Below are 72,089 nucleotides of genomic sequence, written 5' to 3'. Positions count from 1 at the left end.
CGCGGTAGCACCCCGGGAGACTATCATGGAGCTGACAGCTCAGATGGTGGAGCTGGAGGTCAAGATGGTGGAGAGCATGAGGCTGGCACAGCTGGCCGACCGACAGCTGGCTGAAAGGCGTCCCGCCTCCACGTCATCTGCAGCAACCCACGTCGCCTCCACGTCCGTAGCAGCAACCCACGTCGCCTCCACGTCAGCTGCAGCAACCCATGCAGCCCCCACGTCAGCTGCACCGACCGTGCAGCCTCCGGTGCCTGCCCCTCACCAGCCTGCCGACCAGCCCCGTACCTCGTCTTCCTTTCACGGTAACGCCCTCGCCTTCCTTCCCGACCTTCCTCCACACTGTACCATTGATTCCGATTACGACGACAATTTTGATCACCAGGCCAATTCACCCACTCACGCTTTAGTTGATAATGATTTAGCAGATGATTCTGAGCACTATGCCCCGCACGTTTTTGTCGACTCGGATCACGAGTACGATGCAGACCACATCTACGCCTTGTTAGACGCTCAGCGCCACCCGGACACAGTTAGTACCAGTCACTTTTTCCCCCCCGAACCATTCCTGACACCTTTTTCGTTTGAGTCTTCCAAGACCACCTCCCAATCCACCTCGCGCACTTCACGTCCCAAATCACGTAGATCACGGCCACGTCGTTCCCCTCGTTCACCATCGGTTTTAGCACCTGCTCACGTTCCCCTGGCACCCCCTAGCTCGCGTTCACCAGCCCCTGTAACCTTGGTCCCTCGTGTTCCCCATTCCCCTGATTCCCTATGGCGGCAGGCTGATAGGGATCAGGGCCCCCGGTTCGGCTGTGCCCGGACCGACTGCTGCATCCGGCCCTCTGTCGCCCCCCCGCCAGCTACTGAGCTCTGTCCCGGCTCCTCTCCAGCCGCAGCGTCCCATCCCGGCTCTCTGCCAGCTGCTGAACCCTGTTCCGGCTCCCCCCCAGCTGTTGAGTCCCATCCGGACCCCCTGTCAGCTGCTGAGCCCCGTCTCAGCTCCCCGCTAGCTGCTGAGCCCCGTTCCGGTTCCTCCCCAGCTGCTGAGCCACTTTTCGGCTCCCCGCCAGCTGCTGAGCCCCGTCCCGGCTCCTTGCCAGCCGCAGCGTCCCGTCCGGGCTCCCTGCCAGCTGCTGAACCCTGTTCCGGCTCCCCCCCAGCTGCTGAGCCCCGTTCCGGCTCCTCCCCAGCTGCTGAGCCCCTTCCCGGCTCCCCGCCAGCTGCTGAGCCCCTTCCCGGCTCCCCGCCAGCTGCCGAGCCCCGTTCCGGTTCCCCGCCAACTGCCGCGCCCCGTGCCGGCTCCCCGCAAGCAGATGAGTCCCGTTCCGGCTCCCCGCCAGATGATAAGCCCCGTCCCGGTTCCCCCCGAGCTGCTGGGGCCCGTTCTGGCCTCCCGAGAGCTGCTGACCCCCGCTCCGGCGCCTCGCCAGCGCTTCAAGTTCCTGTTCCGGCGGAGCACGTCCTGCGTCCGCCACAAGTCCCTGTTCCGGCGGAGCACGCCCTGCGTCCGCCACCAGTCCCTGTTCCGGCGGAGCACGCCATGCGTCCGCCACAAGTCCCAGTTCTGGCGGAGCACGTTCTGCGTCCGCCACAAGTCCCTGGTCCGGCGCGGAGCACGCCCTGCGTCCGCCACCAGTCCCTGTTCCGGCGGAGCACGTCCTGCGTCCGCCACAAGTCCCTGTTCCGGCGGAGCACGTCCTGCGTCCGCCACAAGTCCCTATCCCGGCGGAGCACGCCCTGTGTCCGCCATCAGTCCCTGTTCCTGCGGAGCACGCCATGCGTCCGCCACAAGTCCCTGTTCTGGCGGAGCACGTTCTGTGTCCGCCACAAGTCCCTGTTCTGGCGGAGCACGTCCTGCGTCCGCCACCAGTCCCTGTTCCGGCGGAGCACACCATGCGTCCGCCCCAAGTCCCTGTTCCGGCGGAGCACTCCATGCGTCCGCCCCAAGTCCCTGTTCCGGCGGAGCACGCCATGCCTCCGCCACAAGTCCCTATCCCGGCGGAGCACGTTCTGCGTCCGCCCCCAGTCCCTGTTCCGGCGGAGCAGGCCCCGCGTCCGCCACAAGTCCCAGTTCTGGCGGAGCACGCCTTGCGTCCGTCACAAGTCCCTGTTGCGGCGGAGCACGCCCTGCGTCCGCTACCAGTCCCGGTCCCCGCTGCGCCCGGCCCGCCGCGGCTCCAAGTCCCGGCCTCTGGTACGCCCGAGCCACCGCCGCTCCAAGTCCCGTTCTCGGCGGCGTCCGATGAACCGCCGTCGCCTCTCGCCTCCGTGTCGGCGGCGTCCGACGATCCACTACCGCTCCAGATTCCTGCCTCAGCGGTGGACGATGACCAGCCACCGCCTGCCGCCCTTGCCTCGGCGGCATCCGACGAACCGCCACCACTCCACGTTCCTGTCGCGGCGGGGCTTGACAACCAGCCGCCGCTCCACTTTCCTGTCTCGGCGGGGTTCGAGGACCAGCCGCCGCTCCACCTTCCTGTCTCGGCGGGGTTCGAGGACCAGCCGCCGCGCCACGTTCCGGTCTCGGCGGGGTTCGAGGACCAGCCGCCGCTCCAAGTTCCTGTCCCGCCGGCACTCGACGATCATCCGCCGCTCCAAGTCACGTTCTCGTCGGCTTCGGATGAACCGTCACCGCAAGAGGTTCCTGTCCCGCCGGCACTCGACGATCATCCGCCGCTCCAAGCCACGTCCTCTGTGCCCTCCGATGAACCGTCGCCGCTCCAAGTTCCCGTCCCGCCAGCGTTCGACGACAAGCCACAGCTCCACGTTCCTGCTTCGGCGGGGCTCGACGACCTGCCGCCGCTCCACGTTCCTGTCTCGGCGGGGTTCGACGACCTGCCGCCGCGCCACGTTCCTGTCTCGGCGGGGTTCGACGACCAGCCGCCGCTCCACGTTCCTGACTCGGCGGGGCTGGACGACCAGCCGCCGCTCCACGTTCCGGTCTCGGGTGCGCGCCCGAATGGCCCCGTCGGGACTCGCTGGTCTGGCCCCCTGGACATCCGCCAGACCGGCCTAGTTCGCGGGCCTTGGTCCTGCCTCCCGGACGTCCGCCCGAATGGCCCCGTCGGGACTCGCTGGTCTGGCCCCCTGGACATCCGCCAGACCGGCCTAGTTCGCGGGCCTTGGTCCCGCCTCCCGGACGCCCGCCCGAATGGCCCCATCGGGACTCGCTGGTCTGGCCCCCTGGACATCCGCCAGACCGGTCTCGTTCTCGGGCGGTGGTCCCACCTACCGGCCCCCTTCCACCCACCCTCGTTCTTGGACTTGGTTTCGTTTTGACTGTTTTCGTTTGGGACGTCTGGAATCCGTCCCTTGAGGGGGGGGTACTGTCATGACCCGTGTCTGCCACGTCAGTGTTTTTGTTGTTATTTTCTTCCCTCCTTCCTGCCATGTGCTTTTGTTATTGTTTTCGTCACCTCCCTTCCATGTGCACCTTGTTTTTGTTTTGTCTGCTGAGAGGGGCGTTTCCCTCTCAGCCTTTTCGTTCTCACCAGCCACGCACCTGTTCCCAGTTCATCATCACGCACCTGTTTCTCATCTGCTCCCTTGATCACTGTTTATTTAAACCCCCCCAGACCGACACCACATTGTCGGGTCATTGATCATGCTGCCGCATTTCTCCTCTGTGTCTCGCTTGTTGCCGCATTTCATGTACTGCCACGACCACGTTTATTACCTGCCCTGTAGATGCTCTCTAGTTTCCTTATCCTTGTGCCCGTTCAGTCTTGTTTAGTTGCCTTTTGTTGTTTCTTTGTCCACGCCCCGTTGTTTGTCCCTGCTGAGCTCCGGAATAAATCCCCTTTAAGTTTCACCTACCCCTGCTTCCTCGCGTCTTGGGTCCACCTCCTCATCGCCGCAAGGCGAACGCTGACAGTAGGTCTGGTTCTTCAGCTGGAAAAATTGGTTTGTCTGTGCAGAGCGTGACTTGGGCTTTTGTTATATTGGTTTGAGACTGGGGGGCGGGATAAATAACGTCGTCTGGCTGTCCAAATATAGATAAGGAATACATGTCCTGACGTGTCGGTGAGAACATGTCTAGGCATGTTTGCAAAGATGACTTGGGGGTGTCTACGCTTACACACATCCACTGCTTGGGGGGGCGAGATAAAGGATGTCGTCCGGCTGTCCGAATATAGATAAAAATACATGTCCCGACATGTGTTGGTGAGAACATGTCTAGGCATGTTTGCAAAAAAGAAACGGGGACTTTGTCGGCCGTATGACCTCCGGCTGATGACTGCCAACTTGAACTACAGACAAGATGACATTCAACAGGGGTTCCTCATTGAAAGGTAAAACAACACCTTAATGATTTGCGAATGTCGGTACAAAGGTCTTAGCCTAGCTACATGCTATATCTTAACCTAACTGCATGCTATTTCTTAACCTAACTGCGTGCTATTTCTTAACCTTGCTGTATGCTGTTTCTTAACCTAGCCGCATGCTATATCTTAGCTTAGCTGCATGCTATAACTTAGCCTAGTGGCATGCTATTTCTTAACCTAACCACATGCTATATCTTAGCTGTATACTATATCTTAACCTAGCTACACGCTATATCTTAACCTAACATGTTATTTCTTAGCTGTATGCTATATCTTAACCTAGCTACATGCTATTTCTTAACCTAACTGCATGCTGTTTCTTAGCCTAGCTACATGCTATATCTTAGCTTAGCTACATGAACTACAAACAAGATGGCGACCAGAGGACTACAAAATAAAATGGCTGCCGTGCGTAGGAAGGGGTTAGGACCTGATATGACGTACCAGGAAATGGGAGGGTGCTTGGGGGCGGGAGTGGGCGGGGAAGTCATCAATCATTTTTGACAGAAGTGTGATTCTGGGCCCGGGGTTATGATGTCATCAATCAATAATTTTTTTACATAAGCGTAATTATGGGGGAGTGTTCAATTTTTGACATAAGCGTGATTATAAAATCTCTCACATAGGATGGCGCAGCCGGGATTGAACCCACGACCCCTGCTGTGTCTCACTGTGAGGCCATCGTCCTAACCAGTCGGCCACCGTGCCGCCCGTCATGGATAAATATTGCTCAAAAAATAAACCGCAAATCATCAGTAAAGTCTCATTCTTGGTTCGGATGGCATGCTACAATGTTATTATATGATTATTAATTTACCTGTAGTACTTTAAAACTCACAAATACAATATTACACCAGGACTTAGGGATGTTTTTTGACCCCAAAGGCCAAACATGTTTTTTCAGTGTTGGCTTTATTAATCCATAATGGTTCTAAGTATAGGAATAAGACAATAAGAAATAATAATTATCATCCTTGTCATTTTTACCTAAAATACCTACAAATATTAACATTATCCTCATCATCATATTTTCAGTGTGAAACATGAAGCAAGTAGACAGGTGGGGTAACATTGATTGCCCAGCTTGTTCTCATCGTTACATTACTCATACGGAACATTTGAGGATTAAAAAATGGAAGAAAAAACATCCTCCACTACTCCCAGCCCTTTCACAAGGATATATATTGTACAGCATGAATATTACAAACATCCTAAACATACCTCTCGTGAACATTCAACAAAAATAAAAACATGATTATGATTTCAATCCAGTGCAACCAGATAAAAACAGTAAAACTAAAAAATATATATATATAGCTTTCACCGTTTTAGCTGCGAGCAACCCGGGCGGCGAAGGAAATATTAAACGAAAATTTTGAAGCCCCGCCCCGTCATATAGAATTCCGGAAACTACAAATTTTTGTCCTAGTGTTTGTCCCTGGTCCTAAGATGGTACAGCCGGAATGTTAAGGCAATCGGATGAACCCTCTAGTATCAGGGTGCAAAGGAATGACCCTTGTAAATGTCCAAAAATGGGCAAATGTTGGACTTTCAAAAATTCAAATCCAAGCAAATCCAAGTTATTTTGGTTGATATTTTTCTCAGAGTAGGTTAACAAGTTCACTTATTTTGAGGTTCGAAATTTGAATGAAAACTCATGAAATTTTGCATCCAAATCAGGCCTGGCAAATTCATCAATATTTTATTAGTCGTTTAATTTTTTTAAAATGGCTCGCTATCGCCCCTTGAACATTTGAACAAAAAAACAGCCTGTGTTTCATCAAACATTTTGAAAATTTGATGAAGCATGAACAAAGCCAAGACATAATAATAAGAAGTCTCTGGGAGCCACATGCTAAATTGACAGGAAAACGGCCATTTTGAATTCACTTCAAACATTGACGAGGCTTTGACAAAGAAAACTGCTCTAACTCTAACTCCACAAATATTCCTCTTGAAGATTCCTCACATTTTTTCTCGTAAATATTTCACATTTCCAACGTGCCAGTACCCCAACGTTGCCAGGGTAGTGAGGGCCCTTTATCACTGCTCGCAGCTCTAGTTAGGGCCCGAGCAGCGATCGCTGCGAGGTCCCGATTGTTTTTGGAGAAATTATTTTTATTATTATTTTTCTTTTTTTGGACATTTTTGTACGTTTACAAGGGTCACTCTTTTGCACCCTGATCTTACAAGGTTAAATGTGCAAAAATGGGCCAAAATTTGATAATCAAAAATTCATAACTCACTTTCTGTACACTTTAGACTATGGCTGCAATGGACATTTTTGTACATCTCGGGGTGCTACACAGGGCTGCCAATTTTCATAAGCCTAGGTCAAATGGGCCGAGAATTTTTTTTTTTTTGCCCCTCTAGGTGGTGCTACAGAGCCATTTTTTAAACAACAGCATGACAAATTACTAAAATATTGATGTTTTCACCAGGCTTGATGTGTGTGCAAAGCTTCATGAGTTTTCATTCATATTGAGAACATCAAAATAAGTTATTTTATTGGTGAACTGTGCGAAGCCATGCCCACAGCTTTTCACGAAAAATTACAAATTTCGTATTGTGGCATCCTGAAGGCCTAAACACTCATCTGAGCAAATATGAGGTAGACCTTGTTAACCGGCTCAGAGAAAAATATCAACGAAAATAACTTAGATTTGCTTTCACCAGTTGGTGGCGGTACCACTACGATGAAAAATAAGTTGGTAGATGTCTTCAGGGCCGGACTATTCTCAAATGTGAAATATTTCGTGAAGATAGGCTCATCTGTGTCATGTTACAGGCGCATTTTGTTGCCAGCGAGATTAATATATACTTTGTGGCAAAAATAATAGGCACCTCGCAGCGGTCATTGCTCGGGCCACCTCGGGTCCTAATAATAAAAAAAACAATAATATTAATTACCATTTTTTCAAAAACAATATGGACCTCGCAGATGTTGCTGCTCAGGCCCTAACTTGAGCTGCGAGCAGCTATAAAGTGCCGTCGCAGAACTTTGCAACGTTGAGGTACTGGCACTTTGGGACATTGGCACGTTGAAAATGCATTTTTTGAAAATTATGTATACCTGATTAAAACCAATTTTGAGCAAATAAACCCTGACCTAAAAGGCCATGTCATGTCAAGTCATTTTACACACCGCTTATCCTGTACAGGGTCGCGGGATGGTGCTGGAGCCTATCCCAGCTGACTACGGGCGAAAGGCACACTACACCCTGAACTGGTCGCCAGCCAGTCACAGGGCAGACAAAGACACCGTCACTGAGAGGGAACTGAACCCACGCTGCCCACACACAAATCGGGCGAGTGGACCACGACACCATCAGTGACTACCTAAAAGGCCAAAAATTTGAAACAAAGCACAAGAAGACCTACTTCCTTTTGAGTTTCTTAGACTTTTTTTTTATCCATAAAATTTCACAAACTATATGTTGCAATATGATGAAGGCCTAAAATCACTTTTAAACAAAAATAGGTAAATCTGGTCAACTTGCATGGAGAAAAAACACCAAACATTAAAAAGTATGTTTTCCGTGGCCGACTGGTTGGCACGATGGCCTCACAGTATAGAGGTCGTGGGTTTGATTCCAGCTGTGGCCTTCCTGTATGGAGTTTGCATGTTCTCCCACATTCCAAAGACATATGCAGGGCAGGTTGATTAAACACTCTAAATTGCCCCTAGGGATGAGTGTGAGCATGTATGGTTGTTTGTCTCTGTGTGCCCCGCGATTGGCTGGCATCCAGTTCAGAGTGTATCCCGCTTACTGCCCGAAGACAGTTGGGATAGGCTCCAGCACCCCCGTGACCCTAGTGAGGAGAAGCGGTACAGATAATGGATGGTTGGAAAATCTGTGTTGGTGAATTATGCGTTGCCACACAACTTTTTGTGAAAAACCACAAATTTTGTATTGCGACATCATGAAGGCTTAACTACTCTTCCGAACAAATGTGAGGTAGATATTGATTGCTGTTAGGAGAAAAAACATCCAAGAATGAAACATTTACTTCCTTTGGCCAGTAGGTGGCGATTTAGGGAGCCTGAGTAGACAGCTAGTCGTCCCATAGTACCAAACAAACACAACAACTCTCGGATTTCTGCTATTGGGTCCATATTTAAAATACATGACGTCAACAATAAGCTGCCAGTCTGAAATGGTTTTCATGCCAATCTATGAAGTGGAGAAGTGTAGGAAGCCAAAAATGCAAATAGAAATCGGCCATCCATCTTGTTTTGGATCAATTTCCGGGGGCCTGGACTATTGGAGCCATATGCTAAACATAATAGGAAGTCGGACAGTTTGGATTTACTAAAGTTTGACGTTGCTTTGACTACGAAAGCTGCTGTAACTTGACCCACATAGTATAGAATATATTTTGGGTCCTAATGGCCAAAAAGGGTCACTTATGGTGTAGTGGTACACTCGCCTGAGTTGTGTGCAGGCAGCGTGGGTTCAGTTCCCACTCAGAGACGGTGTCTATGTCTATGTCTGCTGTGACTGGCTGGCGACCAGTTCAGGGTGTAGTGCGCCTTTCGCCTGTAGTCAGCTGGGATAGGCTCCAGCACCCTCCCGCGACCCTGTACAGGATAAGCGGTGTGGATAATGACATGACATGACATGGCCAAAAAGCGATTTGGCAATACTTGTGAAACCCTCCTTGAAGAAGTGAGGAGGAACAGCGCCATAAAGGGAGCCAGATGGCTTGATATGGCAAACCAGATCCTCCCCAAACATGACAAGAAGACTGTCTCAAAGGAATGTAGCATTCGAAACAGGAGCCAAAGCTGTAGCAACCATGTGCATAAAAAAACTGCAAAAATCTATTGCACATTTCAGGGGGCAGGTCTGTGCAAATCGACTAATGGGGCTTAAGTGCAGAATCAGTAGTTTTAAATTGTAATAATCATAAAAGTGCTCTTTTTTTAATGCAATTACCTTCAAAATGCGATCTCTGTAACGACTTACGATTTGTGCTTCAACTGTTCAGAATACAACGCCAGCACCATAAGGCATAATGTGCATTTGTTGCTGGAAAGGTCGGCTTTCACTGATCCTGAAAAATTTGGTTTTGGTCACATGATGACATAAGATGCTGCCACAGGCTTATCTGAATGCTACATTTTATTTGACTTCATTGTATTGTATTATTATTGCGGTAATGCACTCTATAGCAGCACACTCTATAACAGCGGTGTCCAAGTCCAGTCCGCAACGGCCCCTCCAGCCTGTTTTAGATGTCTCCCTCTTCTAACATCCCTGATTCAAATGATCTGCTCATCAGAAAGCTCAGAGAGGCCAGATAATGAACCTGATCATTTAATGTTGAAACTATTTAGATATTCCTGTATACTTAATTCGTTCCATGTGTTATGGAAGTAATTTTTGATGTATGTCTGTTGCGTTTGGGCTTATTTGACCAAACGGTCCCTTTAAATGTCGGGTTGTGGGCGGAGGCTCAGGTGATTGCGATTAGTTTCTTTTGGTGCGTGGCTCACTTGACAGGTCTTTATTTGACAGGGGAGTGCCACTTGTTCTTTGGACTCGCGCCGCAACATTTGACCCGGTGTACAGCCAACTGGTAAAAGACCTATTTATTTTTTATGGTGTTGTACCCGGTGTCGTGCCTAAGTACTTACCCCCGAAAAAATCTGTATCCCCTGTCGCGGGAGCGCACACGCATTGACGGAAGGCGCTGCAATGTTACTACGTTTGTTTCCATTGAAAGGCATAAAGAATGTATAATTTTGTGTTTTTGATTTGCTGTAATTTAAACTAGATTTTGCATAAAAGTGGTAGTATCCGTCGGTGTGGTTTTCAGCGCACCATTCGCTACAATTTAACACGTAAAGTAAGCGTTTGACTCCGCTGAAATTGGGGGGAAATTACCTGCATTTGCATTCGTTAGACCAAAGAAATTTCGCAATCAATGAAGCTACCACAAGTGAATTTCAGTGATCAAAACACGATGAAAAGGGGAGAGGATTAGTGAAGTGGGCTATCTTGTTTCCAGCGAGATCAAATTAAGTGAAAATACAGATAGGTGGTATCCTGTTAGAGAACACGTAATTGTATTCCAATTGACTAATTTGTTTATTTTTTTATAACCACTGATAGCCACGTCAAGAGTAGCAAAAGAATAAAAAAAATAAAGTCACTGGGGTTCTGCCTCGGACTCGAGGTGCATTCAATGAACACTTACGCAATAATAAATTTACCAGGGGATACTGATTCTGGCAGCACCTGCCAGAATAGGTACCCCCCTCCAATCACAAAAATATTAACCCCATTAATTCTGTGTACTTATTGGATCATTTTGAGTAAGTGTGGCAAATTTGAGCAGGATCCCTCTTTCCAAAGAAAAGTTACTGGGGGGATACACACAATAAGTACCCCCCCTCCAATCACAAAAATATCAACCCCAACCAACAAGTGACTTATGTGTATTTCTAGGATCATTTTGAGTAAGTATAGCAAATTTGAGCAGGATCCCCTTTTCCTAGGCAAAGTTGCTGGGGGGATCCAGATTCTGGCAGCACCTGCCACAATAAGTACCCCCCCCCTCCAATCACAAAAATATTAACCCCAACCATCAAGTGACTTATTCTGTGTATTTCTAGGATCATTTTGAGTAAGTGAAGCACATTTGAGCAGGATCCCTTCTTCCTAGGCAAAATTGCCAGGGGGTACTGATTCTGGCAGCACCCGCATACTCGCAACACTACCCCCACTCTGGATGGCAATTAAACAATTCCACTCCAGCACAAAAACACGGGCTGACCTACAACATCTATAAAAGGCTTGGTGCCCAAAAGACAGTTGTGACTATCATTCTCTTATACAAGTGAGGTATGGCAAATGATAGCTTGGTAACAACAATAGGTTCATATAAGAAAATGCATATCAACCACGGAGAAAATAAACGCCACAAGGAAGGAAATGAAATCCACTCCTAAGTAATCAGTTTAAGGCGACCGGCAGAATTCCTGAGATAAAGCAATTTACAGTGACAGGTCAAAAGCGTCGCACTGACACTGACTCTTTTTTTTTTTTTTTTAAACAGCGAAAACAATGAAAATCGCAAATGTAAACAACTTCCGCTAAAACATTGAAGAACTAGAAAAATTGTATAAAATACAGATAAGGCCCTGAGAACTGCCTAGAACATTCAAGTGCTCCTCACACCATTTAAGTCACCCAGGCACCATAACGGTCAGGTGCCCTGCGTGGACGTCCTGGTCGTTGGACTGGCAGGCCCAGCTGAAGTGACTCACCCACCGCGCCCTCACCATTTTCATGGTCTCCATGGGAAGGGGAGGATGGAATGAGCACAACCGGTGTGGGGTCTAATACAGATGGTGAAATGGTGCCAGGATCGTTAGTCACGCTTGAGAACAAATCACGCAGGCCTAGATCATTGTCTGCTGGGCCGTCCTCCACAGCTGGCGGAGGAACCTCTGTAGGTGCCCACCTCTGAGCTCGGTCCAAAGCCCAGGTGTTGTCCAGGGGCTCAGGGCTGCGATAATTTTTAAGTTGATGGTGGTGAACAGCTTTCACCTTGGATCTCGGGTATTTCTGGATACAGTCGACCAGGTCGTCCAATTGTCCAAGGACAAAGAATGGCCCTTCATATGACGGAAGGAAATTCCTCAGTTTGTTCTTGACGTGGTGCGTACCTTTTACAAGGTACCACACAGGATCTCCAATCTTGTACTGCGAATGGCAACAGTTTTTGTCGTACTGTCTTTTTGCACATGTAACAGACTCACCCAGAGCTTCTCTAGTGATCAGATGGGCCAGCTCCAGCCATTCACGCAGCTGTTTGACGTACTCTGGAACTGACGGTTGAATGTCAGGGTCGGGTGGCAACCCAGCAACGAGGTCCACTGGTTCGCTCGCTTCTCTGCCGAACATCATGAAGTTTGGTGTGAATCCGGTGGAACTGTGTTTAGTTGCCCTGTAGGCCATGACAGCGTAAGGAACCATAAGGTCCCAGTCCCAATGGCAACGTTCCGCGGTGGAGGCCAGAATCTTCTGGTGAGTAGCGTTGAAGCGTTCAACCTGGCCATCTGACTGGGGTCTAAATGGTGTAGTGTGAGTCTTGTCCAATGCCAAACAAGCGGCACATGCTTTGGAATACTTCAGATTCAAAATTGCGTCCCTGATCGCTGCGCAGTGCATGAGGTATGCCGTAGCGGCACACCCACTCAGATGCAACATCTTCGGCAACGGTCACAGCTCGCTCATCAGGGATCGGAAACGCCTCCGTCCAATTCGTGAAGTAATCTTGTATGACAAGCACATACTGGTTTCTGCGCTCAGTCTCATTGAATGGTCCAATAATGTCAAAGGCAATGCGCTCCATTGGGGCTCCTACCCGGACAGTTCCCATTGGGGCTTGTGGTCTCTTGATGGGGCGGGCCCTGGACGCACAGCTGGTACAGGTCCGGCACCAGTGGGTGACATCCTCTCTCATGTGGTACCAGTAGTATCGGGTTTGTAGTCTGGTCACGGTCCGTTCAACACCAAAATGTCCGCCCACGGTACCGTCATGCATCTGTTTCATCACTTCGAGCTGTAAGTTGCGAGGCAGCAGAATTTGCGGGTAGAATTGGGTGTCGTCAAGGCAGTAGAAACGACGGACCAAAACATCATCTCTGAAGTAGAGTCGTTTCCATTGGGACCAGTACGTCTTCACGGCTGGGCTGCATGATGAAACTGCAATCCAAGGGGGGCGCTCACTGCTGGCTGACATCCAGGCGCGTATCGGTGCAATGTCAGCATCTGCGTCCTGGGCTTGGCTCAGCTCCCCCATTGTCCAGCCATGAAACAAAGAAGCAGTATCAGGGGTTCTCGTCACATATACCTTCTCTGTCATATTGACAACATGTACATTGGTCTGGCTGTCTTGGTCTACAGTCTGTGTGTCTGGGATAGGGGTGCTTTGACTTACCCCCACTAGACCCGACACCGTGGTGTCCGGTCGTCCCTCTACACCCACTGGACTCAGCGACAGGGAACTGGGGACAGAGTCCAATTTACACTGGACCGCCTGATGTGTGACGCCTGTTGGATGCGAGGAAGGGCTTGGCACTTTGCATGCACAGGACTGGCGACAGAGGAGAGGCCTTCTGGAGAGGCCATCAGCATTGGCGTGCACACGCCCTGGGTTGTTTCTTATAAATCAGCAAAAGGGTTTGACCGAGAAAACTGTGGTGGGGCGAGCAAATCCTTCCCATTAGCACATGCGGTAGCACAATTTGCGTCACACAAAAATGGGTGATAATGTTCACATTTTGCCACAGGCTTTGCATTGGTTATCGACTCAATCCATTCAGCGCGTTTAGGAACACTGTCCAACAGCATACATACACATTGAGCCTCGAGTCCAGAGTTTTCGCGGTATTGAGCGGCGGCCATCGTGTGCTAGCTTAGCTACGAGCTAATACACGTAGTTATTTGATTAATTTGATTAATGTAATTGATTCGGTGCTCACCACTCCTCTTAACAACGTGAGCTCGATCCAGTCCCTTTGTGGTCGCCAGTGTTATCTGTTCCTGCTCCGTTTTCTCCTGACCGTGGTCGGGGGGGACGCAGGGGAGATCCGTCTCCAAGCCCGGAGTTGCCGTGGGATCGTGATCGACGCACGTTGTCGTAATGCGGAGCCCTCCCGATCAATAATAGCACGCCAGTAGGGACTTGTGCTTGTAGCCTCGCTTTATTTTTGCATGCTCTCTCCACTTTCCTCACCCGCCACTCCAACACATCCGCCCCATTCCTCCTCCACGCATAAGCACACACACACACGTCACGCAAGCTTGTCACAATACATTTCATTTGTTTGTTTCCAAAACCATTCAGTGTTTAGAATGTAAATACGCTTGTATTCATTCAAATTGTGGATGTCCATTTCCATTCCCAAACAGCTTGTTTGTCCGCTGTTCAACAGGCGTGATCACAACTTGGAGAGTTGTTGCAGCAAGTGGACTGACATGAATTATGACTCCAACATAATAAATATGAATTGAAACTAAAGAGAAGATTTTCAAACTTCTTAAATATGGTCAATCATCACACATTGTTGTAAAACATGTTGGTTGTTCACAGTCAGCTATGTCTAAAGTACAAACATCATGGATGGTTCTTAAAGGCAAGCATACTGGGAGACCAATGAGGACATCAAAGCATCAAGGCAGAAAATTTAAACCAGTATGTCTTGAAAACAGAAAATGCCAAGCAAAACAAATGAGGAATGGTGATAGGAAACTGGAGTCAACGTCTGTGACCCAATTTTAAGAAACAGTCTACTGGAAATGGGATTTACACCCAGAAAAGCGAATAACAGAATAAAAAACAATGTTACAATGGCTAAGGAAAAGGAATAGACTGGATCAAAGTCATATTCAGTGATGAATCACAAATCTGCATTTGGGCAAAGTGATGATTCTGGAACTTTTGTTTGGTGCCATTTCAATGAGATTTATGAAGATTGCAAGACGAAAACCTGGAATGTATACAGTCATTGATGATACGGGGCGGCATGTCAGGTAAAGTCACTCTGGAGATTGCTGTCATTACAATAGATTCAAGAAATGCACAAGTTTATGTTGACATGTTGGACACTTTTCTTATCCCAAATGAAAGGCTGTTAGGGGATGATGAAATCATTTTGACAATGCATCTAGCCATAGAGCAAAAATTGAAAACATTCTTTGAATTAAGACACAAGGTCAAAGTTGTGGTTGGCAAATACTCTGGATATCAGAATCAGAATGTCCTTTATTGTCATTGTACTCAGTGTGCAACGAGATTAGAGAGCTCCGCGTTCCAGTGCAATTCAACAATATTTTAATTATATATATATATATATATATATATATATAAGATAGATGCAATATCAATTCAATTGCAAATTTTTGGTGAAAGTGGAAGAAAATAGTCCACTTCACTTGCCTACAGGAACAACAACAGATAACATTCTGGCCAATAATTTAAATGTATTTATATGCGGTAGTTAATGTAAAATATAAAGAACTTTATCCCCATACACAGAGGCGGCATAAGGGATAGAAAAGTGATGACGATCATTAGGACCTAAGACTGGCAAGGATCCTGAAAAAGTGTATTGAGGATTTGTGACTTTTAAGTGGTTGCGTCCAAAATTATATCACTTCACTGGCCGCGAATATTGGCCCCTCTCCCCATAAAATCTTAATTGAAGTTTTCTACCATAAAGTGTAAATACCACTGTCAGGGTCGTTGAGATTATAGACTAGCTTGATTTAAAAAGTATAACTATCTATGAGATAAATAAACCACAAACAAGAGGTTTAGATCAGGTACATCCATAATATAAATAAAAGACCATTCAAAAGAAAAATTAAACAACCATTGAAAGTGTGATGGCAACAAACCACCTGGTTTGTGCATATTAGGTAAGCTTGTAAAACTAGTCAATGTAGATTCCGGTTGAGTAAGTGTGATCAGTTTTAATTTTCATGCCATCACATAGTTGGACTGTTCTGCATTATTGATCCAAGTCGTTATTGTCATGACTGCTTGGCTGATAGTGATGCTGGCAAAACTCCTTGATCCGACCACAAGCTTCTACCATCATCTGCTCTGGAACTGTCACCACAATGCGGAAGAAGTTGGGATACTCAAAAGCCTGTGAGAAGAGATGTTATGAATGTCACACAGCGGCTGGATTTGTGGTATTTTTATTAAAACAAAAGGGGTGAAGGTGCATGGGAACTTACTGTGGCAGGCAGACAGAAAACTGACTGCTCTGTTACCAGCCGTTCTGTAAAGTCAACATCATTCTGAAAATCTGGGAAGTGCGCTATGTCGATTCCAATCTGAAAAGATACACCCAAAACATATATATTCTAGATATCCATCAAATTACGGCAGATAGTTAAACTTGATCATTTTAAGTTGGGTTCTTAAAACGTCAAACTAAAATTGAGGCAAACCTTCAAACACCCAAATTAAAACTGCTGAAGATAATCCGAAACTGGACACATATATGGAAACATACAGTACAGAGTATGTACACGTAAAAAGAAATATGTGCACACGCACGCGCACGCTGCGCGTGCTACGTGCATGCGCGTTGCCGTTCTACGTGCGCATGCGTTGCGTTGCTTTGCATGGCCGCATAAGACAATGCGGCCTTGCAAAGCAATGAATCGCAAAGGCGCGCCGCCGTACAATTTTATTCAAAAAAAACTGCTGTGATTGTCAGAAGACAAGTGTGTGAACGTGTGTGAGTGCGTGTAGTCGTGCGTGCGGGCCATGTGCGCGCGTGGCGCGCAACAATTCTGATAATGCAAAATACGAGTGCTTTCCAAGTGTTTGCGTGTAGAGCTATATGTGCACACGCGTTGCACGTGCTACGTGCGCATGCATTGCTTTGCATGGTTGCATAATACAATGCGGCCTTGCAAAGCATTGCACGCGCCTGTACGGTTCACATACACGCGCGTGCACGTGCAATGTATTACTTTTAATGCACGCATTGCATTGAGCATTGATGGCTTAATTTCTTTCGGAAAATCAAGTGTTATTATTTGAAATCCAACACTTTCATTGGTCGAGAGAGCAGACTCTGCACGTGTCCAGTGTAGTACTACAGCAAATAGCATTCGGAGGACTCGACATTTAAAAGATGCACTTCCTGTTTTTTTAAGCTGAACTCAGAAATTGCACCTTGAACTCACACATGCAACGATGGTGAGATACTTTTCAACAGAAGAGGCACGGCAAACTATTTTGGCAGATGACAATTATTCCACTGACTCTTCTTTCATTACGTCTGAGGAAGACTCCGATCAGGATTTTTTCCCCTCATAAGAGGATGGAAGATGACAATTCTGATGAGGAAGAGGAAGAGGAGTCTGAGGAGGAAATTGAAATTGTCCCGGAAGAAGAGGAAGGACGCATCCTGTGGCCATCAAAGAACAGAACATTTTTCTGCTCTCCAACCCACGAACTTGCAGGACAAGTTGTTTACCCTCCAACCCTCACACCCGGGCCAACTTTATACGCCACAGCCAGGGTCAGCATCCCAGAGACTGCATTTAAGATGGTATGTCCAGGATTTGCTGAGACAATGTCGCACTACAGATCTTCGCAAATCAACCCCGCTCTGCGCTTTGATGACAAGCTGCGAGGGCCATGGCGTCATCATGCGTAGAAAATGTCCCCAATCCACGAGCTGTGGAGCAAATATATACACATATATATATATATATATATATATATATATATATATATATATATATATACATACATATATATATATATATTATATTTTATATATATATATATATAATTATTGTTTTATTGCACTAGAGAGGGGAGCTCTCTAATCTCGTTGCACACTTGAGTAGAATGACAATAAAGGGATTTCTGATTCTGATTTCTGATATATATATATCACATTTTTTTTATGGAATAAAATTGTACGACTGCGCGCCAAAGCGATTCATTGTTCTGCAAGGAAAAATCATGAATTAGTATTAGGTGTCACCTGGTGCTTAAGGCGGGTTAAAGCTCTAAGTCCCCAAATTTCTTTTTTTTACCCATTATTCAGTCCCCTGTCAAGAGATTTGTACAATGATCACTGGAAATACATAAAAAAACACCAGTTTCTATTAAAGTTTTTGAGTTATAATGGCAGTCAATGGGACAAAAAAAAATGGACGTCACATGCCCTGCGTCTATTTGATGTTACTTACATAATACGCTATTTCCCAACTGCAATGTTTTAAAATTCCTGCTTTTTGACATTTTAAACATCAACACATTTTTAACATCTATGTGATATTTCAGCTCCATAGAATGTTTTTTTTCAATGTTTTGTCATTGATGTAAAAACATAAAATCCCCAAAAAGTACAAAAAATGGACAAACACGCACAAGCGTTAAAACTAATTTTTATTCTTTGGCTTTTGACTCAGTATGCGACTTGTTGGCTTTACTCTTTTGTACTTTTTCTTCATTATTAATTTGTTTTATTGTTTGTTGTTCTATGATTTACTTTTGCTCCATGTACATCACTTTGCATATGGCGGCGGTTGTCTGAAAGTGCTTTGGTAATACAGTTGAGTTGAGATCAGACTAGAAACTGTTAAACGATTATGGTCACTTGGACTATCTGATGATATTCGATACAAGAACTCCATCATGAATTTGTCTTTACAATGAAAGTAATGGTCCGTTTTGGTAGATACTGTCAGTTAGGTATTAGATGATATATAACAATATAATTATCATTAGGTTTGGTAGTGGTGTAGAAATGCACTGAATAATACAAAGGCCAATTTCTGGCTGCCAGGATGGCCGAGTGGTCTAAGGCTCCGCGTTCAGGACCCAGTCTCCCCAGGAGGCCTGGGTTCGAATCTCGAATTTCCCCATTGTGGGACTAATAAAGGGAATATTATTATTATTATTCTAAATTTCTTATAGAATAAATCCATCCATCCATTATCTGTATTACGTGTCCTCACAAGGGTCGCGGGGGATGCTGTAGCCTATCCCAGCTATCTTTGAGTAGTAGGCAGGGTACACTATATTGTTCCACATCACTGCAAACAACAAAAAAGGAAAGGAGGACGTTTCGATAAAGCTGAGATGTAAAAGGGTTAATTACTTTTTGTTTTGCGATATGTGCATTCATTTTCCATACCACTTATCCTGCTCAGAGTCACGAGGGAGCTGGAGCCTATCCCATTTGACTTTGAGAGAAAGGCAGACCACACCCTGGTTTGGCCATCATTCCGTCACAGGGGACATATAGAGACAGTTCATGCTCACATTTGCACCGTTACTGAGTGGGAACTGAACCCACACTGACAGCACCAAAATGCCAGTGTACCACTACAACATGAGTAACTTTTATTCATGCTAATTAGCAAATTCTTAATTTTTAGATGTAAAGTCTATCACCTTTGATTACTAACAATACGTTTCTGTGGTGTTTATATATATATACAGTGAAACCCCGCTACTTCGCGGTTCACCTTTCGCGCGTTCAGTGCTTCACGGGTCTAAAAAAAATATTCAAAAATTAAAAACTTTTTTGCCCGGGCACGATCGGGGTTCTCCATTCGCTCCGCTGCGCGGGGGCATTGTGGTTTCGCCGAGCGGCACGACGCGGCGCTGGAGCGGTTACAGGCCGGCGTGCGCCGAAGAAGAGCGTGGGCGAAGAGGAGAGTGGGCGAAGAAGAGCAAGTTATGTTCGGGGGCGTTTTGCGCGGTTCGGACCGTACCAGAGCTCCGGCCGGCGTGCGTGGCAGTTAAGCTGAAGAGGAGCACCTTCCGCCCGGGCACGAGCGGGGCGACATTTCGCTCCGTTCGGGACCGTACGAGAGCTCCGGAGGAGGCCGGCCGGCGTGCGTGACAGTTACGCCGAATAGGAGCACCTTCCCCGGGCAGGGCGGTGTCAAGCGGCCCCTAAGTTTAACCGAATGGAAGCTCCGGAGGAGGAGGGCATGCTCGCGTCACAGTTAAGCCGAAGAGGAGCACCTTCCCCGGGCACGGGCGGTTCCAAGCGGCCCCTAAGTTTAACTGAATGGAAGCTCCGGGGGAGCAAGTCCGGCGTGCGTGACAATTAAGCTGAAGAGGAGCACCTCTTCCGCCCGGGCACGAGCGGTGCGCGAGGCTGTCAGTTATGAATGAATAAATAAATAAATGAAGAATGCCACCTTTCATTTCACAGGGCACACCGGACGGCGTACCAGCAGGTAAAAGTCGAAGTAATTAAATAAATACAAAAAGAAGTAATTGAATAAATACAAAAATAATGGCTGGGGAATAAAAAAATAAGTTTTAATAATAATTAGTTTTTTTTTTGTTATAACATGAATTTCACTCTCTCTCTCTCTACCCGTATTCTATATGGTGTACTGTATACAGGGGGGTATACTGTATACCTGTATAGGTTTTTTTTAAGCATTTTTGAAGGGGCGCCGCTTCTTCGCGGATTTTCACTTTTCGCGGGTGGTCTCGGTCCCCATTAACCGCGATAACCGGGGTTTCACTGTATATATGTTTGTATATATATATATATATATATATATGTATATATATATATATATATATAGAGAGAGAGAGAGAAAGAGATAGATATAGATACATATATATATATAGATTGGTATATATATATATATATATATATATATATATATGGATTGGTATGATCACCCTGAACATTTTGAGTGGTTGGAAGTAAAAAATATTCAAAAAATTACTTAGTTATCACACCTCAGAGCCATTTTTTGGTCATTTACTGCGTTTAGGGGTATTTCCACGAAAACTGCCGTTGTCAGAAAACGGGACAGTCCTAAAAAACTCTTTTGTCATGACTTTAAAGGATAATGTAATCATGGCAGTCATGATCTAAACACAGAGCAAAGGGTAGACTGATAGGAGCCACCAGCATGACTTTTGTTGTCCCGGCATGAAAGTCCATTGTTTCAGAGGTGTCTCGTTCACACCTCCTTTGTTGCAGCCTTGATCCAATCTTCCTGCACTCATCTCCTGAGGGTCTTGTCATTAGCATGGTCCAAACTTCGGTTACACTTAAAGGATTTCATACATTTGACTATTAAAGGAATATAGGAATTTGAGCTTGGTGTAGATCATTAGATGTTGCTGCATCCTGTGTGTGACTGGTGGACCGGAACGGTGTGTGGGGTGCAGGAATGTGCAAGAATGGAATGTTTTAGAAGCAGACGGTGCTGAGCGAGACAAGATGACTCGGGGGGCAGTGGATGAAGGAGCAGCCATTATAAGATCACACGCAGGAGCCACGGGATTCGGCGGGGGAGAAAGACCAATGAGAGCAAGCTAAAGTTAACTGCAGGATACATATAGCCAATAGAATCATGCCAGGATGCCTTTGTCTCTGTGTCATTTGCATATTGTGTAGTATGAATTATTGCTGAGCAACAGAGGCGAGCAGAGCTGTATTGAGAGGGACCCAAGCCCAAAGTGTAGACTTAACCTTCGAAAAAACACTGTTTACTCGTGGGAGCTGTGGGAGTCGGGGGAGGGTACCTTTGCAGCTAGGTCGCCGAGCAGCCGATGTTTCACCTCATTTAGGAATAAATCCACTCGTGTGTGAAAATGCCGGCTTCCTGATACCTTTCAATTGCAGAACGAGCGCGCATATTGTTGGATGAGTGACAGTTGGAGAAGGTCACAAATTGGAGTCAGATTACTAACTTAAATTTATGTTGATTGAGAAATACTTCCAACAACTTATTAACTTATTCAATGATCGATTTATATCATATGATAGATTTACATTTTAATTTGTTGTTTATGTACATAGACAGCATCGTTAGTTTTGCTATTAGCATAATACTGGTGTTATGGTCTGTAGAGGGGATAAAAAAGAAATAAAAAAACTATTTATGTATGGATAGGTCTGATCCCCCTGAACATTTTGAGTGGTTGGATGTAAAAAAAAAAATAGTCAGGAATGATAAAGTTATCCCACCTCAAAAGCAGAGCCTTTTTTGGCCATTTACTGTGTTGTGAAGTTATTTTAATTCCACTGCACAAGGGGACAAGTTTTAAAGATGGGAAGCAGGGGGCTTGCCTGGCATTTAGCGGGAGGTCATTTCAATCTTGGACCGTCATTACACTTTTTAACAATGTCATAATGATCAGAGGAAGGCCATGAAGTAGACGACCAACCTCAAACAAGGGTGAGCTAAAGTTTTACATGTCATAGAATTTTGTGGGCTTGTCTTTGTGGGTGTGTTTGTCCATCTGGGCTACTTCCAGATTTATGAACATGAGGTGCTTGTATGATTCTGGGCTTTAGGGGATTCCAATGGAAATATACTGAAATTGGTTGGTAAAATGTAATCAGTCCCTTTGTGTGCCACTCTTCGTCAAGGTTTTGTGGAAGTTGGTTCTGAATTTATTTGCAGAAAACTCACTGTGATATTGACTGCTGTAAAAATGAATAAATAAATAAATAAACGGTCATTAGAAAAAAAAGATGGTAGGAGTGGTAGGGCCTAAGAATTTTGCACAGTAGCTACTATAAATGTACTATAATTCTATCAATACAGTTATTTGACAAAAGAGAATTCTGACACAGTATAGAATACGTACTTAATAAACAGAAAGTTACTGTGGAAGAAAATCAGTGTAGTAATTTGTACAGCAATCCTACCCACTTATGATACTGACCATCAAGTACATTGCTCCTGAGGGCATGATGGGGCTCAAGCCAGGTACAGTGGAGAGCACATTAAAACAAATCTCAGCATTGGACTATGGAAGAAAAAGATACAGACTGTTTATGACACCATCGGAATGGAGAGCAAAGTTACCAGACACTGTGGAACCACTAAAATCAATTTATTTTTGTGATACTTGTCATTTCCTTACCATTTTTTTCTGTCAAAGGGATTAACTACGATTTGAGTTCTATTCCAGAGTCAAATCTGTTACCACATTGTCGACACTGCTGTCTATTAAGATGCTATGTCACTGGTAGGTTGCAAATTTTCTCAGTTTTTATTTGTTGAAGTTGTTCTTGTCGCAAACAAATTTTAGGTTCAAATTTCTTTGCCTCATTATTTTAAATGAAGTTAGTTGAGAATGCCATAGAGGGAGGTTAGAAAAGTGTCAGATCAACTGATGAGTTGGAAACTTGAAATCGAGATGTGTCTAATGTAATTAATGGTTATACTACACAGGTAGGATGTGAACTAGAAGAGAGTGAAATTCTGGAAGGACCTACACGAAGTAGTTCAGAGCATCCCTGATGGAGAGAGAGTCTGGTTTAGTGAAGATTGTAATAGACACGTTGGTGACGGAAACAGGAGCGGTGATGAAGAAGTGATGGGTAAATTTGGTATCCAAGAAAAGATCTTTGAGGTAAAGGTGGTAGGGGACATTGCCATGTTGTTGTTGCATGTTAGATTATTACAGGACATGTATGACTTTAATAGAACAGTGGTGAGGTGTGCTGTAAGTGTGACAGGGGACTTTCATGTAGAGATGGGGATGCATCGGGGATCAGCGCAGAGATTCTTTTTAATAGTGATGACAAGTCTGACGGATGATGTTAGACTGGAATCCCCATGTTCACAGATGATGTTATGATTTACAATGAATTCATGGAACAGGTGAAGTAACATTTAGAAAGGTGGAAGCATGTGCTGGAAAGGAGGTAGAAGAAATGGGTGTTTCAGCTCAAGACAGAATACATGTACATAAATGAGAGGAGTGGAGGGTGAAACTGCAGAGAGAAGATACTTAGATTTAACAGTTCAGCGTAATGGTGAGCGTGGTAAGCAGGTGAAGAAACTATTCCAGGAGGTTTGAATGGGTAAAAGAAATTGTCAGGTGATGTATGTGATAGAGGAGTCTCTGCAAGTATGTAGGGGAAAGTTAATCAGACAGTGGTGAGGCGGCTATCATGTATGGCTGGGAGACAGTCGTACTGAAGAGACAACAGGAAGCACAACTGGAGTTGGCGCAAATTAAAACCTTCAGGTTTTCTCTAGGAGTCACCAGGATGGATAGGTTTAAAGGTGAACTCCTCTGAGGGGCCAAGGTTAGAGAGGTCTGACTTTGACGATTGAGACACATCCAGAGAAGAGATAGGGAGAACATTGGCAGATGGAATGGTAGATGGTGGTTGGTTTTTCACAGAGGAAGGAAATAGCTGCATTAAATAGGCACTTATTTTCAAAAGACAGATGAACACAGAGTGACACAGAGGACAGGTTCAAATAGGTGGACTAAAGTATATACGATGAAGATGATACAACATAGCCTGAACATAGCCTGACAGCTTCTAATTGCAGTGCGTAAGATTAGAAAAAGGAAGCTGGTGAAGATAGTACAGATAATCAGATGGCGACAGTTAAGAAAGGAGGAGTGTTGTAAGTACTTTTATCTTGAGGAATTGGTGGATGTTTGAGTTGATAAAGCAGCAATGATTAGCGATACAGGCAGCAAGGTGTTTCTGTGTAGACAAGATAAACAGATTTGGCATTGGAACATGGAAACTCAGGAAGGTGTACAGAAAGAGAGGGTGGTGAGGTAGTGAGAAAGATGGGATTGTGAGAGAACCAAAGAAGCTGGGAATGACTTTCAGAAAGTTAGGGTGATTAAAGACAAAGCTGGAATTTTTCTACAAGTAATAGGTGCTGAGTTGATAAAATGAGTACTTTGAGGAATTAATGAATGAGGAACGATAAAAGAAGACAGTGGAAATAGAAACAGGAGGTAGGACTGATTAGAGAGGATAAAATGCGAAAAGCTCTGATGATGGCGACTGAAAAGGCGTTTGGCCCTGATGACACACCAGTGAAGGAAAGAAGCATACAGTATATGTGTAGGTGGGATTTTTGACAAGATTGTTCAACAGGATCTTGGTGAATGAGAAAATTTCTGTGAAATGGAGAAAAAATGTGCTTGTGTCAAAGTGTGATGTAAAAAGTAGAATTAACTTGGAAAAGAGTAGTGGGTGCCCCACTGAGACAAGAAGAGGAGGTTTGTGAGCAGCAGTTTCTTTTTCATGCCCAGAAAGAGCACCATAGATGTCATATTTGCCCTGGGGATGAAGATAGAGAAATACAGGTAAGGTCAGGAGCAGTGTGGAAGAGAGGTGAAGAAGAAAGTACAGAGGATGCAGGAGTGGGAAGCAAGTGTCTCATGGTTGATTTGTCTGAAGGTTGATGTGTGACACAAGAACACAACCTCAAATGAAATAAAATGATTATAGGATAGTTGTGAGGCCAGCCATGTTATATGGTTTGGAGATGGGAGCAGTGACCAGAGACATAGCTCGCAATATTGAGATTCTATTTGTGAATAATATGGAAAGACAAAATCAGGAATGGACTTATCAGCGAGACACCACTAGAAAGTTTAGAGACAAATCTGAGGAGGCCAGATTGTGATAGTTTGGATTTAGGCAGCGGAGTGACAATGGGTGGACCCTACAGAGCAGGCCTGGGCAAACTACGGCCCAGTGGCCACATGCAGCCCGTTAAACGTTTTAATCCGGCCCGCCAAACTTGAAAAAAATTAAATAAATAAACCTTGTTAATGTTTTATTTTCTAAATACTGTGGTTTTTCAAAGACATATATATTGTCGTAATGCTTTTGTTCATTTCCATTAAGATTAAATGTATTTTTTTTTTTCTCCGATGAGGTGAGGTTACCAAAACACTCCATCCATCTGCTCCTGGTCCGGCCCCTCTGTCAAATTTTAGAACCCTTTGTGGCCCGCCAATCAAAAAGTTTGCCCACCCCTGCTATAAGGCCTATAGCTCTAGAGTTCAGTTTGTGTTCTTGTCCAGCTTGTTTGTAGATGTTTTTTTTGTTGTTGCTTTTTTTTCCCTTTCAGTCATTGGGATGGATTGGTGGCGTCTCTGTTGCACACCTGCTGGTCATCATAATTAGTTAGGTTCATAAGTGCTGGAGACAGAGGAGGAAGTCTCTGGAATATTGCTCCTCTTTGCCAGTTGCCAGAGCGTCTTGTACTTCACAACATTTTAGTTCTCGTGTCTAATTTATCCATGTAAGTAGTTCCAGGCTCTTGTTATTCTCTGTTGTTTGCTATGCTTGTGTAGGTTAATTCTTGTCTTATACTATTAATGTATGCGAGCGGCTGAGTTTTTCTTTCGGTGTTCCTAGTATTCACTTTATGTTTCTTTGCATAGTAGTTCTGTTACCAAATTGTCAGATGAGGAGGCACTCTGTGCACCAGAACCACCAGAGAAGCGCAACACGCTTGAGTACATGGGTGCTCGTCTACCAAAATTGGGCGGTATATCTCAAGTCCATTTCTAGTTTGCCTCTTTTCACATAAAAAAAACAAAAATCAAATCATACTTATACATGCTAAGGTATCCTAAAATATGGCCAAGTCTTGTGTGACTAAACCATGCTGATATTTACATTCTTCTGAGGTATTTTGTCTCAACAAGTTTGATTGAATACCAAATTTTACAACCTGGCTGTTCAACTTTGGCGGTTCCATTGTCCGAAACTGTCACTACAATACAAATCTGCCTTCTGTTTACCTTTAGGAGATGAATGGTATCATCATAGAAACCTATACGTGTGTTGTTGAAGATTCCCTCCAGTGCCCCCTGGACAATTGTGCAGGGTCCAAGAATACGTTGGCAAAGCTTGACGAGGCCTTGTCGAATCTGCAGATGTTACACAATGTATACAATATGTATTTTTTACTTCAGTGTACATAGATGGACATTATAACATAAACTCACATTATATACATTTCTTATAAGTCACCTGATTTGTTACCTAGGCCTTCAGTGGCGACTTACCGGACTGATGACATATCTTACTATCACCACTATCATATTGCAATTATAGAAACCATCAAACCATAAATACTACATTAAAAAAAGCAATATAACAACAGGTAACATTGACACATACATCATCTGGAGTTGAATCTTACCTAACATATAAAAAAAATAACACTTTTTGTGTTAAAAGGACACATGAAATTGAGATAATTCATCATATTGTATATTATACTGGCACATAGGGCTCGGGGAAAAAAGTGTACTTTTTCTACATCTGAATCCGAATGCTGCCTTGTGGGCGTAGTAGTGAGTAAAATTTGACAACAGTTGAGGAGTAATAGTTCTCATTCATGGTGTTTTAACACTTTGTGTCCGTGTTGAAAAATGCGTCACATAATGTGTCATGCTCTTTTGGTGTGAAACCCCAGGTGTGGCGACGCAGAAGTTGTTCGCCTCCGTAGGAGTGCTCATCGTAGTAAGCTTGCACTACTTTTACTGCTTGGACATACTTTTAATTATTTTTTGTATACAGTGACTGTTTTAAATTTTTAACCTACGGACACGCTCCCACCGGTGAACCGGCCAACTGTCAAACAGCTAGCATAACTCCTGCCTCAGACTAGCCGCTGCTAGTGCAGGTGGTGCAGGATGAAACCAATAAAACAATCTCTGACCTGAGAGAGGAAGTCCATCGTCTGACGGAAGAACTCCGTCGAAAAGAGTCCCTCATCTCGTCTTTCACGACCCGTTTCCCACAACTCTCCACCGTCATTATGGATAGGCATTCCAGCGAAATCATGACAGCTGTGAGTATGACTGAGGCTCCACTGACGGACACGGTGAGATGGGATCCAGCTACCTGCCCAGGCCCATCCTGCTCAACACCACTCCATGGTACCACTTGGGTCGAGGTGGAATCCCGCAGCCAGAGGAGCAGAGAACCATCTCCCCGCCCTCCATTGGTCAGGAAGAATCGTTTTTCCGCCCTGGCAGAGGATTCTCCCGCTGCCACTGCTGCGCCCCTGCGGTCGGAGACGTCAGCCATAGCATCTGACCCCAGGGCTGGGGTCCCAGGTGCTCCTTCGAATTCCCTGCCGCTCACGCTGAATTCGGCCGAAGTGGGTAAGTCCACGCGTCGCCCGGTCGGCCGCTCTCGAGTGGGGCTGCTCAGGGACGCAGTGTCCCAGCACACAAGTGGGCCACAACGTCGGCGCCACTCACCAGTCCCGTCCTCAGTTGCCACCCGGCCTGGGGAGCACGATTTAGGACAACAAGGTCGGGATTCTCTCCACAGAGTTCACGGTTCCCCTGGCACTCATTCTTCACATCCTCTGCACTCACCAACCACCGTCATTGTTGGCGACAGCATCATTGAACACACACGCTACATTGGTACTATCACCCGCTGTTATCCCGGAGCCAAAGTCACGGACATAGCTAACATCCTGCCAGATGTTCTTCTCTCTCTTCCACCATCTGTATCCTGGCTCGTTGTCCACGTGGGGACGAATGAAACAGTGCGCCGACAATCGGAGCAAACCAAGCGAGATTTTAATGTCCTCTTCGACCTGTTAAAAACTTGTGGTCTGTCGGTCTGGATAAGCGGCACTTTACCGCCGCTATCCCGCGGCAGTGAGCGCTTCAGTCGTCTTTTAAGCCTAAACACATGGCTCATACATACGCACTTGCGGACATTTCGGTTTTGCTTTTATTGACAATTTTAACCTATTTTGGAACCGTCGTTCCTTTTACCAACCAGACGGTTTTCACCCGAGCTTCCTGGGTAGCTCGATTTTAGCAGCTAACATTCATTATGCAGTTGTCAATCACGCTCCCAGCTGACTCCTATGGACAAATCACTCCGCCTGTGTTCCCACCCCAAGCTCTAACACAAACCATTGCAATAACAACCTCACTACACCCACCTACAGGCCAATCTTGGTTTCTTTCAATAGCACTCCCAACAGGCCCCCACTATCATTACCACTCACATCGCACATTTTCTCAATTCAAACCATCACTCGCAGCTGCGTCCCTCTCACACACAAACAAAGTTTTAACAGTGACAATCTTTTACATGTTAACATTTCAAATACATGTGACCATGAGTGCACGTCCACAAACATTAACCTGGCTGTGCTGAACGTGCGCTCCCTTTTAAACAAAACTTTTATCATAAACGACCTGATTTTAGACAACAACCTTGAAGGTATTCTTTTATCTGAGACATGGCTCGGTACAGATGCTCCAGTTGCTCTCACCGAGGCTTGCCCACCAAATTAAAATTTTTTAGTTTCGACCAGAGACTGTAAAAGAGGAGACGGGACTGCGTCAATTATAAAAACATCCCTTATTTCAAAGGAAACTATTTTTAACAGGTATTTATCTTTTGAACACCATGCCTTTGTTTTTAGCAGTCCCTCTATTCTCTGCGTCACACTTTATAGACCCCCTCATCACTCTACTTCCTTTATTAGTGAGTTTTCAGAGTTCTTATCGATTTTACATTCCACTTATAACAGAATTTTAATAACTGGCGATTTTAATGTGCACGTTGACAATATCTCTGACCCACTGTTCAGAGAATTTTTAAACCTTTTAAACTATTTTGATTTTAAACAGCATGTCGCACAGGCAACTCACAACAGAGGACACCCCCTGGACCTGGTCATAACCTACGGCCTGTCCGTTGGTGTGTCCTCTGTTGTTGACCTGGCTGTGTTAGACCACTACTGTGTATATTTTAACATCGTCAGTTTTAATCAAGAAGCAGCCCCGGTGAGAACAGTGAGAAAACGCTGCCTAACTTTGGAGGTGGCTGCAAATTTTATTGAGAATTTAAAGAGTACTCCTGCTGACATTTTACCTGCACCTTGTGATTTTATTGTTGATAATTTTAACAGGGTTTTAAAATCAACATTAGACTCGGTTGCTCCACTTTTAACAAAAAACATAAAAATCAAGACGATACCCCCGTGGGAAAAATGATTTAACTAAGAAATCAAAAAGAAAATGCAGGAGTGCAGAAAGGAGCTGGAGAACGAGCAACCTTACAGTTCATAATCAAATATTATGTCAACAACTCAAATCCTACAATAAAACAGTCAAACTGGCAAAGAATGTCTTGCTTCTCAAATCTCATTACAATTAATAAAAACACCTTCGATCTTTTAACCAGCTCTAATCTTAAAAAGTCCTCACAGAGAGGTGAGGACTTTGCAGACCACTTCAGAAGTAAAATCGATGACATAAGATCCAGTCTTTTAGCTCATCAAAATGTAACTTCTATTAACGCTGGACAGTCATTTTTACCAGAGGAAACACTGGAAAGTTTTGCCCTGGTTGATGCAAGGACACTTGGTCGAGTTTTCTCCCAGGTAAATCAGACAACCTCCCTTTTAGATCCAATTCCCACATCACTTTTAAAAGCTTTTTATGGATTTTTTTGAGGAACAGATTTTAAATATAGTTAATTGCTCTCTTCAGACGGGTGTCTTCCCCACTGCGTTTAAAACGGCGGCGGTGAAGCCCCTTCTGAAGAAGAGCAATTCAGACCCCAGTGTTTTAAATAATTACAGACCTGTATCCAACTTACCGTTTTTAAGTAAGATTTTAGAAAAAATGTTTTTCTACAGTTAAATTATTTTTTAAATACAAATAATGTTTTAGAGAAATTTCAATCTGGTTTTAGAATGAACCACAGTACAGAGACAGCTCTTTTAAGGATTTTAAATGATTCCAGATGTTTTGCAGGTGCAAAAAAAAACTCACAGTTTTGGTGCTATTGGATTTAAGTGCCGCCCTTGACACAGTAGATCACCACATTTTATTAAATAGACTTAAAAACCTTGTGGGCATCTCTGTCACTGCTTTTAACTGGTTTAATTCCTATCTCACAGCCAGACGTTTCTTTGTAAGTATGGATACCTGTTCCTCCGAAACCCATGAAATTAAATGTGGGGTTCCCCAAGGTTCAATTTTAGGCCCAATTCTTTTTAATCTGTACATGCTTCCTCTTGGGGATGTCATTAGGAGACACAGCATCAGCTTCCACAGCTACGCTGATGACACACAGCTGTATATTGCCGTGTCTCCGGATGACACAAAGCCTATCGATACCCTTTTAAATTGCATTTGAGATATTAAGTCATTGATGGCAGAGAATTTCCTACAGCTCAATCAGGACAAAACAGAGGTTTTAGTTATCGGTCCTGAAGGTCAGAGGGAAAAACTTTTACCAAAACTACAAGATTAAAAATCATCACAAATTGTGAAGAACCTGGGCGTAATTTTTTACTCTGAGCTCAGTTTTTTTCCTCGTATTAAAAATGTAACCAAGATTGTTTTTTATCACCTTGAGAATATAGCCAGAGTCCGCCCGTTTCTCTCTCAGGCTAACGCGGAGGTGCTGATGCATGCTTTTATTTCCTGCCGCCTAGATTATTGTAATGCCCTGCTTTCTGGTCTTCCCAAAAAGAGTATTTCTAGGCTACAACTACTTCAGAATTCAGCCGCACGGGTGCTGACGAGGACCAGAGGGCGGGCACATATTACACCAGTTTTAAAATCGCTGCATTGGCTCCCCGTGTGTTTCAGGATTGATTTTAAGGTGCTTCTATTAGTTTTTAAATGCCTAAACGGTCTTGGGCCATCTTATTTATCTGACCTTCTTTTCTCGTATCAACCCTCGGGGACCCTGAGGTCCTCTGGCACCGGCCTGTTAATTATTCCTAGGGTGAGGACTGGAACACATGGCGAGACTGCATTCAGCCATTCTGGTCCTCGTCTATGGAATAGCCTGCCGTAGGACATCAGGTCCGCAGAGACTGTTGATATTTTTAAAAGGAGGCTCAAGACTCACCTTTTTAGTTTGGCTTTTAAACAATTTATCTTTTAATTCAGGACTGTCATTTTATCTATTATCATTGTCTTTAATTTTTAGCTTTGTTTGTCTTTAAGTATCATAATTTTTCTTATATATTTTAGCTCAGTCTTTTTATATTATTGTCTTTTAATTTTTAGCTTCTTTTTCTTTTAGCATTATCATTTTCTTTTATATATTTTAGCTCCAGTGTTTCCTCAAGGGGGGCCGCCGCGCTGGGAGGTGTGGCTGGCCTTCTCACAGGGGGTTTCATCCGGGAGGCTCCTTAGGCCCGGCGGACCGGGGCCCTCTGCACTATGTGTAGGGTCTACCCTGGTCAGTCTGGGCCGGGGGTCTGTGTGTTGGCGGAGCTCCCTGTGGCCGTGGGCCGTCATCCCTCTCAGCGCGGATGACCTACCCTGGGTACATTTTCTCAAATGGTTTCTCTGTGCCTTGCCATGTCTTTCTGTCTTTCTACTAAGATGGTTTATTAAGTTGTGTGAATGCGAGTGTTCTGTGTGTATGCGAGTTCAGGCGTGTATGTGGATGTGTCTTGTGTTTATGTTGCGTGGGTGGAATGGGTTTTAGTATTTTGTTCTAATTTGGATGTTTTTATTGTCCAGCACTTTGAGCTGCATTTTATGTATGAAAAGTGCTATATAAATAAAATTTGATGGATTGATTGATTGAAATACGTAACAGAGAATAAAATACATGCTTACCAGCTATGCCACCCATACATTTAAAGAAATATTTTGATGATTGTTTGGTATTTTAACAGGTGGGAGTGGACATAGAAACGTGCATGTGAATTTTGATGACTATTGGACACAGTTTTCTAACACTGAGCTACCATAAGCTTTTTGACAAGGAAGAGTGTTAAGGTCTTCATGATGTCAAAAGAAGAAATCTGTCATTTTTCGCGAAAAGCTGTGCAAGTGGCAATGCACGCTTCGCCAATAAAACAACGCTGATTTTGAGGGTCTAAAAATAAAAACAAAATTTATGAAACTTTGCACATACTTCAGGCCTGGAAAGTTAATCAATTCATCAATTTTTAATTTTTTGTGCAATTTTTTAAAAATGGCTCGCTAGCATCCCCTAGAATTTTTCAAAAATGCATCCCCGAATGTATGTTTCACCCAGATCTTTGAAAATTTGTAACAAGTCCAGACCTACAAAAAAGTATCTTGCAACCAGATACTAAACTGAACAGAAGTCGGCCATTTTGATATCAATTTAAAGTTTGATGTCACTTTGACAACAAAAGGTGGTGTGACTTGAAACAACATTATAATTTCTGTTAAAGATTTCGTCCATTTGAAATAGTAAAGGTCTAAAGACAACTCCAAACTTAATAAACTTATTTTTCAAGGTACTGGTAGCGCCACCTACTGGTTAAAGGAAGTAATTATTCATTTGATTGATGTTTTTCTCATAGCAGGTTAACAAAGTCTACTTCAGATTTGCTCTGAAGTGTTTAGGATTTCATGACGTCAACATTTGAAATTTGTGATTTTTCGTGAAAAGCTGTGGGTATGGCAACACACAGTTCGCCTACTGGAAAATCAATGTTTTATTCGTTTACTGTGCGAGATTAAAACAATGGTTGCTAGTGGCCCCTAACATTTTTTTTTTTAAAAAGCAGTGACTGCTGTACGTTTCACCTAGATCCACGAAAATTTGGTAGTATATGTAACAAGGCAATACGTACAAAAAGAGTTTCTTGGAGCCACCTTCTAAACCAAACAGGAAGTCTGCCATTTTTAATTTACTTATTATTATTATTATTATTATTCACCGTGGCAATGACAATTGCTGTAACATGACTCATAGGATCCTATCTTCTTGAATTTTTTCATATTTGATGATAGTCCAGCCCTGCAGACATCTACAAACGTATTTTTATGGGAGTGGCAACGCCACCTACTTCCAATAGGAAATACACGTTTTTTTTCTTCGATGTTTTACTCCAAGCAGGTTAACAATATCAGTGGCGGGCCGTGCATTTCACACCTAGGCCTTCAATGAAGTCCTACTTAGTTCGACTTGAAGAAATACCCCTCTTAAAACCATCATTTACAACACCACGGCTGGAGAAATAATATACAGACACGCACTTACGCACTACTTGCTTCTCTTGAAAGGTCCGTCTTGAATAGAATAGAATAGAAATCCCTTTATTGTCATTGTACTCAAGTGTGCAACGAGATTAGATGGCCTTGCAAGAATATCTGCAATCAAATCAACACTTTTCGCTCCTTCGACCATTGTGGTTTAAAAAAAAGCAATAATATACTTTAGATTTTCGAACTGTTGCCATTTATGACTTTCTGGTGTGTCGATTCCGTATTGGGCTGCCGCCTCTCAAGTGAGTATCCAATCACTAGAGAAGGCTCACTGTAACCAACTTGTGATCTGATTGGCTATCGCAACTGTCTATCAATTGTATGAGCCCGTACAATCACACAGAACAGATGCCCGCACGATTGTATCTGAAGGCCTCCGACGAATTGTGTGTGCTAATGGTATTATGAAATCTTCCTGGCGACATAATTTTTTTATTCTTCATGTTGATGTCATATTATATAATCGTGTTGTAATTTTAGGTGAAATTTTATCCATTCAGAATTCAGTAAGTTGAGCAGGGAATTATGTACTCATCTTCATATTCAGTTATTATATTCCACTCTGCATTATATCTGCATCATATCTTTAAAGCTCATATTGGGTTCTATTATCAATTGTAATCATCAAACAAATTTCAATAGTAATGTGTTATAGTACTCGCATTAATAAACTTTGCAATGCATCACTAACCCAACAAAGTAGGTTTTAACTTCACCCAGGTTAGGATGACCTGACCAGATAATGGAGTGAAACCAAGGACAGGATATGGTCAGACAAACAAGCACAATGTATAAATATCAAACGGTCTCACATATTATTGTTTACTAATGCTGAGTTATCTTGTATTGATTATGTTATTTACACTGTAATTCTCAATAATAGGATCAGGTAAGAGAGGAACGGCAGAGATCGGAACCCAATTGTTGTCATTCATCTATCCGCCAGTAAAACCCATCCTTGGTGTTCATGTTGTTTTGTCTCCTTATTCCCTACTTGTCATGTTGCGATTCCTTTCTACCTGGAGGCGGGTCTCTCGATTGACCTCTCTCTCTCTCTCTCTCTCTCTCTCTCTCTCTCTATATATATATATATATATGTATATATATATATATATATATATATATACAAACATACAAAGCAATACAACTTTATTTATATTGCGTATTTCACAACAGCTGGACCTTTAACAAAACACTTTCCATATGTAATATAATTAGCGGGTAATTATAACACAAATTAAAACACAAACACATAAACAATAGATACCAGAAGAACAGCAGAACAGTGACAGTTTCATGTTGAGTCGAAAGCTAAAGAATAAAAATGTGTTTTCAAACGGGTTTTAAAAGTGGAGAGAGGGTTCGCTTAACATTTAATGGGAGGTCTTTCCATAGGGGAGGACCAGCAACAGAAAAGGCTCAATCCCTCCCAGAGGCTGCGCTTAGTCCTCGGTACCTCCAGCAGCATGTGGCCCGCAGACCTGAGGTAGCGGGGTGCTCAGAGAGGTACGCTTGGGCGAGGCCATTAAAGGCTTTGAAGACGAACAAAAGTATCTTGAAGCAAACTCTAAAGTGCACTGGGAGCCAGTGAAGAGAGGACAAGATCGGGGTTATGTAATCTGTCTTCCGAGCTCCAGTTAAAAGGCAAGCAGCAGCATTTTGGACCAGTTGGAGGCGGTTGAGGGAGGACTGGCTGACTCCAAAGTAAAGTGCATTACAGAAATCTAGCCTAGATGTGACCAAGGTATGGATTACTGTTTTTAAGTGATTCTGGAAAAGAAAGTGCTTCACTTTAGCCAGCTGTCTAAAATGATTGAACAACAGCACTGAGTTGCCAATCTAATTTAAAATCACTGTCAAATTTAAAACCCATATACATGTTCTAAATTTAGCTGCTTGCAGTTTAGTTGTTAATGGTTGTGTCTTGAATTAATTTGAGTGGAAAGTAAATGTATACCGTTATTCTAGCTTTTTTCTTTTTATACTACCTTCTTTACATTGCAACAAAATTATTTCCATTGAGTATTGTTCAATGAATATTTTTGAATGGAAGGGTAGTGTTTTACTTTTGTGAGATACTCAATCATGGCTTGCATGTATATTAAGTGTCACACCTCCACAACTACCTCACAAACCGGCCACATACGTGAGAACACAGGACTGTGTGTCTGACATGCTCCTCGGCAGCACGGGAGCGCCACAGGGAACTGTTCTGGCTCCCTTCCTGTTCACCCTCTACACCTCGGACTACAAATACAATTCCTCCACCTGTCACCTGCAAATGTTCTCTGATGACTCTGCGATTGTCGGCCTCATCACTGACGGAGACGATCTTCTGGAAGCGTCGGCACGCTCCACCTGCACCGGTGAATATCCAGGAAACAGACGTTCAGAGCGTCTCAACTTACAAGTACCTGGGTTTTCATCTGAACAATAAACTGGACTGCAGCGACAACACAGACACTCGCTATAGGAAGGGTCAGAGCAGACGCTTCCTACTCAGGAGGCTGAGGTCCTTTGGCGTTCGGGGGACACTCCTCAGGAACTTCTTTGACTCAGTGGTTTCACCGGTCATTTTCTATGGAGTGGTCTCCTGGGTAGGAAGCATCTCGGGCCGGGACAAAAAGAGACTGGACAAACTAGTGAGGAGGGCCAGCTCTGTCCTGGGCTGCTCCCTGGACTCTGTGGACTCAGTGGGGGGCAGGAGGATGACGGCAAAACTGTCATCAATGCTGGACAACCCTGCCCACCCACTCAATGACACTCTTAGAACACTCCACAGCTCATTCAGTGATAGACTGTTACACCCTCGCTGTACAAAAGAGAGATTTTGCCACTCCTTCCTGCCGGCTGCTGTCAGACTTTTTAACAAGAACATTAGGTCAGGCCAATAAACGGGCGGGCATTAGTGCAATTGTGCAGTCCGAGGATGCAATACACACTACTACTGTGCTCTATCCAATGCTGTACTTAAATAGTGACCAATGCTGTATTTTGTTTACCGTTACAGTATTCTTATCTTTGCAGTACTTTTACCATTACAGTACTTTTATCATTGCAGTATTTTCTATTATTGCAGTATTTTTTTTATCATTGCAGTACTTTTACCATTACAGTACTTTTATCATTGCAGTATTTTTTTTTATCATTGCAGTACTTTTACCTTTACAGTACTTTTATCATTGCAGTATTTTTATCATTGCAGTATTTTCAATCATTCAGTATTTTTTTTTTATCATTGCAGCGTTTTAATTTATTTCCCCTTTGTACTATGGACAGACATTAGGAGTGTTTCCGAACACTTGTATATGTTGTGGGATGTAAGTGTGTATATACATGGGGATCTGAGTATATACAAATATACTGTGTATATTTGCATGCTTTTTATGAATGTCTGCTGCTCTAATGTTGTACATTAACGGTTACATTACGCTGCCGTCTCTGTGTGATCTATATCTTTGTAACACTGCAAATTTCCCCATTGTGGGACTATTAAAGGACATCTTTATCGATATGTATATATACACATATATATATATATATATACGTATGTAAATATACATGTATATATATACACATATATATATATATACATATATATATACATATATATATGTGTATATATATATATGTGTATATATATATGTATGTATATATGTGTATATATATAAATATATGTGTATATATATATGTGTATATATATATATATGTATATATGTGCATATGTATATATATATATGTGTATATATATATATATATATGTGTATATATGTATATATGTGTATATATATATGTGTGTATATATATGTATATATATATATATGTATATATATATATATGTGTGTGTGTGTATATATATGTATATATATATATATATGTGTGTGTATATATATGTATATATATATATTTATATATGTGTGTGTATATATATATGTGTATATATATATATATGTGTATATATATATATGTGTGTATATATACATATATATATATATATATGTATATAAGTATATATATATATATATATATATATATATAGAATGCGCCCCTAAAGTGCACATGTGCGCAGTCTAATGCAAATTGCAAATGCGCTCCATTCCATTCAATCAATTAACACCAATGCATTGGATTTTACGCGCAAGGTTGCATGCACACATTTAACGGTAATGTCACTATATGGCCATTAATGTAGCTATACTATACAATACAATACAATTTTATTTATATAGCACATTTGACAACAACTAATACCTTGGCATTGGCCGGCATATGGGTGTCTTGATGTTCCGGTTCCTCAGTTGACAAGCCGTAGCTCCGTGGCTCTGGTTCCAGGAACGACGTTCGACCTGTGCTGGTCTTCATACGTGCTATCCTCACTTTGAAGTAAGAGCGTCTCAATTCGATCGAAGAGGCTTTTAGATTTAATGGAATGACCCTCTTGCCTGTCAAAAATGGTCACTATAGTTGCTGATGGCTTGTTTTGACGCATGTTTAAATGATTAAAATGTCCACTGCACTGGTTTCAGTTTAACAATAAAAAATTATTTACTTCCAAATAGTTGCATTTTTTTTTTTTACTCCTTCAACATGAAATATGAAATTAAATAATACCAAACGTCCCCTTTTGTCCTTTCTATAATTTTCAATATAAACAAAGTCTAACTCAATGCCAACCAGGTCCATGTTCATTGCTGCGGCTACAGCACGTCACTGTCCAAAACCTTTTGCCTTTCCTCAAAGCAACACCTGGGTCTCATCATCATATTGATTATGTAGACTCCCCAACTGGTGGGTGGTTTGAATCCAAAACATAAATCAACATATCAGAAATGGCTTGTCCAATGTGACAAAGGTTATTGTGTAAGCATTCACATTACATCACAAAACCTGCATATGTGTCCCGTGCAGAAGAGACTACGTCATTCCCGGCGTAGTGTTTACGGAACTAAATGTGGTCCAGCGTGTCGGGGCATTTCAACAGAGGAGCAATGTCATAGGAGGTAGAAATCAGTAGTGGTCGGTCAAGGCCTTCAAGGCATAAACAAGAAATCATGATCATATTCTTCACATTGATGTCATATCATATACTAATGTATTTTTAGGTGAGAGTTTTAATACAATCAGAATTCAGAAAGCTTGATTTTGCCAGGGAGATTTCATGATACCAGGAGCACACACTATTCGTCCGAGGCCTTCAGATACAATCGTGCGGGCATCTGTTCTGTCAAAGTCAATGAGCTTTCAGAGTTGATAGACAGTTGCGATAGCCAATCACATCACGGGTAGGTTACAGTGAGGCTTCTCGCTGGCCTTACGCTGATGGAGATAAACGCGTTTTGTGATTGGATATTCACTTGTGAGGGGGCATTGCTACGCTAAATCAACACTCCCGGAAGTCGTAACAGTTCGAAAATGTAAAGTATATTTTTGCTTTTTTTAAACCACAATGGCCGAAGGAGGGAAAAGTGTATGTCCAGCCGTGGTGTCATAAATGATGGTATTATAAGGGGGTTTTATTCACGTCGGACCGAGGTGGTCTTCACTGAAGGCCTGCGTGTGAAATGCACGGCCCGCCACTGGTAGAAATATGGTATTAGCGGTAATGATGAGGCAAGGCTTTTTCAATCTCATTTCATAGAGTCGTCAGGTTGCCGTGCGTAAAAGATTTGTGGCTGAATCATTATCACCATAAATGTCCACTTTATGCTTAATGTTTCAATTGAAATTAAAGTAAAATATAAAGTCAGTACTGCTTATTTGCTCTCCCAGCTGCCACCATTCTCCCTCAGCACACATGACAGCATTTCAAAAGTAATTTCCCATACTTTTTCAAAGCATAGCAGATCTACCATACTATCTTTACGGCGTCAAATGGAAGCAGAACATGCAGTGATCCTGCAAAATTGATGGCATTAAATGACTCCTCAATTAACAGTGTTGTGCAAGTAAATGTTCAGATGGAATGTCATCCTACTTGAAGTGCAAAACTTATACAGCACTATTGATCCGAGCGCCAAAGATGGACTCAACAGCCCAAACACAGGCACATCAACCAAATATAAGTCACAATGCTCAAGCAGCAACACTTTCTCAAAGCATTGGCGATCGCTAGGCTGCAGGCCCATTAAACACAGGCACATCAATCAAATATAAATTCCAGTGCTCAAATTGCACGATCTTCTCAAAGCAATGACAAATTCTAGAGGCTGTTACACAAACAAAATGAACAGCAGTTTTGGCACAAACGCAAAGTTTTTAGTTCCTACCACGCGGAGAAGTGCCTAGTTTTAATGGAGAACCTCTGCAATTTTGGACCTTCTTGAGAACCTTTAAGCATTGTGTGGAAGCAAAGCTGCAATAGGAGGACTGCTTGTTCTAATTGGAACAATACACTGGGGAGTAGCCTAAAGAGTTGGTTCACAGCTGCCAACACCTACCACTGGACAAGAGCCTATGATGCAGCCAACGACCTTCTTAAACAACGTTTTGGAAATGAATTTAAAATCACAGATGCCAATGTGAATCATATAATTGAATGGCCTACTGTAAAGGCAGATGATAAAAAGGGGCTACTGGCCTATGCATTGTGCTTGTCTGACTGTGCAGCAATGCAATGAAAGAACTGCAATATTTTTTGACAAACTCAATCCGCCAGCAAACATTAAGATAATAACAGAGAAGCTTCCTTTTAAGTTCAGAAAGCGTAGAAGAAAACAGGCTTATGAAATCCAAGGTGACAAGGCGGGTTCCAAAGACATTTTAAGGTTTATTCAGTATCAAGTCAATATAATTTCAGATCCAATCTTTGCTGATATCTAAGAAACCCTCAAAAGGAAGTTTTTCCGATGCCAGTGAGACTGATAGCACTGTTACTTACATCAAGTTTCAAAATGACAGGAACGTAGTTCATGCTGCTTTCTTATGAGGCAAGGACAGAGCCACTCCATTAAAACACATAATTATACCTCACTTAGAACTAGCAGCAGCAGTTCTTGCTATTAAAGTGCATAAGATGCTGCTTCTGGAACTGCTGCTGACTTTGGAAGAATCACAATTTTGGACGGGTAGCATGTTAGTGCTAAAATATGTACAAAATGAGAGCAAAAGGTTCCAAACATTTGTTGCAAATAGAATAGAAATGTTTAGAGAATGCTCCAACATTTCACACTGGAGATACGTTCCTACTACACATAACATGCCTCTGGGGGGCTAAAATTGAATACTTGATTAAAGAAAATGGGTTGATGGTCAAACATTTCTGTGGGATGCAGAAAGTGAATGGCTGTTGACCCTGTGGACATGGATTGTCTCCATCGTGAATGCACATTCTCTGAAGATAATAAACGGCATTAAAAAATTTGAAGTTTTCAGTTGGTTGGTTTCTCAAGTTGAAGAGGATTTTGACAATTTTAAGTCAAAAGAGGAAGCAGGTTATTTATGAAAGCACAGGTGGTTGTGGTAGTCAATTGACAAATGTCAATTTAAAAATGCAAAGTTGAAAGCCACATTTGGAGACCAAAGACAATCTATAGATGACCTGTCGGAAGCTAAGATGCCCATTATTCGCTTCTCACATCTGGATATAAAGTGAAAAAGTGAGTACAATCTGCAAACCTGACCGGATTTATGAGGGAGTTCCGAGAGTTGAAGGACGAGTAAATAGATCTTCCATGCCTGAGGAAAAAAAGCACTCATTCCTTTCAGCCAAAGACCAACATGTACATGAGCAATTGGGCCATGCCGGCAAGAATCATGTACTATCCAAACTAAGGAAATTTGATTGGATCACAAACGCTGATTCAGCAGCAAGAAAAATTATAGGAAAATGCCATGTCTGTCAACTTTTGAAAGGAAAGGTGGGTGAGGAAAAGATGGCAGACCGTCCTGCCAAATCAATTGTTCCAAATCTCTCACCATTTGCACATGATGGTGTGGATTACTTTAGTCCAATAGATGTGACGCGAGGACATCGTACCCTAAATTGTTTCGGAGTTAATTTCACTTGCATGTCCAGTTGCAACTTGCAGTTCACCTAGAGGTATTACGCTTGCCACATGTTCCTGTGTTGACACATTCTGAAGTTTTATCTGCCGCAGAGGACAAGTCGCTACCGTACGTACAGGCAATAGAACCAATTTTGTAGGAGCCAAAAGGGAGCTCAGGGAAGCATTGGCTTCGCTGAATCATGACAAAGTTCAAAGAACAATGGTGCAGGATGGAATCAGATGGATTTTCAACCCTCTTACTTTTTATCCAAATATGGCGGCATTTTGGAACGAATCAGCAATGCTCGACAGCAATGTTTGGACGATGAACGATTTCACACAGTGTTAAGTGGAGGCCGTATTAAACAATCGCACCATAACAAAGTTACCCAATGATCCCAATGACCTTGAGCCGATAATGAACCATATTTTGTTGATGCAAGAAAAGCCAGGGTTGCCCCCTGGACTTTTTGAGAATAAGTATATGTTTATAAGACATCAACATTCAGTGTGTCCAATAAACCTACCAAGAATGTTTTGGGAATGTGAGAGGAAACATATCAAGCAAATCAAAGGAGTGAAATATTCATGGGTACGGTACGTAGAAGAAAACAGCATTTGAAAGGCGATTTGGGGGGTAATGTAGACTAGAGTATCTTATTCTTTAGAAATTACAATATAAACATGAAAAAATAGAATACATTATCAGAGATGCTGATTATTAACTGTTTTCATCTGTGCAGATCCCAACAGAAATGTCAAACCTGCCTCCCTCTGACCACCCAATCAGAGAATGGAAATATGCTGATGTAGTCAAGGCTAACTGAGGTGAAAGTGAAATCAGATTTTTGATATCTGATTTGAAACAGCCCCATTACAAATTTTTATTTAATTTTGGCCAGTGCTACTGATTCTTTAGGCCACAGGTGTCAAACTCAAGGCCCGGGGGCCAGATCTGGCCCGCGACCTCATTTGATGTGGCCCGCGAAGGGCAAATCCTGCGCGTCAACTTCCTGTTTCTAGCACATTTTCTTCACTTTTAACAACCTTGAGATAGGCCATTTATTTGTTACCAATCACCCCCTTTTGAAATAAATTGAAGTATTGTTGAACAAACAATTACTGACTGAATTCCTGAATTTGTTGTGTGTGTGTGATAACATTAGGTGATCATACAATTATTTGGGTTCCCAGTCATAATGGCCCTCTGAGGGGCAAACCATAACTACGATTTGGCCTGTCCAACAAAATGAGTTTGACACCCCTGCTTTAGGCCCTGGACAGATAAGAATCCCAAGGCAACCCACAGAGAGTGAAATGTAATTGGACAGATAAAATAATAATCTAATATCCGCACACATTTACTGGAAGAAGTGCAGCCAAGGGAAATGCTACAAAATTAAATAGACCTTTTGCGAGAAAATTTATACAATATTGTGGAACACTATGATTATGTTGTAACTGAAGATCAGTGATTCAGACATTATACCCATTCACCAGTAACAGATATATAAGTAGTCGTATAACTAACCGCAGATCCAAAGATGTTGTTCCTGTCGTGGATGAAGATCCATCCCATCCTCCAACCGGGGACTAGCCACCGCTTGGCAAGGCCGCCACAGGAAATGATTGGTACCTCACTGCTGAGAGATGCCAGTGAGGGGCAGTCACAACCTGGGAAAATCTGACAAAAAAAATAAGATTCAATATGAATGTGCTTTTTTTTTTTTTTACATAATTCATTACGGATAGAAAATGTTCTGTGAATCTTTTACATGTAAGATTTTATGAACCCCAAAGCTTAACCTTTGTGTGACTCTGTCCATTTTTGGGCCTTTTTTTGTATTTACATAATTGAAAAAGCATTGAAAAAAGCACTCTACAGAGCTGAAATATCACACACGTTAAAAATAGGTCAAAGTTCAAAATAGCAAAAAGCAGGAATTTTAAAACATTGCAATTGGGAAAGATAATTCAAAATCAAACATACGTAGGGCTTATAATGTCCATTTTAAGGCCCATTGACTTCCATTATAACTCAAAAGTTTTAATAGATTGTAAAAAAGGGAATGTGTGTAATGGGTAAAAAATAAATTGGGGATTTGGAGCATTAACCTCACTAAAGCTCCATGTGCAGGCGTACGCATGTGGCATGCAACAATTCTGATGAAGCAAAATACCAGTACTTTCCAAGTGTTCGCGTGTAGAGTTGAATGGATGTGAGTACTGTGCGACTTTTTCAAATGCCTTTAAGATGGCACACATCCCTTCAAAGGAGAATGGGAAAAATATATAATTGATTGTGTACCCACTTAATCAGCAGGTGGTGCCAGAGAGTAGTTAATGAGTTTCCTTGTGTCATGACCCGTGGCGGTCATGTCGGGTCTTTTGTTGGTTTTTGTCATGTCCCGTTTCCCAGGCCATGTGTGTTTTGTTTTCCCAGCTGTGTGGGGGCATTCCCTCCAGCGATCGTCTCGTGCCATGTGCCACACACACTACTTAAGCCTCCTACACTGACAACTCAGCGTCGGAACATTGCTCCCTTTGAGGACTGTCACGGCCGCTCCCTGATCTCGTTCTCGCCCTCGATCACGCTCACGATCCCTAGTTTTTGTCACTGTCCTTGTTCCTCGTCATCCGTTCCCGCTCACGATCCCTAGTATTTGTCACTGTCCTTGTTCCTCGTCATTTGTTCCCGCTCACGATCCCTAGTATTTGTCATTGTCCTTGTTCCTCGTCATTTTGTTCTGTTTAGTCACGTTTAGTTCGTCTTTGTTATTTTTGCACCCTGCCACGTTTGTTTGTCCTAGTTCCTTGTTGGTTGATTTAATAAATTCCCTCTAAGTTACACTCCCCTGGCTTCCCTGCATTTTGGGTCCTTCCCCACCTCACCGACCGGCGAGCCCTGACACCTTGAAACACAATGATTTCTCTAAGGGTTGCACTGGTAAAATTTCATACCTTAAAACTAGATGAAAACTGCCTTGATTGCAAGACAAGGTGAGCGTGTGTACGTGCATGTGCGTGACAGTGTGTACAGGTTATTCACGAAGAGGTATGCATGCGTGACATGTAACAATTATAATAAGAAAAAATACCAGTATTCAGAAATGACAAAGTTATCACACCTCAAAAGCAGAGCTATCATTTTCAGCATTGTGAAGTTATTTTAATTCCAATGCACAAGAGTTAATTATGTTGGTAGTACATTGTATTTACTTTACTGACAAACCAGGGACGTTCGGCGACCAACGTTTGACCGGGAAATTGACCGGCTACAAAGATATACAGAAGCTGTCGGTACATACCGTTTGAAAGCCATTTAAGATGTTTTAACTTGAACACATTACCACCCCTTTGAAATAAAGTATTAATAAAAATCTAACAAATTCTTTTACAGATATGTAGAGATTTTTTTTGTCATCAGAATGAGAGCACATGAACATTTTGACCTTGTGTTGTTCACTGACAGTATTAAAACAAAAAAACAAAAGACATGGTCCCACAACCCCCAATTTCCTCAACAGTGTCTTCCGTCCGTCCATCCGTCCGTCCATCCGCCCGTCCATCCATCCATCCCTCCATCCGTTCTGATATGCAGTCAAAAAAATGCATTCTGCTGCTGTGAAATAGGTATGGTGAGGTTCTGTGAACATACATCTATCTTGTATTATTGAACGAACCAAATGCCATAGAGTAGAAATTGTTCAGTTGACAAGAAATATTAATTTTAGATTACTTAAATTGTTTACATGGCTAACATGGGATCCTGACTTTAATTAATATTTACCTGTCAAATAAAATTACTATAAGGAGAAACAGGTTGAGTAGAAAATCTTTTTTTTTTTTTTAGTCAACTGCCAAAATGACTCATTGAACTTAATAATTAATTTCATGATAACCCGCATGAAAATTTTGTTTAACAAGGGTGTGGCTAGTTCATTTTACTTTATTAGTAGTTTGGCTTTGTATGAGTAAGTTCATACTAAAACAGCTACGTAAATAATTTATTTGAAGTTATTAAAATTGTAAGAACCTTCCCTGTGAAATTCTACTCATAGTCTTTTGTACAGTGCTGTTAAAATGCATTTGCTATCTTCTCAATTTCATATTTTGTTGCATAGTTTCCCAGTGTTAATGTTGAAGATCATCACTCAAAGCATACTGGCCCTGTGTGAAAATGTATATGCCCCCTAAACCTAATCAGATCTATTGGCCAACCTTGTGAAAAACACAGGAGGAATTTATCTTAACAGTTACAACCCGTCCAAAGAAACAAACAAAAACAACAGAAGGAGAATGAGAATGACAAAATGAGACTCCTGGTGGTTCGCTGTTTGAATATCTTAGATGTGAAAGGAGACCGATAGGAGAGAGGAGGAAAAAAAGACAGACTCTCCTTGAAGGGGAGCATGGCTAGAGTCTAGAGAAAAAAAACTCAGCACATGCAGCATACATTTAAAGACACATACAAAAAGATCCCAAGACTACATGTAGTGGACGGGGAGGATGGAAGAGGGAAGGGGGGACGCAACTAACCAGTTTGAGTCGCAGCTCTTTTTAAATGCTCCGCAGCTCAAGTTTCATCACGGGGGAAAACTAGGAGACCAAGGCAGTAATAACAGGTCTGCAAGTGATTGTCATGGATTTATGTGTCAGTCTTGGCCCCAACAGACCGTATTGACAGGCACACCATTCTCCACTCCAGTCAAGGTGTACCCTAAAGCAAATGTTCCAGAGGGGCAAGAAGGCTCCCTACTGCCTTTTCTTCTCATTGAAAAAATGATGTCCAATGCTCTGAGAACCTAGCTAACTAATTCAATGGACTGATTTTTGGAAGAAAAATCTAGCAGGAGGCTAGAATAGGTGAAGACAGAGGACTACACATGTCATCCACCCAGGAGATAAGGGGTGATGAGGAGCAGAGCAAAAAAGTGTCCAGAGCCAAGCAGAAATATAAAAACTGGTTGGACAGCCCTCAGAAGCAACAACTAAAATCTTCTATAATGGGAAATGAGTGTTTCACATCTCTGTGAATATAATTTTGACCCACTCTATGTTTCAGGATTGCCACATTGGAAGATTTACGAGGATAAATGGCCTCTTTAAGGTTATTTCACACCATTTGACTATTCAACGGATTCAAGTCTGGACTTTGACTAGACCAGTCCAAAACCATCATATTTTTAATTATTTTTCTGTTTTATTTTTTAAGCCATTCTTAAGATGACTTGCGCGTGTGTTTTTATTGTTGGGCGGCAGCCGAACCCAATTGCATTTCAGTTGTGATGACTAACTGATGACCGAACATCTTCTCTCAGGATTTTCTGGTTAATCAGAATTAGAATCATATTACTCGGCCTAGTATGTAAAACACAAGGGATTTATCTCCGTTATGAACTACACTAGTATTGAAAGCAAATACTACCAAGACATGACACATAAGTATAGTAACACAATACAGTACAATACAATTTTATTTACATAGCACATTTCACAACAAGCTGGAGCTGTATCAAAGCGCTTAGTAAGTCTAGTAAGTCTTTTCATAATGTACGTCTACTATTTGCATTGTAGTACAACCCAGTGATAGCTCTTCAAACAATGCCGAGAGCCTTCAAGCAAAGATAATGTGACCAGTTCACAATTATAATTACAATTACAATGCTGTGATAGTTGTGCAGATGATGCCGATTATTGGGGATGTGCAATGATACAGGAGCTCCTTGAGCAGTGTCTAGTGCTGCGGATTATTGATCAATGACACTTGAACGACTATTTAGAGAACAAACACAACAATGATCAATATTTAAAAAATGGTTTGACACAAACAAATTATCACTCAATTTAGACAAAACAAAGTTCATTGTTTTTGGCAGTAGACCAGGTATCACCAAATGGCGGACCGCGGCCCGGATCCGGACCGCGCGATGGTTCGGACCGGACCCATGACCAATCTATGATGATTTTCTTTCAGGGCGCATTCGCAAACGTTGGCGCTACAATTCTAGTTAATACGGAAAAGGCGTCACTGATTTGAGCCAATCAAATCTTTTGTTTACAATCCACTGCCAATTGCGCAGCAGACCGGAAGAGCGTGCTGCTGACAGTATGCCTTGCTAAAAAGTTAGCAAGGTTGATGCGTGTTGTTTTAAATGAATGGATGGAGAAATGTAGTTTTGTTCTAGCTGCAGCCGATTCAAAACCAGTGTGCATCATATGCTCCGAAACCGTCGCAACATTGCAAAGCGCCACTACGGAACAAAGCACTGCCTTTTTTTGCAAAGTTATCCGCAGAAGTTTGAGGTGAGCGCACGCAAAAACATCGAACTTCGAGTTCAGTATAACAGATTTTTACATTTTCGTTTACAGCCCAGCGGCATCCAAACGAATGTTCACTAAAAGTATCATGGATTTTGGGGTACTTAAAAAAACATTCAGTGATGGGGAAGTTGTGAAGGAGTGCTTAAATACGGTATACTCTTTGATTTAATAAAAAAGGTAAATGATGTTAATAAAAAAAGGTAAATGATGTTAACTCAATGCTTAGCACTTGATATATTTCTGCAGGAGATATTTTACTGTTTTTCTGGAAGTGGCAAACTTAGGTTCCTGGAGCCACATTTACTTGAATGTGAAATAAATGCCTTATATTTGTTTGACTGGCAAAGGTGTTTAATGGGAACATTGCTAAATATTGAGTATATAAGTGCGCTCTGTTGAAAATGACTAAATATTGAAACTATATAAAAATGTGAACATAGGCAAAACATTAAGGGAAGTTGGACTTTGCACTAGACCAATCAAACACCAAGTAAAAATCAATGTAAACGCAACTGAAATAGAAAGAGTGTATGAGAATAAATTCCTTGGAGTAGTAATTGATGCCAAATTATCCTGGAAGTCACATATAGATAATGTAAAAAATAAAATGTCAAAAATTATTGGGATCTTATATAAAATCAAGGATGTACTAAATAAGAAGTCTCTATACACATTATATTGTTCCCTATTATAACCATACCTGACTTATTGTGTGGAAATATGGGGAAATGCCCATAAAACCAACACTCTACCTCTTTTCAAGCTGCAAAAAAAAGCAATCAGAATTATTAATCGATCAAAATTTAATGAACCTACAAATCCATTATTCACCAAATTAAACACTATGAAATTTTATGATCTTGTTCAATTTAAAATCGTGCAAATAATGTATAAAGTACATAATTATATGATCTGCCGCAATACTCAGAAGCTGTTTGAAATGAGAGAAAGTTGTTACAACTTACGAACACAAGTTTGTATAAAAAACCTAAACCAAGAACAGAAATTAGGCTTTGGTGTGTTTCTGTAAAAGATGTAATTCTGTGGAATGACTTTGAAACGGACTTGAAAAGATGCAAATCACTTAATGTGTTCAAAAACATGTTCAAAAGTAAAGTACAAAAAAACTATATAAACCAAATATAAGTAAGTAAATTGCCTAAAAAGTGAAATCTGTATTATGTATACCACTGAGTGTAATGTAAATATTTTTATATATTATTAGATTTTATATGGACGATCTATATTAATTGATTTAAATTAAGTAAAAATGCACTGAAAACAGGGGGTAGGACTCGATAAGTTATCTATTTCTTCCTACTCCCTATTGAACATGTAGACTGTGCTTATGACATTCCTTTTTCTCTTCTTTCCTTTTAAATCTTTTTACTTATGATTATATTCATTTCTGTTCTGTTTATGTGTTCAATAAAATTAAAACTTATATAAAACTTATACAATAATACCGTTACACAAGGATGTGAAATATTGCCACTATGGAATTTATGTCGACTGTGCAGAGAGTTAATGGCAATAATAATAATTTGCCCTTTATTAGTCCCACAATGGGGAAATTCGAGATTCGAACCCAGGCCTCCTGGGGAGACTGGGTCCTGAACGCGGCGCCTTAGACCACTCGGCCATCCTGGCAGCCAAGAGGGAAGAAAGTGTTTGAATGTCAGCTGGTTTTAGTGTGCATGGTTCAATAGCACCGACCTGAGAGGAGGAAGTGGTGGTGACCAAGATGAGGGGGTTCAGGAAATTTTTTCTTGCCCTTGTCTTGGTTCTTGCAATACGCAAGCCCTCATGAGTGGGTAGGGTGATACCAAAAAAAATAACTGTCTCAACAGCTCCCGAGCCAGGCCATGATTCCTCAGCAGCCTCAGGATGTATATCTTATGCTGAGCCTTTTCCAGGATGGTGTTTATGTTGGCCTCTCAGGTCCCGAGAGACTGTAATTTCCTGGAACTTGAAGGTCTTAATGTTGACACAAGGCAGTTAGAAAATACTCTGAAGTTCATTATCATCTCTATAGTCTTGAGCGTGTTCAGCTCCAGGTTGTACTGGTCATACCAGAGTGCCAGCTGCCTCACTCCTGCCAATATGGAGACTCCTTACCATCTTTGATAAGAACCATGACTGTGGTGTCGTCTGGAAACTTCAGGGTGGTTTGGGTGAGGCACAGTCGTTGGTTTAGAGGTAGAAGAGAAACAGAGAGAGGACACATCTTTGGAGGTCCCCAGTGCCGATGGCGCATGTTGAAAAAGTTGTCCATCCCAACCTCACTTATTGTGTTCTGCCTGTCGGGAAGATGTGAATCCACTGGTAAATGGAAGGAGCCATACTGAGCTGGAAAAGCTTGAAGGATAAGAGTACTGGGATGTGAGCGCAGAGCTGAAGAACACAAACAGGATCCTCACGTAGATCCATGCGCCTTCAAGGTGCTTCAGGATGAAGCGCAGCTCTTTGGTGACTGTGTCGTCCACGGACGTGTTTGCTCACTAGCCAAACTGCAGGGGACCAACCGGGATCAGGTGATGGTCTTTAGGTGCTCCACTATGAGTCCTTCAAAGGACTTTGTGACTACAGGTGTCAGAACAACAGGCCTGTAGTCCTTCAGTCTCAATCTTTCAGGTTTCTTGGGGAGTGGGATGATGGTGGGGCATTTGAAGCAGGATGGGACATCATACAGATGGTCTCTTGTAGTTTCTGACTGATTTCAGGCCATTCCACACGGTCACAGAGTCATTTGAAGAGTTGCATAGCTTCTATTTCTTCTTCTTCTTTTCCTTTTGGCTTTTCCTTTCAGGGATCGCCACAGCGAATCAGTTGCCTCCATCTAACCCTGTCCTCTGCATCCTCTGCTCTCCCCCCAACTAATTTCATGTCCGCTTAAACTCCATCAAAAAACCTCCACTTTGGTCTTCCTTATGGCCTCTTGCCTGGCACTTGGAAACTCAGCATCCTTCTGCCAATATACTCACTATCTCCTTTCTGGACATGTCCAAACCATCTCAGTCTGGCCACTTTGACTTTATCTCCAAAGCCTCTAACATGTGCTGTGCCTCTGGTGTACTCATTCCTGATCCTATCCATCTTGGTCACTCCAAAAGATACTGTCTTTTCCTCAGTGGCACTGTCTCCAGACCAGACATCACTGGTCTCACCAGAGTTCTATAAATATTTCCTGTTATTTTAGCTGAAACTCTTCTGTCACACATCACACCAGACACTTTTCTCCACCCGTTCCAGCCTGCCTGCACATGCTTCTTCACTTCTTTTCCACACACTCCATTGCTCTGGAGTGTTGACCCCAAATACCTAAACTCCTCCACCATCTTGGTCTCCTCTACCTCCAAGCTCACTCTTCCTCTCGTGTCCCTCTCATTTACACACAGATACTCCGTCTTGTTACGGCTAATCTTCATTCTCCTCCTCTCCAGGGCAAACCCCCACGCCTCAAGCTTCTCCTCCACCTGATCCCTGCTCTCACTAAAGATCAGAATGTCATCTGCAAACATCATAGTCAGTGGAGATTCCTGTCTAACCTCGTCTGTCATCCTGTCCATTACGAAAACAAACAAGCAGGGACTCAGAGCTGATCCCTGATGTAGTCTCACCTCCACCTTGAACTCATTCGTCACACCTACAACACACCTCACCACAGTCTTACAGTCCTCATACATGTCCTGCACCACTTGAAGATACTTCTCTGCTACTCCGGACTTCCTCATACAAAACCACAGTTCCTCTCTGGGCACCCTGTCATAAGCTTTCTCCTGGTCTACAGAGACACAATGCAGCTCCTTCTGACCTCCTCTGTACTTCTCCATCAACACACACAAAGCAAATATTGCAAATGTTGTTCTCTTTTTTGGCATTAAACCATACTGCTGCTCTGCCCTCAGTCTAGCTTCCACTACTCTTTCCCACAGCTTCATTGTGAGGCTTATCAGCTTTATTCCTCTGTAGTTGCCACAACTCTGCACATCTCCCTTGTTCTTAAAAGTAGGCACCAGCACACTTATCCATTTTTTGGGCATCTTCTCACTATCTAAGAACTTGTTGAACAGCCTAGTCAGAAATTCTACTGCTACCTCCCCAAGACACTTCCATACCTCCACAGGTATATCATCAGGGCCGAGTGCCTTTCCACTCTTCACCCTTTTCAATGCCCTTCTCACTTCATTCTTACTGATCTTTGCTACTTCCTGGTCCACAGCAGTCACCTTTTCTACTTTTCATTCTCTCTCATTTTCCTCATCCATCAACTCTTCAAAGTACTCTTTGCATCTTCCCATCACACTACTGGCATCTGTCAACAAACTTCCATCCCTATCCTTTATTACCCTAACCTGCTGCACGTCCTTCCCATCTCTGTCTCTCTGCCATGCCAAAGTGTATAGATCAGTCTCTCCCTCCTTACTGTCCAACATCGCATACAAGTCATCGTAAGCCTCTTGTTTGGCCTTTGCCATTTCTACTTTCACCTTCCGCTGCATGTCCCTGTACTCCTGTCTACTTTCTTCGGTCCTCTCACTGTCCCACTTCTTCTTAGCTAGCCTCTTTCTCTGGATCCATTTCGGCACCTCCTCATTCCACCAACAAGTCTCCTTGTCTCCTTTCCTTCCAGATGACACACCAAGGTCTTTCCTACCCGTCACCCTGATCACATTTGCTGTTGTTGTCCAGTCATTTGTAAGGAACAAACCTGCCCATCACCTCATCACCCCTGTTTTCTGCACCAACGTGTTCATTGAAGTCTGCACCAATGACAACTCTCTCACTTCTAGGGATGCTCAGCATCACTTAATCAAGGTCTAACCAAAAGTTCCTTCTCCTCCAGCTCACATCCGACCTGTGATGCATACCCACTAACAACATTGATCATCACACCTTCGATTTTTAGCTTCAGGCTCATCACTCTATCTGACACTCTTTTTACTTCCATTACGTTCCTAACAAACTCCTCTTTCACAATGACTCCTACTCCAGTTCTCTTCCTTTCTACACCATGATAGAACAACTTGAACCCTGCTCCTAAACTTCAAGGTTTGCTCCCTTCTCACCTGGTCTCCTGAATGCACAGTATGTCCACCATTGCCCGTCATAGTTCCAACATTCAAAGTCCCTACTCTCAGTCCTAGACTCTTTGTGTTCCTCTTCTCTTTCTTCCTGCGGACACATCTTCCTCCTCTACTCTTTGACCATCAATAGTCCAATTTCCACTGGCACCTAGTAGGTCAACAGCACCGGTGGTGGTCGTTGTTAACTCGGCCCTCGACCAATCCAGTATGGAAGTCATATATTTGATTAGAACGTTTGATATGGCCAATGTTTTACGTCGGATACCCTTCCTGAAATAGCCCTCTGCATTTATCTGGGCTTGGGACAGGCACAAGAAGACACTGGCTTGTACCCCCTTATGGCTACATATGGCTACTGCATAGCTTCGATTTCATCCATCCATTATCTGTACCGCTTCTCCTCACAAGGGTGTCGGGGGGGGGTGCTGGAGCCTATCCCAGCTCTCTTTGGGCAGTAGGCAGGGTACACCCTGAACTGGTTGCCAGCCAATCGCAAGGCACGCATAGACAAACAATCATCCGCGCTCACACTCATTCAGAGGGGCAATTTAGAGTGTCCAATCAACCTGCCATGAATGTTTTCGGAATGTGGGAGGAAACCGGAGTACCAGCAGGAAACCCACGCAGCCACGGGGAGAACATGCAAACTCCACACAGAAAGGCCAGAGCCGGAATAAAACCCAGGACCTCTGCACACTGAGGCCATCGTACTAACCAGTCGTCCACTATGCCGAACCTAGCTTCTATTTGTGATATAAAAAATCATTTTTCAGCTGGTTTCTGGCTAATTTTTACAGTGCCCTATTCCCGCTTATAAAGGCGACCTCTTTTGCTTTTCCAAGGTTGCCTGAGTTTGGCAGCGCACCATGGCTTGTTGTGGTTGGAGTAGTTAGAAATCGTGACTCCAAATCCAGGCTGCTCCGGAGTCTCAATATCAAATGTCCCATCTCTACCTACTGACAGAACCCTGGAGCATCTGCAATTGGGTAATTGTCAAACATACATCACAATTATCTATGAACACTTTTTACCCAATTTGAACCTGTTGGCGCAATTATGTGAACAATGTATTTTTTTTAAAATAGCTATAACAATAAATATTATGGGCATAACGAGTTAGTTTTCAATGATTTTCCGAACTAAATAAGGACAATCCGTACTAATTGGCAGCTCCTTCCATTTCCAGCAGATGTAAAGAGACACACACATTCAAAAAAGTTCAATTTATATCTTGTCAGTTCATACAATATTTGCTCAAAAGTCTTGGGAATTATTAAAATACTGTTATTTATTTATTTATCAAGCGTAAGATGAGCCTTTATGTTGTTTTTGGTCAGAGTGCTTTTCATCTTGGAACTCCATGTATGCCCAGTCTCTTCCTTAGTGTTAAGTCATGAGGAGAGAGGTCTGCAGCTCTTTCGATATTGTCCTGGTTTCCTTTGTGACCTCCTTTGTTATTTACCACTGTTCCATGTTATCTCCATTTCAATCATGATTCGCTGGGATCCTAAAGCTTTATAATTTGCTTTGTAACCCTTTCCAGACAGACTGTTTTGTGTGTGGTATTTTATTTATTTAGTTAGTTAGTTAGTTAGTTTTAACGTATTTATTTATTTCGTTTTAATGTATTTATTTATTTTTTGCTGCTTTTTGAGATCAACTTCATTCATTTTGAAGATAAATGGGCTTGGATATCATCAATGAAAATTAACTCAGCTATTCAAAATATTTTCTCAATCACAGTAAATCCATGATTTTAACAAGTTGTGCATGTACTTTTTCCACACAGGGTAGCTTTGAATAGTTTTTTTGACTTAATAAACAATATCACCATTTAAAAATGTATTTTATATTCACTTGGGTTGTCTTTGTCTGATTTTTACATTTGTTTGATGATCTTAATCATTAAAATTGATAAACGAAAAAAGTAAGAGGTTGGCAAATGCTTTTTTGTGACACTTAATATACATGCAAGTCATATTCAGTGTCTCACAAAATAAAGCACACCCCTTACATTCAAAAATATTTATTAAACAACTTCCAAGGAATATAATTTTGTTCCAAAGTAAGGTAGGTAGTGTGTAAAAAAAAAGCTTGAATAACGATGTACATTTACTGTCACCTCAAATTAATTCAAGATTCAGCCATTAACAACTAAATTTCTAGCAACTACATTTACAACATGTTTATGTATGTATGGATTTTAAATTGAACAGTGATTTTAAATTAAATTGGAAAATCAGTGCTGTTGTTCAATACAGCTTCTTTCATCTTAGGCATCTGGCTAAAGTGAAGGCATTTCTTTCCCAGCTTCACTTAGAAAAAGTAATCCATGCCTTCATTACTTCTAGACAAGATTACTGTAATGCAGTTTACTTTGGAGTCAACCAGTCCGCCCTCAAGCGCCTCCAACTGGTCCAAAATGCTGCTGCTCGTCTTTTAACTGGAGCTCGGAAGACGGATCATATAACCCCAATCTTGGCCTCTCTTCACTGGCTCCCAGTGCACTTTAGAGTTCGCTTTAAGATACTTCTGTTCGTCTTCAAAACTTCAAATGGCCTCACCACGGCGTAACTCTCTGAACTCCTCCACCCCTATGCACCTCCCCGCTGCCTCAGGACTGTCGACCAAATGTTGCCGCAGGTGCTGAGGACTAAGTGCAGCCTGAGGGGGTTTATTCATTTGTTTTCTTCTTATTCTTTTTTTTAATTTATTTATTTTTCAAATAATATTTTTCTTACTTTGAGCAGTTTAGTTTTAATTACTTTTATTGATGTAAAGTGTCGTTGAGGGTCTTGAAAGGCGCTTACAAATTGAATGTATTGTTATTATTATTTTTTATTTTATTTTTTTATTATTATTATCGTGCCTTTTCTGTTGTAAGTCCTTCCTTTTGAAATGAGCTCCCATTAAATGTTAGGCAAGACCCCTCTTTGTCAACTTGTAAGACCCGTTTAAAGACCCCTTTATTATTTTTTAGCTTTCGACTCAACATCAGACTGTCATCGTTCTGCTGTTCTTCTGGTATCTATTGTATATATGTTAATGTCTTTTAATTTGTGTTCTAATTTCCCGCTCATTTATATTACACCATATGGAAAGCAATTTGTTACAGCTCCAGCTGTTGTGAAATGCGCAATATAACTAAAGTTGTATTGTATCGCATTGTATCGTATTGTATGTTAGACATTTTGTAAGAAAAGCAAAAATCTTGTCATGACCCGTGTCTGCCACGTCAGTGTTTTTGTTGTTATTTTCTTCCCTCCTTCCTGCCATGTGCCTTTTGTTATTGTTTTCATCACCTCCCTGCCATGTGCCTTTGTTATTGTTTTCGTTCTCACCAGCTACGCACCTGTTCCTAGTCATCATCACGCACCTGTTCCTAGTCATCATCACGCACCTGCTTCCCATCTGCTCCCCTAAGTACCCGGACTATTTAAACCTTCCAGACCGACAACGCAGTGTCGGGTCATTACCCTGTTTGCCTCCTGTTGCCACGTCACCTCGGACTCGCACGACTTGCGCTTCGCTCCCGTTGTTGCACTTGTCTTCGTTCCCTGTCCGCCTGGCTCGTTCCCGTCTCGTGTTTGGTCCTTGTCATCGTCCAGTTAGTCTCGTTCAGTTGCCTGTGTTGTTTCTTTGCCCACGCCCCGTTGTTCGTCCCCACCAAGCTCCACAATAAATCTCCTTAAAGCTTCACCTACCCCTGCTTCCTCGCTTCTTGGGTCCACCTCCTCATCGCCGCAAGGCGACTCCTGACAAATCTTTTAAACAAGCATTTGGATAATCTGCTGGTTTGTATTAATGAGTTTCATTTATTGCACATTAGCCCTGATCTACTGTTGTCTGATGAGAGAGAGAGAGAGAGAGAGAGAGGGAGAGAGAGACCAAAATACATACTATACATAATGCTGTGGTATTGTCTACCATCCTCCTGCAGGGTTCGAAGTTAACTTTAAAAACTGCTTGCCCATAGGGCAAGTGCCACTAAAATTTGCCTTGTCTGAGTGGCCAAATTACTTGCCCAACTTTGGTCAAGTGACATTTTTTTTTCTCTTGCCCGAAGATTAAATTACCTTGCCCTGAGTGACTTTTTGTATGACAAAGTGTCTAATTACAAATTGCATGAATTTTTTGTTCGGACAGTTCCTGCCTAGAAAGAATTAAAAATACGTTACAATCATAAGTGTTGCTTATATAAAAATGTATCATGTATTAACACATTAATTATGTGTCTGCTGACCCAGGATTATGTTATTCCTTCATGAGTTCTATGTTGCGGACGTTGCAGGCATTAAGAAACAGTCAATGAAGCATATGTCCGTAAGGAGCTGGCAGCTGGGCAGGTAGAACTGATCCTGTGAAAGCTAGACTAAGAATAAAATGTTTATGGTTGTAAAATGTGTGCCACAAATGTAAATAAACATATAATCATAAATTAATCTTGTTTTCATCATCAACCATGAAACCCTGCTCACAACAGCATGTATCATCCTGTGCAGTTATTAAAAATGTTAATTGTAGTTTTAATAATTAACAAATCTGCATGTTAAATTGGGAAAATGATATTACAGCAATCCAGATTATCAATTTTAAGTCCAGGAGAGCCTATTAATTGAGTAATCACATGAGTAAATTATGAGTGTGGGAAATTTGTGTATTCCTTTAAGACCAGTGCCTGTGGTGCTGCCTCCATAAGTTTCATAGCATAAACAGAACACAGTCACTGACACTATGTCAGGTCACATCATGAAGCTAATGAATTAACAGCCAATAATCAAATATTACTCCCTTCCTTACTTACAACTGAATTGTCTACTTAAAAATATTCGAGTTATTTTAGTCATGTCAGAGGAATCCGAAATGTTCGGATTTGAACGAACTCGTCGCCACTTGTAAACATGCGCAGAAAGATGCGCAGAAGGTAAGAAAACTTCCGGCTGTCAATTTTCGGCCGAAATATCGTAGGTTTTTGTTGTGTTTTTCAAACATCAAATGAGGATGCAACTACAGCGAATTCCAATACTGCGGGATTTATTGACGTTCACTTTAACTCGACACTTCACTTAACTAACTGATCCCCGTAGCGTCCGCCCATTGCCCCCGATAAGGCCAATGGACCATACCACAACATAAGGGGGTTGTCTGGGTTAAACCATCACCATACAGTGCATACAAACAGATCACACCACAGTTTTCGTCGAAATTAAAGATATTTGGCTGCTTTAAAAAATGTTTGCCCGGTCGGGTAAGTTGCCCATAATTTTACCTTGCCCGTGGCCAAATTTCACTTGCCCCGGGCAATCGGGAAGCGGTTAACCGCGAACACTGCTCCTGGACAAATACTGACAGATAAAACATAATCCTTGCCATCACTGTGTTGAAAAATGTTTATTGCCGTTTGCCTGTGGAGACCAGCTAAGTCCACATGCCAACCTGATATGACACTTTATCAACTGTATAGTGGACTCACCATGTTTCTGTAGATTTCATCTGCCAGGATGGGCAGATAGTTTCTGGAAGCCACTGTGAAAAAGAACAACCAATATATAAATCTATGGAGGGGATTTGGAGCAAGAGTTGTGGCAGCATTGCTGATGACCTGTGAGGATCTTCTGTAGATGTTCTTTGGTGAAAACAGAGCCACACGGGTTGGAGGGATTGGTGACAATTAAAAGTGATGTCCTGTCATCAACCAGGCTCTCCAAATGTTGCAGATCCACCTCCCATGACTTCTCTGGCTAGCAATTTCAGAAGAATTTATGTATCAGCAGCTTAATGAAAAAACTCTGTTACAATACGAGAAACAAACAAAAAAGTTAGTGATGTCAGAGTAATGCTACCAAGCAGCAAAGCAGACAAGAATCTTTCCCACAACTATGTCACATCCAGACTATCCATTTCTGCTGTTTTGCACAAATATGATTTCCAACCCTAGAATGTACTACAATGGAGCTGGAAGAGGTGTGACCCCCTGATCCGCAGAATGCAAGCCTACCGGTGCCTGGAAATCAAACTACCAGCTATGGCCAAAAAGATCCTCTGCCTTGTTTATCTTTGGTTGAGGAAAGCCAGGGGATTAAACCCCAATAGTAAATCCAAAAATGAGCCCCTTGAGGCAGTCGGTCAGATATTATGACACCTTCTGGTAACTCCTGCAGCTGTGTTAGCACCATGTCATCTGTTGAAAGAAAAGACTCTCCAGTACTGCTGTTTCAGCGGCAAAAATAAAAAAGGGCACACGTTATGAGCACAAAGCATATTTCTATAAACTTAGGCACCACGGGCAGACTCAGACAGTGAGAGAAACTATTGTTGAGCTTGTCAACTACTGCCTATTTCAAGATGGGTAGCCCCCAGCCATTAAGATGCCGACTCGTCACAGTCTACAAGCTTCAATGGGTGTTTGGAGCTCAGGCCAAAACCGAAGAACTCCACACCGTACCGTAGAAGAAAGGAGAAATACAATCAAATTACAAAACTTGCTGTCTTGCCCGTGCAGCTGTCTACTCAGTTGAATCACCTTCTCAGGGAGCTGTTATCCCCCCAGACTCTGCTTCGCATCTGAGGCTGAAGAAACATTCTATGAAGAGTTTGACATCCAAATTAAAGAGCTCCTTGAAAAATAGCATCTATTTCTACTTGGGGACCTCAGTGCCAGGATTGGCTCGGATGACAGCTCCTGGGCTGGGCATACGGAAAGTCAATGATAATGGACAGCGGCTACTTGATCTTTGCTTCTGACCTCTGCAACACAAACATCTTCCCCACACAGATACATCATTGAACAGGGCACGGCAACTTGCAACTCAGTCCACACCCTCACCCAGACTGGACCTTGAACGTTAATTAATTCATGAAAATAAATGCATCAAAGCGAGATATAGTATAAAATATTTAAAACAAACAAACAACAAAAAAAAGCAGAAAATTTAATTGTTTGCGTTTTTTGGTTCTATGATTTGTATTTTTTGTAATCACTTGTTTTAACATCTTTATTAATATTGTATGTTTTCGGTTCATTAGCATAGTTATTCCACAAGGTAACTCCTCTAACAGAGATTTTAAATACAAGTTATAACAACTTCTTCAGTTATACATTTTAGTTTGAGTTATTCATACAGAAGTGTGTTTATACCATATGGCATATGCTATTGGTTTATGTTTACAATTTAAATGATTCTAGACCAGAGGTTCCCAAGTCCAGTCCTCAAGTTCCAGCCTGTTATAGGTGTGTCCCTTTTCCAACTGTCATGGTCCATTTTTGTTCGGTCATGTTGATGTTTGTTTTTGTCCAGCTGGAGTGGGGGCGTTTCCTTCCAGCGCTTCGTTCCGGGTCATGTCTGGAGAGACGCGCCCACAGCCACGCACCTGTCACTCGTCACGTTCTTGATTACGGCACTATTTAAGGAATCCATGCCGACAACTCAGCGTCGGAAGATTCCCCTTGCTCATGATCCCAAGCAGCGAATTGTTAGACGTCTCATTTTTTGCCCTCCGTGATTCATGTCCTTATTTAATTCGTGCTTTTTTGTGAATTGGTTTTCCTTGTCCTTCAGCGGCAAGCGATTTTCATTTAGTTTTTTGTTCCTTGCCTTTTGCAAACGTTTTTTGTTCCCGTAGTTATTTTCCTGGTGTGTTTTTCCACCAGCGTCCTTTGTTGCACTTTGTTGGTCTCGCGTATGAAGTAGATTGTTCTTTGGTCTTATATATATATAAATATTATACTTTTAAAACTGTTGATCAAATGTGTTTGTTGATTTGAGACTTGTTTTTTTTTTTTCCTCTTTCTTCTTTTAGCTTGGCATTACAGCACATGCATTAGAGCATGAGTGAGTATGTTCCTGTCGATACGGATATGGCATACGAGTATTGACACTGCTTGACCCTGTGCTCAGTCCTGTAACAAAAGGTTAGATATCATGCTTGAGATTAACAAAATACCCGTCTTTGAGTTTTGAGTTGGAGTTCAACTTAGAATTTGTCATGTGGAAATTTGAATGTCATTTTTGGAAGAGTTTATTTTTAACAAGAAGAAAAAAATCATGTGTCTTTGCAATGGGATGACATACCAGTAGGTTGTAGAGTTTGACCTCGATGCCAAAGGATAATGCCAGAGTCTTATATAATGAGAAGCCTGGACGTGGAATCAGGATGTTGTCCCCTGGATTGCACAGAACACTGATAGCCAGGTCAATGGCTTGACTGCACCCACTGGTCAAAATCACATCCTGCATAGGAGGGGAAAGAAATTTGAAAGTAGAACTTCACATTACAGACCTATCAATATTGTATATAGTGTTTTTCAATAGGTCATACTTCATTTTTACTGCTGTCACAATTGAGTTAGAATGCAGATATCTCACCTCTGCTTCTAGAGGAGCATCAGAGCAGCTGTAAAAGCTGGCTACCACCTGTCGGCTCTTTAAGTAACCTGCCAGGAATAATACATAGAGATCATGAGATAATGGGTTGACAAAGAAACAATATTTGTGCAAACTCAAACAAAACAGAGGCCTTGATTAAAAAAAAAAAAAAAAAAAAGGTTCACAAAAGTATGCACATATACTATAAGGCTCAGTACTACTTTTTGACCAGGTACAAAGATTATTCTTGAAAAAATATGGGCAATGTTCCCCTTAATTTTCATAGGTCTGAGCATTCACACAAAATCCCAGAGCATTCCTTGGACAATGGTGAGAAACACGCTCAGACGTAAGTATGGATGGACTAACAATGCCACTCACTCGTCATAGCAAGAAGTGATGCCACCGGAGGCCACCTACAATGTCACTCGTTAAGCACACTTAACTGGAATACGTTGATTTCTCGGCGGCGTTTTCACATTATTTTATCATTATCTCTACGGCAAAAATACAGCTGTGTTGATTTATAAAAATATATTAAATCCATCCATCCATTATCAGTAACGCTTCTCCTCACAAGGGTCGCGGATGGAGCCTATCCTAGTTATCTTTGTGTAGTACACCCTGAACTGACTGCCAGCCAATCGCAGGGCACACATAGACGGATGGACAACCTTCCACACTCACAGTCATACCTAGGGGCAATTTAGCGAGTCCAATCAACCTTTTTTTTTTTTGCAATGTGGGAGGAAACCGGAGTACACGGAGAAAAACCACTCAGGCACGAAGAGAACATGCAAACTCCACACAGGAGAGCCGGAGTCGAAATTGAACCCAGGACCTATACACTGTGAGGCCATCCTGCTAACCAGTCGTCCACGTGCCGCCCGGCCCAATTCATATTTTGGAAAAAATTTATATATATTTGGCCTTAAACGTATCCTCAGTATGCAAGCTACTTCTGATAAAATCACTTCCATAGTTAAACAGATGACTCAATTGTAAACCTGAAATGAAATTCTAAATAATATAATATCAGTATTTGCAATACAATACAATCCAATTTTACATGGCATTTGAGATGCAGATGGAGCTGTAACAGCACTTTCCATATGGTGTAATATAAACTAGCAGGTAATAAGAACACAAATTAAAACACATTAACACATTTACAGTCTCATGTTGAGTCAAAAGCTAAAGAATAAAAATGTGTCTTCAAACGTGTTTTAAAAAATGGACAGAGAGGGGGCTTGCCTAACATTTAATGGAAGCTTATTCCATAGGAAAGGACCGGCAACAGAAAAGGCATGATCCCCCCTGAGGTTGTGCTTAGTCCTCGGCACCTCCAGGAGCGTTTGGTCCACAGACCTGAGGCACCGGGCAGGTGCGTAGAGGTTGAGGAGTTCAGAGAGGTACGTTGGGGCGAGGCCATTTAAACATTTGAAGACGAACAGAAGTATCTTAAAGCAAACTCTAAAGTGCACTGGGAACCTATGAAGAGAAAGATTGGGGTTAAGTGATCCGTATTCCGAGCGCCAGTTAAAAGGCGAGCTCCGGCATTTTGGACCAGTTGGAGGCGCTTGAGCGAGGACTGGCTGACTCCAAAGTAAACTGCATTACAGTAATGTATCCCAAATGTAACAAATGCATGGATTACTGTTTCTAAGTGCTTTTGGGAGAGAAAGGGCTTCACTTAAGCCTGCTGCCCAAGATGAAAGAAGCTGGATCGGACAACAGCACTGATCTACTGATCTAATTTAAAATGACTGTCCAGTTCAAAACCTAAGTTTGAGACTGTTAGCTTTTGATAATATGTCAGTTTTCCGTTTTTTCTGCAAAAGAAAATAAAAAATTACTTTTGCCCCTAATTTAGGTGAAGGTGGAGCCTCATAAAAGGTTATACACTTCATTCGTCAAGAATAAAAACACATGATCACAATCATTACGCAAAAAGTCCATCCATCCATCCATTATCTGTACCACTTCTCCTCACTAGGGTCGCGGGGCGTGCTGGAGCCTGTCCCAGCTCTCTTCGGGCAGTAGGCGGGGGACACCTTGAACTGGTTGCCAGCCAATCGCAGGTACACAAGAAGTGTTATATCCAAATTTTGGGTGTAACATAGTGTGTAGTTTCTATTTATGTACACTGGCTTCCTCCCACAGTTCAAAATGTAAGTTTTAGTTCATCAAAGGCTTTAAATTGCCAGTTTGTGTGAATATGAAGCACTGCGACTCTTCATATTTAGAATGTTGCTGTTTTTTTAATTAATTTTCTGACAAATAAAACTCACCAACAGAAGGAGCATAGCCATTGTATTGGTGTGAATCTATTGCGTCTTTCATGGCTTGAAGCACCGCATCATCTGTAGGAAGATTTCCAAAGACAGTAGGATCCCCTGAGAATTACATGTGCAAGTCAGTTTTGTGTTAACAGAGTCAGACAGTGTCGTATGAAAACTATTCTTGACGTTGCTGAAGCATGCATTGTTCTCTCATGACTTCACATGTTGTTTATATGTGCTGTATGTTTCACTGCTTAAATGATTTTGGTGTGCTTTTCCGTTAATAGAATTGCAGCACTTTGATCTCACAAAGAACCTTCTCACCAATCGAAAGAGCGATCATTGCTTTATCTGGGTTTGGAGAAAGCTTCATCCCATCCACGATGGTCCTTATGGGATTAAGGGTGTTCTGAGCCATCAGGGAAGGCTTCACTTCCCATGTCTTCCTCCGGCACTTGTCTTTGGCAGGAGCCGAACTTCTATTGACATTGACATGGGGAATGGCCTTCCCATTGACTCCGTTCCCATTCAGGTGTTTGCCATTGGTATTGTCATTCATCTGAACCAAGTAAGACTTGGTATCATTCCTGGCACTGTTATGGAGAATGGTTGTGAGAACAATAAAATACAGGAGCATTTCACATGGTTGAAAGAAGGTAGACCCGCGTCAATCTCTCATTTACCCTCGCTGTGTGAACGAGAGATTTCGCTGCTCTTTCCTGCCGGCTGCTGGCAGACTTTTTAACAAGAACATTGGGTCAAGCCTACAAACGGGCGGGCATTAGTGCAATAGTGCAGTCCTATGATGCAATACACACCACTACTGTACTTTATCCAATGGTGTACTTAAATATTGACCAATGCTGTATTTTGTTTACCATTGCAGTATTTTTATTATTCCAGTAGTTCAACCATTGCAGTACTTTTATCATTGCAGTATTCTTATCATTGCAGTACTTTTATCATTGCAGTATTTTTATCATTGCAGTATTTTTTTTATTTTTTATCATTGCAGTATGTTTTATCATTGCAGCTTTTTTTCATTTCTCCTCTGTACCATGGACAGACATTATGAGTGTTTCCTGACACTTGTATATGTTGTGGGACGTAAGTGTGTATAAACATGGGGTTTTGTGTATATATGTATATACTGAGTATATTTGCATGCTTTTTATGAATGTCTGCTGCTAATATTATACATTAATAGCTACATTACACCGCCGCCTCTGTGTGATCTATATCTTTGCTGCTGTAACACTGCAAATTTCCCCATTGGGGGACTATTAAAAGACATCTTTATCTTTAATTTTCATTTACTTACTTTCCATTCAGGATACGCCTCGTGTTTAATAAATGATTGCTATTTACCAGCACAACATCCATCCATCCATTATCTGCGCCGCTTCTCCTCACAAGGATCGAGGATGTGCTGGAGCCCAACCCAGCTGTCTACAGCCAGTAGGCGGGATACACCCTAGATTGGTTGCCAGACAATCACAGGGCACACAAAGACAAACAATCATTCACGCTCACAAACACACCTCGGGAAATTTAGGGTGTCCAATCAACCTGCCATGCATGTTTTTGGAATATGAGAGGAAACCGGAGTACCCGGAGGAAACTCACGCAGGCACGGGGAGAACAGGCACACAGGAAGGCCAGAGCCGGAATCAAACCCTGCACCTCTGAACTGTGAGGCCATCGTGCTAACCAGTCGGCGACCGATCAGCACAACAACCAGCACACAGCATAAAAATGTTCATATACTCTACTTCATCAACCGTCATAATAATATCTCGCATGCAGACAGCATATGTGTCATTGTAATTATCGTTAGTAATAGGAGCAGTACTGGGAGTAGTTGTTAATGTCATAACATTTAATAATTAAAATATTTTTATACACAAAAAATAATTACTATTATTCTTGTTATTATTGTAATTTATCTGCAATAGTGGATGCCATAATTCCTTTCACTGAAGCAATGAAGATTTACTGAAATGTGTCCAAGTCTGAATCTTCAAGCAAACTGTAAATGTGACCCGATTTACACAGTATCCATGATAAAACTTTGAAAATCAATTTACAACACAACACACGCAAAAGCACAGTTTAATATCCTCACAAGAAATGAATAAACCCTCTAGCAGTCTTTTAAGTGCAAATAAACTTATGCAGTTTAAAATCATTTATTTGAAAGCAGATAGCCAAGACATCATCGTCACCATCATCATATTATAACAAACACTATACCTGATTTTTATTAACTAAACAAAATGTTACTCAAATATCAGGAAAATAGCGACATCCTTACCTCATCATTAACTCCCTCTCACGTTTTCCCAAATCAGCTTCTTAAAATAATGAATGTATAGGGATTTGATTGGCCCATTTTATAGCAAGAAAATGGGTGTTGAATCCAGCCCAGATTTCCATTGGTTGAGTCTGAAAGGGTTGCTGCTACACCCCCCTTACATCACAAAGAGGAACCATACCACTGCTAGTCCTCATCAACACCTTTTCGGTGGGGGTAGCTTCAACAGACCATACTTTTCCTGATGTTGCAAGAAGTGCAACAAACACTCAGGTCAAAAAAGGAATGCAGATAACGTTTAGTTCCCACAGACCTGGTTAATCCATATTTAGTTTACATAACATTATATGCATTACATTGCCCACTTAAACAAAACCAGTGACTGAGTACAGTAGATTATATATTTTTACTTGAAAAAATATTTAAACTTAATATTTAAATTATTAAATCTGTCTTACGTACCTAATATTTTATTATTGTAATCATTTATGGTATCCTTTTAGAGGCAGTAATAACACCTCAAATTGTTAAACATCATTCATCTATTTTAATTGTCTAATAGTTGAAAACATGAAGAAGCACCATTTATGAACTAGGCTGTCCTTAAAGATGAAACTGGTCTACCCAGTCATACCTCACACTGCAAACTGTTTGTTTAACAAAAACGACAGCCGAAGGAGCTTGGGGACATGGGTAGTTTTTCATTGGCTTCTATTTAAAACACAATATGTTTAAGCCAAATAACATGTTTAGTCCATCAAAATTATTGACTGCAAATAATATTTGTATGCCGTTTTTAATTTCAGTCTTCATGTGTGATCAGCATAATGATATTAATGTATTCGCAGTCTAGAGTAGCAGCTTCACCTAAATGTATGTTAACAACATTAATTTGTTTCATAGTGAAGGGTAAATTTCATAATAAAAGAGTAATGCCATTTTATGTTGCCACTGACCGTTTAAAATTTTACCAAATTCAAGTGTTGTATTTGTCCTGAAAGTATTTCACTTGAAATTTTTAATAAAAATGTACCCAACTAACACAGAATTCAAAATAGATAATAAATGCTTTGACTTTTTTTCTTTCAAAACTATAACTACGTGTTCAAATGAGAGTAGCCATGGGTCAACAAATGTTGTTTGACTTTCTGCTTGCCACAAGCCTTCAGAAAGTCCAGTGACGTTTTAAACCAATATTAGGCAAGGCAAGGGAAGTTTATTTGTTTAGTACATCTCATGTACAAAACAATTCAAAGTGCTTTCTATAAAATGTTAAAAGTATTAAAGAAAGCAAAACAACTATTAAGACATTACGAAATCACAATAAAATAACATGAGATAAGATTAAAATGATTAAGACCATGTATCAGCCTAGATAAATTTAAAAGAAAAATGAAGATAAATGAAAAGAAATTAAAAAAAAAACGAGGATTAAAACAAGAATAAAGGCTGGATTCATGTGAATGCAGCAGTAAACAATAATGTTTTCAGACCTGATTGAAATGTACTGACAGTTTGAGCAGACCTCAGGTATTCAGGGAGTTTGTTCCACAGGGGAGGAGCATAGTAACTCAATGCTGCTTCACTTTCTTTGGTTATGTATCTGGAAACACACAAGAGACCTGCCCCAGACGACCCGAGGGGTCTGGATGCTTCATAGGATACTCATACATAGATCATGTATTTTGGTCCAAAGCCATTTAGAGATTAAAATTATTGACTCACTGGAAGCCAGTGTAGTGATTTGGAGGGGAGATGTGATATGTTCCAGTTTCCAAAACAGAGGCGGTTGACTGATTTATTTTTTATTAAGACCTGTAAAAACACCATTAAAGCAGTGGTGGACGGTCAAGGCTTTCAAGGCCTTGTCTGCTGGCCTAACATAATCAAGAAATCATGATCATATTTATGATAATAATTCCATTATACACATATATATATATATAGATATATATATATATATATAAATATATATATATATATATACACACATACATACTCGGCACGGTGGCCGACTGGTTAGCACGATGGCCTCACAGTGAGAGAGAGCATCGGGCGTGGGTTCAATCCCAGCTCCGGCCATCCTGTGTGGAGTTTGCATGTTCTCCCCGTGCCTGCGTGGGTTTCCTCCGGGTACTCCGGTTTCCTCCCACATTCCAAAAACATGCATGGCAGGCCTTGTCCAGGTTGAATTTCCTGAGGACTCTCAGGAAGTGCAGACGCTGGTGGACCTTCTTTACCACTGCTGTGGTGTTGTGTGTCCAAGAAAGGTCATCGGAGATCTGTACTCCCAGGAACTTGAACGTGTGGACCCTCTCCACACACACGCCTTTGGGGTGGCACAGTCTTGTTCCTCCGAAAGTCGACGATCTCCTTTGTTTTTGTTGAGTTGCAGTCTGTTGTCCTCACACCAAGCCGTTAGTCTCTGGACCGCCTCCCTGTAGGCTGCCTTGTCACCTTTCGAGATCAGACCGACCACTGTCGTATCGTCAGCAAATTTGATGACAGTGTTACCGTGGGCCGGGCTGCAGTCATAGCTGTAGAGGGCATATAGGAGAGGGCTCAGCACGCATCCTTGAGAGGAACTATGTGCTCAGTGTTTGGGTGGAGGACGTGTAGGGGCAGAGCAGCACAGTCTGGGGTCTGTTGGTCAGAAAGTCCTTAATCCAGATGCGTGTGAGGGCAGGGAGGCCGAGAATGTCTAGTTTGGAGATGAGGATGTCTGAGATGATTGTGTTGAATGCCGAGCTGTAGTCCACAAAGAGCATCCTGGCATAGCTCTGCTGTTGTTCCAGATGGCCCAGCACAACATGCAGAGCAGTGTCGATGGCATCCTAAGTGGATCTGTTTGGTCGGTATGCAAACTGGTAGGGGTCCAGTGTGGGAGGAAGGCAGTCCCTGATGTGCTGGAGAACCAGTCTCTTGAAGCACTTCATGATGACTGACGTGAGATCAACAGGACGGTAGTCATTCAGGAGGACTGCGGGTGACTTTTTGGGGACAGGAATAATGGTGTCATGACCCGTTGTGTTCCTGCCATGTCTCACGTGTGCTTTGTTTGTTTTCCCAGCTGACGTGGGGGCGTTTCTCCAGCGCTCTTCCCCGGGCACGCTGCCACGCCTGGAGAGGCGCGCCCGCCAGCCACGCACCGGATCATAATCAACTCTTGATTATCTTCTCCTCTTAAACCCTCCTCGTCCGACGGGTCGACGTCGGATGATTTTCCTTGCTCACGATCACGTACCAAGCGAATACCCTTGCCATTGTTTTTGTGCTCCACGTGTGTTTTGACCTCTCGCCCGTCTTACGACTCCGCCTCTTGCCTTAGCCCTTACTTAGCGATCCGTCGCTGATTGACACTCCTTATCCTTCCGCGGTAAGCGATTTCCGTTTAATTTTGTTTCCTTGCCGTTGGCAAGCGTTTTCTGTTCACTACGTTTTTCTCCCTGGGTTGGTTTGTCCCCCAGCACTTTCGGTTAGTACCCTCGGCACTTCGTTGTTGATCCTTTGTTATTTTTTGATCTCTGCCGGAGAATAAATTCCTTTGTAAACCTCTCCGCCCTGTTTCGTGTCTGCTCTTAACGAGTCCACCTCGACAATCGCGGCTCTGCCGGGATCGTCGCCTGACAGAATCATCCGACCCTGCCGGTCCCTGGGGGCCACGTCGAGCCTGTCATCGGGCTACCACCCTCAATCAAATGGTCAGTCAGAGAGGGCGAACCAGGACCTGGAGGCCGCCTTACGGTGCGTGTGCAGCGATCAGCCGGCCACGTGGGCTGACCACCTTCCTTGGGCAGAGTACGCGCATAACACCTTGGTGTCCTCGTCTACCGGTCAGTCACCGTTCATGACTGCTTACGGCTACCAGCCGCCGCTTTTCCCATCACAGGAGAGGCTGGTTGAGGTCCCCTCCGTCCAGATGCACCTGAAGCGGGCGCATCGCGTTTGGCGGGAGGCCAGGTCGGCCTTGTCCCGCACAGCGGAACGCAACCAACGGATCGCCGACCGGCGCCGACGCCCAGCCCCGACATACCAACCCGGGGACAAGGTATGGTTGTCCACCCGCGACCTTAATCTGGCGGGAACCTCCCGCAAGCTAGGTCCACGTTTCGTGGGTCCCCTGGAGGTGGACTCCATCATTAACCCTGTGGCCGTCAAGCTCAAGCTCCCGCCCACCATGAGGGTTCACCCTGTTTTTCACGTGTCCCTGCTCAAGCCGGTCTCATCGTCACCCCTGGTTCCTCCATCCACCCCACCGCCGCCACCACAGATCGTCGAGGGCGGTCCGGTGTACACGGTGCGGCAAATCTTGGACTCCAGGCGCAGGGGCAGGGGTTTCCAGTACCTGGTCGACTGGGAGGGCTACGGACCGGAGGAGCGCCAGTGGATCCCCCGCTCCTGGGTCCTTTGTAATGACCTCATCCGGGATTTCCACGCCGCACACCCGGGCAAGCCTGGTGGTCCGCCAGGAGGCGTCCGTTAAAGGGGGGGGTACTGTCATGACCCGTTGTGTTCCTGCCATGTCTCACGTGTGCTTTGTTTGTTTTCCCAGCTGACGTGGGGGCGTTTCTCCAGCGCTCTTCCCCGGGCACGCTGCCACGCCTGGAGAGGCGCGCCCGCCAGCCACGCACCGGATCATAATCAACTCTTGATTATCTTCTCCTCTTAAACCCTCCTCGTCCGACGGGTCGACGTCGGATGATTTTCCTTGCTCACGATCACGTACCAAGCGAATACCCTTGCCATTGTTTTTGTGCTCCACGTGTGTTTTGACCTCTCGCCCGTCTTACGACTCCGCCTCTTGCCTTAGCCCTTACTTAGCGATCCGTCGCTGATTGACACTCCTTACCCTTCCGCGGTAAGCGATTTCCGTTTAATTTTGTTTCCTTGCCGTTGGCAAGCGTTTTCTGTTCACTACGTTTTTCTCCCTGGGTTGGTTTGTCCCCCAGCACTTTCGGTTAGTACCCTCGGCACTTCGTTGTTGATCCTTTGTTATTTTTTGATCTCTGCCGGAGAATAAATTCCTTTGTAAACCTCTCCGCCCTGTTTCGTGTCTGCTCTTAACGAGTCCACCTCGACAATCGCGGCTCTGCCGGGATCGTCGCCTGACAAATGGTGGAAGTTTTCAAGCAGCAGGGGATGACTGCTTGAGCCAGGGAGCGGTTGAAGATCCTACAAAAAACATGTGATAGTTGGTGAGCACATGCTCTGAGGACCTTGCCAGGTATTCCGTCGGGTCCAGTAGCTTTCCTGTAGTTAATAGCCAGGAGCGTATGCCTCACATCGTGTTTCTCTATGGTGAGTGAGGGGTAGTTGAGGCATGGAGTGCGGGGGTGTGAGGGTCGGGGTGAGTCAAAGCGAGCAAAGAAGCAGTTTAGCTCCTCTGCCAGCGCCGCACTCGGGTCTACAGATGTCATGCTGCCGCCTCGGTAGTTGGTGATGCTGTGTAGACCCTTTCACACCTCCCGTGGTCTGAATCTGCGTCTGAGAGGACAGGTGGTCTGACTGGCTGAGGGGGGCGAGTGGGAAGGCTCTGTATCCGTGCTTGATGTTTGAGTACACATGGTCAAGAGTGTTGTCTCCCCTCGTTGGGCACTTGACATGCTGGTGGAATTTTGGGAGTACAGTCTTTAAATTGGCCTAATTAAAGTCTCACGCTACCAAGTGAACGCCATCAGGGTGGGCCCGCTGTTGTTTAGTAGCGAGAGCGCCGTGCTAGTGTTAGCATCAGGAGGGATGTAAACAGCAGTGACGAGCACTACTGTTAGCTCCCTCAGGAGGAAATAAGGCCAACATGTACTTGATGTCGGGGGAAGAGTGCTTCTCAACGATCACGCTGTTATTGCACCAGTTCTCATGCACCTAAACACAGCTCTTACCGGTGTCTCTCGTTTGATCCGCGCGATGTAGCGAGCGCCCAGCTAGCTGGATGCTAGTGTCGGGAACGTTGGCTTGCAGCCAGGATTCCGTGATGATGATCACACAGCTGTCTCGCACATAGTGGTTTCCCAGGATTTGTAATTCCAGATCGTCGATTTTATGGACTACGGATCTGGTGTTGGTGAGGTAGAGACTTGGCAGTGG

The 72,089-nt window shown here is 42.9% G+C and overlaps 1 protein-coding gene across 2 annotated transcripts; it reads right to left on the bottom strand.

Annotated features, from left to right (window-relative positions):
• Window positions 1–15,808: 15,808 nt before the first annotated feature.
• On the bottom strand, window positions 15,809–66,189 carry tat (tyrosine aminotransferase). 2 transcript variants are annotated; one of them, XM_088299340.1, is made up of 12 exons: window positions 66,006–66,189; window positions 64,016–64,284; window positions 63,701–63,805; window positions 61,410–61,477; window positions 61,116–61,274; window positions 58,646–58,784; window positions 58,517–58,569; window positions 43,164–43,316; window positions 26,406–26,534; window positions 22,548–22,631; window positions 16,094–16,192; window positions 15,809–16,002 (listed from the first exon to the last, which is right to left on the bottom strand). In XM_088299340.1, exons 1-12 carry the CDS (start codon window positions 66,011–66,013, stop codon window positions 15,862–15,864), a joined length of 1,407 nt encoding a protein of 468 aa, XP_088155466.1. In that variant the 5' UTR covers window positions 66,014–66,189; the 3' UTR covers window positions 15,809–15,861. The 2 variants fall into 2 exon arrangements, with proteins under 2 accessions (XP_088155466.1, XP_088155467.1); XM_088299341.1 differs by lacking the exons at window positions 22,548–22,631; window positions 26,406–26,534.
• Window positions 66,190–72,089: the final 5,900 nt, after the last annotated feature.

Source organism: Idiotropiscis lumnitzeri, chromosome 6, assembly GCF_059441095.1.
Source record: "Idiotropiscis lumnitzeri isolate Australia: NSW breed Sydney's pygmy pipehorse chromosome 6, RoL_Ilum_1.0, whole genome shotgun sequence".
Classification (NCBI taxonomy): domain Eukaryota; kingdom Metazoa; phylum Chordata; class Actinopteri; order Syngnathiformes; family Syngnathidae; genus Idiotropiscis; species Idiotropiscis lumnitzeri.
Note: the sequence above shows the minus strand (reverse complement) of the source record. Positions and strands in the feature narration are given on the sequence as shown.

Coding starts and splice junctions, on each gene's coding strand:
- tat (XM_088299340.1), bottom strand. Junction 58,570..58,645: donor TCTACAGAAGATCCTCACAG/GTCATCAGCAAT, acceptor TCTTTTTCACAG/TGGCTTCCAGAAACTATCTG. Junction 16,003..16,093: donor TTTTCTGTCTGCCTGCCACA/GTAAGTTCCCAT, acceptor CTCTTCTCACAG/GCTTTTGAGTATCCCAACTT.